Source organism: Zea mays, chromosome 4 (assembly GCF_902167145.1).
Source record: "Zea mays cultivar B73 chromosome 4, Zm-B73-REFERENCE-NAM-5.0, whole genome shotgun sequence".
NCBI lineage: Eukaryota > Viridiplantae > Streptophyta > Magnoliopsida > Poales > Poaceae > Zea > Zea mays.
The window spans coordinates 148,088,641-148,160,729 of record NC_050099.1 but is presented as its reverse complement, the minus strand read 5'-3'; the positions used below and the strand labels follow the sequence as shown (position 1 = coordinate 148,160,729).

At 43.6% G+C, this 72,089-nt stretch overlaps 2 protein-coding genes and 1 pseudogene across 4 annotated transcripts; all 3 read left to right on the top strand.

Moving 5' to 3' along the window:
- Positions 1–33,364: 33,364 nt before the first annotated feature.
- Positions 33,365–36,291, top strand: LOC103643845 (uncharacterized). The gene is made up of 3 exons (XM_020552637.2): positions 33,365–33,885; positions 35,191–35,500; positions 35,588–36,291. The coding sequence occupies exons 2-3, from the start codon at positions 35,279–35,281 to the stop codon at positions 36,173–36,175; spliced, it is 810 nt and encodes a 269-aa protein (XP_020408226.1). The 5' UTR covers positions 33,365–33,885; positions 35,191–35,278; the 3' UTR covers positions 36,176–36,291.
- Positions 36,292–36,917: 626 nt separating this feature from the next.
- LOC111591359 (protein ALP1-like) lies at positions 36,918–37,692 on the top strand. The gene is made up of 2 exons (XM_023302356.1): positions 36,918–37,134; positions 37,201–37,692. The coding sequence occupies exons 1-2, from the start codon at positions 37,029–37,031 to the stop codon at positions 37,620–37,622; spliced, it is 528 nt and encodes a 175-aa protein (XP_023158124.1). The 5' UTR covers positions 36,918–37,028; the 3' UTR covers positions 37,623–37,692.
- An 18,464-nt stretch (positions 37,693–56,156) lies between these two features.
- On the top strand, positions 56,157–57,689 carry LOC103653798 (dnaJ pseudogene; annotated as a pseudogene). 2 transcript variants are annotated; one of them, NR_163890.2, is made up of 3 exons: positions 56,925–57,099; positions 57,183–57,242; positions 57,477–57,683. The product of NR_163890.2 is annotated as a dnaJ pseudogene, transcript variant 1 (transcript). The 2 variants fall into 2 exon arrangements; NR_163891.1 differs by lacking the exons at positions 56,925–57,099; positions 57,183–57,242 and adding an exon at positions 56,157–56,286 and having other exon boundaries at positions 57,477–57,689.
- Positions 57,690–72,089: the final 14,400 nt, after the last annotated feature.

Below are 72,089 nucleotides of genomic sequence, written 5' to 3'. Positions count from 1 at the left end.
GAAAGACAACAATCTTCCACTGCGAAATCTCCAAGAACTCTCATGTCTCTCAAGCTCGCCATTGATCTTCAATTGGTATCTTTTGAGACTACATTCAGTATCATTTACATGTCTTCTCCAATATTTGATTAGACTATATTTCATATCATATGCTTCCATGTTGCTAAAAATGCATAAGTAGTTAACTCATATTCTGTTATCTATGCATAAGGGAAGTTAGTCTTTTCAAATCATGTCTTGCACCTCTAATTTTCACATGCTTTTTCCTAAGTAGAGGATCTCTGTCAAGGGGGAGTAATCTTTTGAGGACTCTTTCAAGTGGTATCACTCACATAGTTTAATTTTAATATCCTTCTAGTGATATCATTTGATTCAATTCTTGATGAGGGCAAGCTTTTATTTACTTCCTACATGCTTTTAATGTCTTCCTTTTCGGTGGTTGATGCCAAAGGGGGAGAAGTTTAGGGACCAAAGCAATGAAAACTATATCAAACACCAAACACCACCAATTTAAAATTTTATATCTCCAAATGGCTTTTCAAGTGGTTTTGGTTATTTGGTCCAAAAATAGGAAGTAAGTGAATTATGGAGTTAGGGGGAGGCTTAAGTCCATAATATCACATTGTGGGGACAATCATGCATCTTAGCAAGTAGATTGCATATTTTTCACTCAAATACTTGTACTATTTGCTTGCTTTGGTTGTGTTGTCATCAATCACCAAAAAGGGGGAGATTGTAAGGAAAATGGACCCCGGGCCTTTTGGCTAATTGAGTTTTGGTGTTTGATGAACAACACAATCAGTGAACTAATAAGTTTTCTAGTGGTTGTGTTTGTAGTTCACAGGATGCAAAGAGAATTGGACCAAGGCAATGAGGATGCAACACCTGAAAAGAAGACATAAAAAGATGCATAGGAGTCCAATACTCAAGAACAAAGAAGCCCGAAGAAATCAGCGAAGAAATCCAAGACGAGGGCTGTCAGCCAGCGCCTGGTGGCGCACCGGACATCCGTGTCCGGTGTGCACCGGACTGTCCGGTGAGGCACCGGACAGTCTGCGTAGAGAGGCCGCAGACAGGCGCTCTCTGGCTGTAGCACTGGACTGTCCGGTGTGCACCGGACTGTCCGGTGTGCCAATGGGCAGACGACAACGGTCGGATCCAACGGTCGACTGCTACAGGCGCCAACGGTCGGCTGACGTGGCGTGCACCGGACATCTACTGTGCTGTGTCCGGTGGTGCACCGGACTGTCCGGTGCACCCGACGACAGAAAGCTGCTGCTTTCTGTCCAACGGCTAGTTGGGGGTGTGGAGGCTATAAATACCACCCCAACCGGCCATTCTCAAGTGTGAGAGCCCAAGCAACATTCCAATACACATAGTGCATATTTCCAAGTGCTCAAACACCCAAGTACTTAATAGAATCACTCGGTGATTAGCGTAGGTACTTTGCGAAGTGCTTAGGTTAGTTAGACCGCTTTAGCGCTTGCTCTAGGTGAATCCTAGTTAGTTGAGTGAGTTTTGTAAAACCACACAACCCCTCGGCTCTTGCGCGAGCCGTTGTAATTGTACCGAGTGGGGCGAGAGTCTTGCGAGACCGTGACAACCGCGTTTGTGTCACGGCCGCCACCGTGTACCGGAGGGAACGGGGCCCGCGGCGTTTCGGCCGGAAGCTCGATAGTGGAGACGGCGGGGAACGTCCGAGAGGAGCCGTAAGCGGAGCACCACTTGTGCGTGGAGAAGGCCCGCGGCTCTCTACGGAGTTACTCGACCGTGGTGCTTGGCCCTCGCGTGGGCTTCCCTTTGCGTAGGGGCACCAACGAGGATTAGTCGGGACCTTGCGCGGTTCCGGATACCTCGGTAAAAATACCGGCGTCATCCACGAGAGTTTGCTTCTCTACTTAGCTCTTTACATTCCGCATTTATATTAAGCATTTAAGTTTCAATCTTGTAGTCATACTTATTTAGTGTAGATTGAAACTTAGCCTTTTTGCGGTAGAGATAGCAACACTTAGACAAAACCTAGTTTGCACATTCTAGTTTTGATTACTTGCATAGGTTTTGCTCTAGGGATTTAATTGTGGCCTAGTTTAGTAAAAGTTTTAGAAGTCCTAATTCACCCCCCCTCTTAAGCGTCACCCGTTTCCTACATCAGCCATGTGTCGCCCGTTGATCACGCAGGCGACCATTGGCCGCGGGCGCCGTTGACTCACCGGACAGTCCGATGCACCACCGGACAGTCCGGTGCACCACCGGATAGTCCGGTGGTTTTTAGTCACGGCGTCCTCGGCGAATTCCCAAGAGCGACGAGTTCGTCGCCGAAGTACTTGGGCGCATGCGTTGAAGACTCACCGGACAATCCGGTGCACCACCGGACAGTCCGATGATTTTAGCCAAGTCGCTCGGTCGATTCTCGAGAGCAGCCAGTTCACGTCGGGCCAGTCTGGGGCACCGGACACTGTCCGGTGCACCATCGGACAGTCCGGTGTGCCAGGCTACTGCTGGTTTTGGCTGTACTTAGCCAACTCTTCTCTAATTCAAATCTTCTTTTCTTGGCACTGTTTCTAGCACTTAGATAAACATGTTAGTATTCAAAAACAATTTACTAATTAGTCTAGAAACATACCTTGTTCTTTGATTTGCACTTCTCACTCATTTAGCACATAAGAACTCGATCAATATGTGTTGGGCATCTAATCACCAAAACACTTATAGAAATGGCCCAAGGGCACATTTCCCTTTCACCTTTGCATTTTACTTTTCTCCTTTCTCTTTCCATGTTGAGCACTTTATTATATTTTGTGGCTATAACCATCCTTCTTATTGTTGTTAATCTTTAGTAATCTTTAGATATAGACTTAACCTATTGCATTTACATTACTTAGAGTAGAATTTAGTGAACTACTTTTCTTAATTACCAAAACCATGTGTAGAGATTTATACATGGGAGAGCTTTTCAACATTTTGGATTATGTATTGTTTGGGCCCTCTAAAGGTTAAGAGTATCAAGAGCCTTCCATGGGTGTTGTGTCACTCTAAGTTGTCCTTAGGGAGGATTATGAGATTATTGTGCCCTTAGAAATTTCTAGTACTCAGATCACACCTATTATTTAAATGGTAGATCTAAAATTACCACAAATTTGTCACCTCTGTTGAGGATGTTGTTTTGGTGGAGGACACATGTCATGATGAGAAAGTTGTCTCATATGCACATTTGGCAATTGAATATCCCATTTTACTCATCACCAAGAAAGCTCGATACAATCTATGGTTAAGGTTGATGTACAATAGCCTCAACTGATGAGAATCCATCAACTAAGGTAGTGTATTATCTTGCTATGACAACTAGTAAAGGTGAGAGGATTGCTTCTTTTCGTACATACCCTTCCCCACTATTGACCACGACAACAACATATCGGTGTTAGTCCTAGTATAGATCTTCGCTATGAGGAAGTGTCTGTCTTGTGCAGTGCGACATGTTAAAGGATTTAGGTATTATTCAGAATGATAGAAACTTTAGTGAAGGAGGCACTTCAAAACTATACATACCATCTATAAGGTTTGTTATCGTCGGAGTTCCTCAAGCCTCTAATGAGTTTAAGAGGTCATGCCTTTTGGGATCTCTTAGCAGGGGTGTCTTTACCTCTTAGATGAGTGATTGTTTGTTTTGTGATCATTGTGTTGTTTTATTGCTCATGCGTGAGTGATGCTGTTGGCACAAGTTGTATTAATCTTTATGGTCATTTCCTGTTATAAACCTTTTCGAGAATGTTGTTTCACTTGGCTTGATCCATTTCCAGGGATGGTAATGGGGACTCGATCCCGACGCGGAATTCATCCATTAGAGGATGGGGAAGTTTCTTTCCCCATGGGGATGTAAACGGGAAAAAATTGTCCCCTGATGGGTAAACGGGGATGGGGACCCATTAAATTTGTATGTGACGATGTTTTCATGTAATAGTTAATGATAAAATTAAATATTTATCTTATCAAGAGATCATTCATTGTACAATTGTGTTCATTTCGATGTACACATAGTGATTTCTTACATCTGACAATGTTTATAAGTGACAATGTTTACATAATAACAAAGGATGTATATCTTAATTATAATTAATTATTATTTAAGCAGGACGGGGATCTTCGTCAGGATTTATCCTGCGAGGAACAAGGATGGGAAAGAAACGTTCCCCGCAAGTGTTCGTGGGGATCCCCATGAGAAAATGTTTTTATCGCGGGGACGGGGATGGGGATGGGAGGTATTCCCCGACGGAGAATTCCCTATTGTCAGCCCTATCCTTTTCTCTACACCAATAAAGCAGTGATTTTCCTGGTTTCCACCATTGTTCCTTTTTTGCAAAAAGGTCCTTCCACGGTTCAACTGTTATCTTGTGTTGTCAAGTGATGTGGGCCGCTTCCTCCCAGATGTGCTGTGAGAAAACACTCAAGCCCAATACAACACGAAGTCGCATACAGTACAGTGCTCCCAGATAGTACCATCTCGCCAGCTGAAGGAGAACGAGCGGTCAAGCGAGCTATAAAAAAGAGTGAAATGTCTCTTTTTCAACTCATACATTTATCAAGATTTTGGCTAAGATAAGATAAAATACAATATCTGTTGTTTAATATCTAATATGTGGACCATATGTCCACTTTAATTTTAAATTTATCCTTTTTGTGAGAAGGGTCCAGTTTGATTTTAAATTATTTTTTTATGGAGAGACTGTATCACACTGGTTCGCTATTGTACCCCGCATGTTGTATAATTGTCGCACTGTACCATCAAATATGAATGATCTGCCGTCGTAAAGCCCTGGATATTGTACTAGTAGCAATATAATCGGCAGTTCTGTTGAAAAAACATCTTCTAGTTGTGTTTGCTGCATGCGATGCTTGTCGTCCTCCCGTGATCGACGAGTGCTCGCAGCCTGCAGCCTTTGACAACGCACGCGTACGTAGCCGCCTGCTACGAGGAGTACGTGCTAGCTAGAAGTATCGATCAAGGCATGGTGCAGCAAAACAAGGAACAAGTTGCCGGATCCTTTGACGAAGTGGTGTCGTCCCCGGAGCATCGGCTGGCGACTAGTAGCGCGTGCAGGGTTTGTTTGTTTTTTTATGATAAGTTACTGTAGATGTACTTACATTATTTTTATTACTTCACAGGGTAGGAACAGAGCCACTACGATACATGGTGTTGAATCTAACTTCTAATTCTATCACCTATCTCTAGCTTAACTCGGTGCCAAACGAGACTCATTTCTCTTTTGAATATCTTCCGGCACGCATTCACAGTAGGCAGAATCTCGTTAAATATCCAGTTGTTCCTGGTTTTCTCTTTTGTTGACACGGAGGTATTTTTTTATCATTAATTCATCATCATTTGCAGACGGTCGCATTCCGGTCTTAATTATTCGGAGACTCTGATAAGCAGCAAGACACGCTACGTCGCGAGATAGCTAGCGTCTCGTACGTCGATGTCGAACTCGAGTGTTAGTAATAAGGATGACGGAGTGTAAGAAAGTCTGTGCGTATCAAGTTCAATCCGTTGAAATTTAGCATCCTCAATCGATGAAATGACGAGATTATTATATAATTAATGTCCAGGTGGTTGTCTAGAACGCGATCGCCACGGAAACTGATGGTTAATTTAAACCCCTGCCCCTCTTTCAGACTTGCAGGAGATCGGAGTACGCTCGGGTGAAGGTATCACATAAACAAATCTGTCTCTTAACATTATAGTAGTATCTATGTACTGACTTTGAATCGGTCTGCCGTCTCCGTCTGCTATTTTGTTTCTTAAACATGGAAATGTAAGAATATTTGTTGGGTATAATCGGTCTACTCTTCATTTCTTGAAGATGGAATTGAAAGAATAATTGATGGGTATAACCTTGGCTGAGTCCAATAGTTCTCTAAACAACTCTCTAAATTTTAAATTTAAGAAGTGAACAGAAAAATGCTTCTCCAATAGTTCTCTAAATAGACTTGCTAAATTTACTTAGTTGCTATTCAACTCTATTTACTCTCCACATTTAGCAACTCGGTAGGAACTCCCTAAATGCAGTTGACGTCAATTTCTTCACACTAGCGTGATTAATTTTCTCTTTCCCACACAGTGAGATAGCCAGGTATAGCACGCTCTTTTTTCATTTTCTAGCATAATGAGGTAGCTAGGTCAAACACGTATGACACAAGTTTCTCCTTCACCGTCGAACCCAACTTCCTCATAGGTTGCGCCACCGGACCATCACTCATCCATAGTTCATATCGACCGACCTTTTTTCTTCCGCCCTCACATCCTCTGCTCTCAACCTTATTATCACGCAGATCTCATAGGGACAGGGCCACTAAAGCTAGATTCAAAATCGAACTACTTTCTAAATATGATCAACTATTGGAGACTAAGAGCAACTCCAAGAGACTAGGTATATGGTTTTGTAAAGATAAATTTAACTAATATTAAAAGAAAATTGTATCCAATAGACTCTGTAAACGACTCTTCAAATTTAGTGGCTCTCTATTTCTCCATCTTCGCTCTCCAATTTTGGATAGCCTGCTTCACTCTCTATTCAGTCCGTAGGTTTACCGAGTCTGTTGGATTAGCCTACATTTTTTCTCTAAAATCTATTTTAGAGAGTAACTAAATCAGTAAATTTGGCTAGTCTTTTTAGCTAATTTTTTGGAGTTGCTCTAAGTTATTTTTTACTTCCAATAGCTATTTAGCAACTTGCTAAACATGATTTTAGCAAGCTATTTTTTAAAGAACTACTGGAGTTGCTCTAAGCGAGCAGTTTTGGATCCACACGCTTGGGCCGCGGCATCAGCCATCAGGCAGGCAGAAAGATCGCGCACGGCCCAAATCTTCTCGGCCCGGATGCGGCGTCTCGCTTGGGCCGCTGCAAGTTGTTACCGGTAGAGCATTTTATCACACAGGTATACCGTCAAAGTAAAATGATTTCTATTCACAATCTGGATTCTATAATTTTATCCAAACATGCCTTCTGTCATTTCGACGAAATCACACGAGCAATCCACAATGCCGCTGCCAGTTAGACAAGTTTCCCCCATCGGACAACTTTTTCGGCGCGTGTTGACGTCGCCCTGTCACGACTCACGACCGTGCCAGCGGTCCCGGACACTGACCACGCCTACGCGAACGGAAACGGTAAAAAAACCTCTCTCCTAATTCAGTTATCACATTTTTTTATCGATACTAAGAGTTAGATAGCCATAAACGAGAACGGTCCAGATATATGGTTACACGAAAATAGATTAAAACGAATGGAACGTGTCGTAAATGGAAACTTTAGGAAAAAAATATCGTAACATCACTCAATAAACTACAACTTTAAAGGTTTAGGACGTTTAAAAGTCAGTACAAGGACATAATCTTTTTAAAGACCAACAATTTATGCAAATACGATACTTTTTCGGTTAACATTCATCGATCTTTAACCTCAAATTTGCAAATACAAAAAAAAACAAGAGGGAGTAACATCAAACATTATGTAAGTGAGCCCTAATCCACCATGCCACCATAGGCATCACAGTTCACATCCTATCCAGATAGCGCGACCAAAATAGGGAAAAGCAGGCATATCCCAAAAAAGGAATTTTGAGTATACAAACGAAAACACATCGAACCATTTTCGTTCTCGTTCCCACAATTAGTATCATATTTCCATGACATTCTCGTTTTTCTCTCACAAATATGAAAACGGTTCGAGTAAAATCGGAATATGATACCGGACAAAACAGGATTTTTGTCGCTCATTTTCATCCCTATCTAGAATATGTCCACTATCCCTCTGCCAACCACGTGGCATAACCATACAAGGATAAAAATAGGATGGATGTTAGTTCGTTTTGAAAAGATTTTGAAAAAGGTCAAAATCTTATATAGGCCGCTCATATCTGAATCTAAATATTAAATATCTAACCATATCCAAATACAAATGCTCAAAACTAGATTTCTGTTATGGATTTGAGATGGATATTAATATCCAAATGATTTGTATTCGACCCTAAGATCGAGTAGAACATAATAATTAACACTACACCTAAGTAACTCTATTTTTTTATCAGCAACTACTTCTAATGGATACAAGTAAGCTCGTCTAGACCACACTCCTATGGCCCGCCTCCTCTACGGGACCTACTTCCACCCTATTCCACTCCAATCCTTAGCCAAACAAAAGGACACCTACACAACAAGATAATTGATACAAATGATATGCTTGTTCATTGCTTGACAATTTGATCAGGAAGCTTGGGTTTCAATAGTCAAACTAGAGAACGACTAGTTGGTTACCCAGAAAAGCATGAGCATTACTAATGTAAAGTAGATTGGAAAAATGTTTCATTTGGAATTGATGAGGGGATCACTCCTTTGACCATTATCTTTCTTCTAATAGTTTTCATCTGCTACCCTATTTTAAAATCCTTGGTTTGCTTGTTTGTTTGAGTGGATTCCGGCATTGATTCCGAAAGGAATCCTCAAACAAATTCAATCAAGAAAAGTTCCTACTTTTGGGCTGTTTTATGAGTTAGTTTCACTAGTGTAATACCCCCAAAGGGTGATAAGGACAAACAAATGTCTTCCTGCACTTTTTATGTCTATACACATGTGAAGGAAGCAAATGCACAAAGTACCAATACTAGATAGTCATCTCCATTCTAGTTTGTTTCGCACACCTTTTATTTTTCTTCTTTTTTATGCTTAAAATAATATCTTTCAGACAACACACTCTTTGTTCACGATCTAATCAATTTCTTAGAACTTAGCCATCAGAATTCTTTTTGACCAAAGAGGAGCCCAAAGGTTGAAAGAGACCTCTAATTTTTAGGGAAACAAATCTTATATTTGTATTCAATACAGTGAATGAACCGATGCCTTCCCTATAAGGACTTGAAATACTTTTCTTATGTATCATTGGAAAGTGCATCAACATAAATACGCAGTAAACAAAGGTAGTATGGAGGTATGTAAACTATAAAATGAGTCAAAGTGGATTTGCCCAAACAATAACTACTCAACCCATTTTTTCTTAGTTGGTAAGGTGACAAAGAACATTCTCGACACCTATTAACTTCCCTATATTGATAGTACCATCCTATAATAGGGTTATCAACTCTTGTTGTCCAGCCAATGACAAGCTTGATGTCACAAATTCTTATTTATGAAGGTGAAGCCAATTTCTACTTGATCTCTTGAAGGAACAAACTAGATATCCAACAACCATTGAGACACTAGTTCATCCACAAATTAAGTGGTATTCCACTTCTACGTGCTTAGTTTGTGCAAGACAACTTCTCACTTAGTGTACTAGTCACATCTTTATCCATTGGCTTCCCTCCCTCCAATTTCGCCTCTACCTCTGAAGTAGAGATTGAAAGTGTATATTATACTTTCTAACTAGAATGACTCCACCTAATCCTCTACTAATAGATACTACAAAAGAAAAGAGCACATTTAGAAACGAGTCTTTTAAAAGAAGGCAAGTTAGATAGGAGAAAATAGAAGAGTGGGGTCTCTGATGTAAACGGTAGGGAAGTTTCCATATTTGCACCTTTGCTTGTTGAAGGGGCGACCATCCATTGAACTACCAAAAAAGGTAAACCAATGTCATCATGACATTGTAGGTGCTTGCAATACCACGGATGCAACTTGTGAGGATTTCTTGATAATGTTTTAGTGGGTTTTTGTTGGGTATGCATGATCTTAGATCTGAAGGTAAATGACATAAGAAGACACAAGGTTTATACTAGTTCAGGCCCTCTGGATCGATAACACCCTATGTCTAGCTTGATAGTTGCTATGTTTATGATTACTGGTCGTGCCCCTAGGGAGCACTTGCCCCTTCCTTTTATAATTCAAGAAAGGGGATAGTTACAGATTAGAATAGATCTAGATTACAAGATCTTTGTATACCCGCAAATCCTTATATCTCGGACGTTTTTGTTACAAAAGCAAAATGTAAATAAAGTAACTACCTTATCTTCTGGATCCTTCCCTAATGTGAAATCCCGAGTACTGTTGCCCTTGTCCGAAACTAAGTTTGAGTTGGTAGCAAGGATCAAGTTGGGCCTGTAGGTCAATTTACTAAACATTGATGCACTTAGGATACCCGTGGCCCATATCCTTTACAGTTTACTGTAAACCCCAAGCTCGACATAGCTAAATTATCTAGTAAGTTGAGCTTGAAAATACCTCTACCTACTCTAATAGTTGTATGAAGGTTGTTCTTCTGAGTCGTAGAACTCAACCCTTTACTGTCCACAACTCTGTCTTTAGCGGTATCAGACTGCCTTTTGAAGATGGAGGATGCTTCAACTTCTCTATGTGTGTAACACCTTAAATTTTGGGGTATAAAAATTTCTTTGCTCTATTCTCAAAATTCAGGCGTTACTCTCTATTTTCCTTGCTTTTCTTTTCTTTTTTCTAAAATAATGAAGAGTTATTTTGTTATATATTGACGTGAGCCCAGTGAAGTGAGCCCTAGAGGTGCTTTGGTTGTTGCAGCCACGCTGTTGCATAGTGTCTCTAAGTGCAAAAGATGTTTGAAACATGTTAATATACCTTGTAGAAGTTTTCAGTAAATTTTCATTTTTTCGGATTGTTTTTCTAGTTTTTAAGAACCAAAATCTATTTATTTGAGGTAATTAAAAATATTTTCAAAAGCTCTAATTTTTTTTTGAGTTCATTGGGTGCCAAATCATGTCTATAAATTTTCTTTGAATTTTTGGAGCCTTCGAGATACTTTTCGGACGTTAAATACAATTTCAACCTTTTTCTGGAATTACGGATGAGATTTTACGCATTGTTTTCAACCCTACATATCACTACTTTTGCTGGTATAAATAAGAGCAGAACTCCTACTTTTTTGTACGGTGTTGTTGTTCATCGAGAGTGACACTCAGACAAAGATTTTTGCTCTCGCCAAATCTCTGAGCACTCGACAAAGAACATGTTTCTGATAGTGGTACTTCAAGACATGCACTATATGCACTCGTCTGTCTCAATCTCAAAGAACATAAGGCTATCTCTAGCAGCCTCCGTATCCCACTTCTTATCTCACTCCCAAATAGTCTTTGTATCCTATTTTTTATCCCATTCTCCATCTTAAACTCTACCTGCATCTACAGTAAAAATGTGTTTTATATGCCCGTTTGTACGTTATTGGTGGAAATGGCCTAACTACGCTTGAAATAAAAGAAGCCGTGCACTACGAAACGATGGAGCCCGTGGAAGATTGGCAGCGTGGTTTTTCTACTGGCCATTTGCTAGTGGAGGTGCTATCCATTCCCTAATCGTTTTGTATCCACCAATGAAATTAAACATGAATGGAGAGGAGACTTTGAACGGGAGTCGGGAGATAAAAGCTAGGGCCTCCCATTTAATTACGCCAAACAGGTCGCTTCTTTTCTTTTTTGACAGCAAGGTCACTCTTTTTCTTCTTCTTTTTTACAGCAAGGCCACCCGAAATCTAAATGTCCGAAAGTTGGATACATTTCGGCACTCATCCACCTGGTACACTTAGATTCCATGGCGACAGATGACGAACGATTGACGAAAACACATCGCAGTACAGCACTGATAAGTTCATGATTCAGAAAAGGAAAAAAATATCTAAAAGAAATTGAGAACACATTTTTACTCTCTCGGGTTCCATAGTTCTTTTGGACAATTAAATGTAGCTTTGATATGATTTTAAATTATGCTCAAGTTGTCCTTCCAGTGTTTTGCACGAAGTTTTAAAGCAACATGCCATTTCGTAATGGGTATGCTTTAGATCTGGTCCTATCAAGTGGCGGGCCCGGATTTGAAACATGGATATTCAAAATTATTAAAGGGTAAAAAATAGTATGTATTACATATTAAACAGCACCGGTAAAGTCTTACAATTTGACATGTATAATACCACAATATATTACATATTTATATATCAACAATTTTATAACATACACATTAAAATAGAGTCTTAGATGAGCATAAAATTGATAAAAACTAGAATTATCTTTTATATTTATTTTTTATTAAAATCTTGGCTACTCAATGAATACCCTTGTTACTATATTGAGACCTCCTTTCCATGCACTATCCAAGCCCAGTCCCATTAAAAGTGGTAATGGCTCTAAATCTTATACTATAGAATCGTAGGATCGAATTAAGATCAGATTCTATTTCTATTCATTTTTAACTAAAATTAATTTAGAGCTCAAAGAAAGAATTGTGAAGAAAAAATTAAGTTGTGATCCATAACCACCCCTAAGTCGCATACTAGGCCGTAATTGTGGATCTTCGCCGTCCAATTGCATCTCATGCTACCGTCATGTTCATTTCATTCGGTCGCTTGGTGGTGGTCTCATAGCACAACAGCAACTGTGCTAATTTTCGCTGGCCAAAGCTATTTTCGGCAACCTTGCTCTGGTTGCCGAAATTATGGGCAATTTTCGGCAGTAACCACTAGCCGCCAAAAATAAGTGTTATTTTCGACGGTCGTCCCCACAGCCATCAAAATTAACCTTATTTTCGGTGGTCCATCCTCTAGTCACCGAAAATTAACAGATAAAAATATTTGCCCGCCTCCTTTCTCCTTTGTTCTGTCTACGAACAGACAACACCAGTTGTGGCACGTAATGACCGAACCTGTGTCCGCCATGACACAGCCTCGACCCCGCATTAGTCCCGTTGCTTTGCCATCCAGGTAAGATATTGGCAAGACCACAAAATGGGGGGAAACCCGGCACCAAGTCCCCTTCGCCATATGTCGTGCTACCTCAACAACACTGGCCCAGGGCCATGCCTAGGGGGTCGAGGGGGGCGCCTCATCTAGGCCCCCACTTCCCATGGGCCCACCCCATACACGGACACCATACATAGCACACAGGACTCAATAGTGCAGGTCATGGGTCATGGCTTCACAGGTTGCACACTCACATGCGGAATGTGGTACGCAAAACAAATATGAATATGCATACCATAGGCTATGGTCTAGCTGGTTGTCACACCCGGTTTTAGGGGCAAAACCGAATGCATAGCATATGTGTGCCAGGATCCACTTTCCACACATATGTTGACGTCACAAGTGTAATATATATCAAACGACAATGCAATAAAGGCGTAAAAGAGAGTATAATAACTTTATCACATCATCCATACTTAGGAGTCTTAAACAGTATATTGTCAGAGTACATCAGAAATATCTTGGGCAATCTCCCACAGGAAGATGACCAGAGCATCGCGCTAGACTCAGTACTCGTCAACATCTTCATCAAAGTCTTCCTCATCAACTTCTGATCAAAAATTTAGCAAGGGGTGAGCTCACTTACGTTGGGGCTCAGCAAATGGGAGGAATTATGCAAGGTTAACAAGGTAGGTTAAAGTTAAGCAGTAAGCATTTTAGTTAGTTAATATTTTATTAACAATGCCTAACTTACTAATTGTAAGTGTATCCCAAAATTCTAATTAATCATGAGCATATGATTATATCTCAAAAGCATTTAAGTGAAACCACTTAAGCAAACCATTTTAAAACCAAGGGATCACGATTTATTTTCCATCTTTAAGTCATTTATCATGTGAGGGTCCAGGCTACTCTTAACCGTGAGCACGACCGACATACCAGTTTTACACTCTGTAGAGGTGGTACAACTTTACCCACAAGTCGTGTGCCCTTTAGCTTGGGTTGTACGGACCCATAAACACTGCCGAGGTGAATGGCTAGGGATTCACTATGAGGCTTTCACAAAATATCCTTAGTATAAAGCCACTTGCTAAGGTTTCCACGTTAGTATTGGTGACCCTTTGGGCGAGGTACCTTAGCCAAGACTACCACCCCATGTTAACGTGAGCTGCCACCAAACCACTGCTGCCCCCTCTTGCCCATCTTTCAAGTAGGGTTGCTAAATACTAAGTCTATAAAGCTATTTACCAAAGCCATGTCACACCTAGATTTAGGGGACAAACCTGGGCGCGAATCAAATGTGTGCTGGGATCAAGTATCACACATATGATGACTCATGGTACAGAAACGAATGTCACATCTCTAATATATAATGGAGTTCTATACAAAATAGCTACATAATTACATCATATGAAGACGACGATCCAACAACCATAGTTGACTGGGAGACGACGACCTAGACCTCTCACGAACTCATCGCGACATCCTTCATGCTCCTCATCCGGTGGTACCTGTTCTTGATCTCGAGGGATGTGAGTACAACAAGGGTGAGCTCACATACGTTCATCGCTCAACAAGTTATGGGGAATAATGTGCATGAGCTCACTTACAATAGGGCTCATGTGAAGTGTAAGGCTTACCAAAAGAGATGGTTGAAGCTGAGCATTGCTTTTAGAGTTGGTCAAAATTGTATTAGCAGTTACTAAGTATAAGTAGATACCAACCCAAATAAATAAGAGACCAAAATTAATAATAACACCCACAATGCAATGCAAATGATAGATTAAGTTTCATTCCATAATTTAATCATGCGAGTGTCCGAGCCGCTCATGACCGTGAGCACGACTGTTATACCAGTTTTACACTCTATAAAGGTTGCACATCTTTACCCACAAGTCATGTTACCCATTTGCCACGGGGTTATACAGACCCCATACACCTCTACCGAGGAAGCGAGGCAGGGTAGCACTACGAGGCCTTTCCAAAGTTCCACTAGTTCGAGAAAACCCACTACGATTTCAGGTAGAAGGAAGCATAGGAATCCCTCGTCCGAAATGCCATCACAACAGTTCGACCCGAGAACCTCCCTATACTCTGTAGCGACGCCTCCCCGATTGCCCTTTTCGGGTAAGATATTCTCTCCCTGCCTTTTCTAATTACTTGGCCAAGGGCGTCCCATTCCACCCTTATGGTAGCACTGTTTCCGGGGTGGTTCTCCATGATCCAATTAACATGATGATTTTATCATGAACAATAATTAAAACAACAACAAAATTGAAACATGATCATAATATAACATTAATTTCCCAAAACCAGGTAGAGCAATAGCAATTCTACCCAATAGTTCTTTTGTTTGCAAGGTGTGGGATAAACAATACTAGGGAAACCTATTAGGTCCCATCAAATTAACCTGAGCATGTCACAGTGATTAATAGGGACATTATTAGGTAAAGAGAAAAGTGGTCAAGGGCACAACTTGCCTTAGACTCGAGATTCCCAGGTACCAAGTTGGTCTTCAGATTCTCGTGACCTCGCTGCTACTCGTAGCAATACAAACAAACATGGTATGGGAAAAACAACATCACACCAATCATGAGAACATATTGAATAATAATGATCTATGCATGGTAACGAGATCACAGGTTCGAGAATCACTAAAATCGGAGTTAAGGTTGAAAAGATATGGCTTTCTAAAGTTTTAAGTGTTAAATATAAAACCAAATGAGTGTTATTTTTATCACTAAGCTACATAGTAAAATAAGGTTACTAACTGGTAAACAATATTATTATGAATCCAATGCAGGAGAAATGGGTCAACTTGGAGTTAAAACAATGAAGTTATGACTTTTCTAAGATTAAGACATTATTTTTGCACTAAAAAGTGACTTCTGCATTTATTTTTATTGTTTTCCTGGTTGGCTGGACTGGGGCCATGATTATCGGAAGTTCTACGGGCTCAGACATAAATAAAAGGACCTGTATCTAATTATTTCTTGTGTAACCGGATGGCGAGTTTATTTTAAGGAAGTCAGAGGTCTCTTATGCAAAATTCCCTGGCCGAAGGGGTATTGACACATATCGGTCGTTTGATCTGCAATAGAGGGCTCGGATTAGAGCTTTCTTCAATCCGAACCGGTACGCACGGAGCCCCGTTGGATTGGAGATCTACGACCATGATCGATTCTCGTTCACTCGATACTAGATCCACGGTCCAGATCCGATTGCGCGAAGAGGTAAGTGTGCCCTAATCTGGACCGCCCATGGTCCGATCAATGACCCCGGATCCGCCCACCACCCCACGGCTGACAGCAGCGGCGGCGCCATGGCCGGGTTGCGGCCAACCGGCGATTCCGGCCCCAAATCGATCAAACGAGGTTTGCTATGCGCATAAGAGAGGATTGCGAAGCATGGTGAAGCATTCTTACCATGAGTTTGGGTGTTAGTGGTACTGCCCGCGGTGAGCTGCGAATCGGCGGCACCGCCCTTGCTCCAATGATGAATTGCGCGCACTTCGAGCCACCCCTCGCTCAGCCAAAACACACACAAGCTTCAACGAGAGCTGGTGACACCCCCTGCTTGCTACCCCGAGGGCACGACAGTCGCGTAGCCTCGCCCTGACGACGATGACTGTCACTATCTCCCTCCTTTCTCTCCCCACGGCGTTTGATGGCTCATGGCGGTAGACAGTGGAGAAGGGGGGTCTACGCTCATATATACACGGGAGGAGTTGGGAAACCAAATCCAACAACCCGGCGACAATCCTAACAAACCGGCAAATGTCGCGATCTATGTCATGGTTAGCGTGAGGTCTATTGCGGCGAGGAGACGACTGCCACGGTGGGCCCCCGTGGTAAGTGACAGGGCGATGAGAACCAGGCACGCAGCGCGGGACGATGGGGCCCCCACACCGGTCCCACGCGCCAGCGAGATCGGCATGCGCGCGCTGAGCAGCTGACAATCCGCCCCCCCTGTCGGCACTGGCCCACCAACAGGATGGCGCGGACGTGTGTAGGTGGGTCGAGGGGTGAGGTAAATGGACCGGCCGTGGTTTCGGCCCAAATGACGAGACCCCCATTTTCTTTTATCCTTTCCTTTTCTTTTCCTTTCTTAATCCAAATTTTTTATTCCCATTTCAAATTTAAGTTCAAATTGGGATTTAGAGTTCCACCTCAAAAATGCTCAACTCAAGATACCAGAATGAATGCAAAAATTGTATTTTATATATTTGTTTTCATTTTAGTTCTTTTATACATGTTTCCAATCGTATAATAGAGAATAGTTCATACCTTATTAATTTTAGGGAAGTATAATCTCTATTGTAGATTAAAAAGTTTAATCATAATTCTTCTATATATAATCCAATCCAAGTATAATTTAATTTCTAAGTATCTTTTATTTTAGTCTTTTACTTAGAAAATATATTCATTTTGGGACATTTTTTATTATTAATGTTTAAAATTCTAAAGTAGAATTTGGGTGTTACAAGCCTGAGCCATGATAGTACTTGTGGTTGCACTATTTTCCTGAATGATCACTCCATGTTCGGTTTAATACAACATGATCTTTTTAATCATCGGATTAACGCCAATAGTATAAATTTCATCTCTGGAACAGTAATATCTTTAAAAGAGTGACATCATAATGATAAAATTGAGCGGTAGCATAATTAGTAAGCGTAGTATTCATCTCAGGTTAATCAAGGAATAATGTTGGTATTTCTAGTTAACACCATTTAGGCAAAACCCATCAAATTTATGCATATATCTAAAAGTAAATATTATCGTATGCGTTATTTGTGTACAATAAGAAATGCAGAGGGAGAATCCACTTGCCTTGATCAAAAGTGTCATGTGGGTCATCTTCAAACGTATTTGAGTCCTCTACCATGAAATTAGCTTCTAATATAGATTCGTACATCGTACATACAAGAAGAAAACATACACCAATAAATAAACATACATAATACAAATCATACCTATAAAAAGAAAATGTCTAAAATAGAACTTGATTTGTATCTATAATATAAGTCTACTCACATCTATGTCCATCTCATTTGCTATGACATAAAACACTAATTTTGTTTCGAGAGTTTATTAGTGAAATCTATATGGCAAATTGACTATTAAAATGCATTTATAAATTCATATATGATGACTTAGATGTAGTGATTTAACCAAACTCTACGGAATTGGATTAATTATTAATTAATTATTTCTACCATAAACATGGGTCTCATTTTAGGTTTATTCTTTCGTTCTGAAAGGGAATGATACTGGCTGTCACAATGTTAACTAGAGGCCAAATAACTCTAATATTAAGAGAACTAAATTAAACTACTAATTTAACTATACTATTTAGATTATGGTGGACATGGGTACTACTTATATTATCTCAATGTTAGTAGAAACTATCTTATTTGTTAGTAGATATGAATTAGGCATATGAACGTATGAGTACATACATCTCAACTAAAACTCTAATGTTCATAGTAAATAAAGTTAATCGTGAAATTACTCATCTAGTGTTTTTGTTACAAATATGTGGACTACCATATCCTGTTATTCTTTATTCTAAACACTAATTCTAAAATAACCGTAAACAAATTAACATACACAATACGACAGATATAGGAACAACAGTCCATCACATACACTTGATAATAATCGCTCAACATCCACATGATCTCAATTTCACACTATATACAAATTTAAACAACAAATCGCTGCAGTAAATCTTGAATTAAATTAAACATAGTTTTGAAAATAGAACAAAATATGTGTCATCTTCAACATTGCTCACTGGTTCTTGCGCAGGGACAAAATTGAAGGACATGGGTCGGCTAGGGAGCACGGGGCGTGGCCACGGCGAGCAGGGGCTTCGACGCGGCGGTGGTCGACGGTGGGCGGTGCTCCGGCGGCGGCGAACGCAGGTGAGAGAGAGGAGAGGGTGTAGGGCGAGGGAGAGGTCCGGGAACCGGTCCTAGGAGCTCGGCATCGATATTTATATTGAGAAGAGATGAGGGAGAATGCCTAGGGAGATGGAGAGTCGGTCGGTGGCCCTTCATGGTGGTGACGGTTACCTCCATTAATGGAGAGAGAAGAGTGGGGGAGGGGAAGGGAGAAGTCCGTGGTCGTTACTCGGCGTGGGAAGGCGAGGGGAGGGAGATGGAGCAGCACGAAAGCCGGAGCGCGCGGGGGAGCCGGGCGGCTCGACTGCAGCGGCAGCAGCGTGCCCGCGCGCTCGGGCTTCTTTGCCCATGCGGCGGCTGGAAGGGGAAGGCCGGGTGGGGCCCGCACATCATAGAGAGGAAGGGGGAGAAATGAGGGGAAGAGGCGCAGCTGGGCCGACACGGCTAGGGTTAGGTTTTTTATTTTTTTTTCTTTTTTCCTGAAAAAGATTAATTAAACTATAAATAAATATATTTTAAATATTTCCAAAAATCATAAAAAATATAACAATAATGTTTATAATGAAAATATTTTATTTTTATACCAAAGTCTATATATTAATAAATTGTGTTTTGAATAAAAGAAATCTATGAATAAAACCATCAATCAATTATTAGCAAACAAAAATCATTCTCCAAAAATAAATGAAATCAAGCATTTAATTTAAATTTTATTTTTTCTCTACTAGGTTTAGTGATTAGTAATGTATTATTTTAACTGATGGATTTGATGTGTTACACCGGTGCCCGGTAGACACTTTATGTATCGAGAAGAAATTGTTAGATGATATTTATATTAATTCATTATTGATGATTTTGTATCAAAAAATATTAGAAGACATTTTAAGGTATATATAATATATTTTAGGTAATGATTTTTCTTTTTTTAATCGCTCAATTTTCCCTGTTATACGTTAAATTATTTTAATTAGTTGATATATATAATAGTAAAGATAGTTCTTACGATATTAGAGCCCTTGTTTTTAATAACGCCCGAGCCTCAAACTTAGGAAGTCTGGGCACACCAACCCGTCTCACCGTGTACCGAGCGGACGAACGGCACCGACGCCACCGAGATTGGCAGCTCTCCAGTCTTCGTACCACCTGTAATGCAGATTCAGCATCGACCCCACACGGATGAGCATCTTCGTGCTCATGTGGGCGGGCAGATAGAGAGTGCTACGTGCTAGCGAAATGAGGTGATAAAATTCCACGTCAGCATCGACATTCAACTATGTATGCTGCCTATGATTCATGATTCCCAATCCGCTTTGGTCATGCAACTAGTAATCCTTTCGGATGAGGAACACATACATTATTCCTTTAGGCCTTCTTCGGTTATTTCAATTGCATATGGATAAGAGTGTATTAGAATGGATTGGAATAGATTTTAACTTGTTATGTGAAAGTTATCTAGAGGGGTGAATAAACGAAACCTGAAATTTATAAACTTAAGCACACACTACAAGCCGGGGTTAGCGTTAGAATTAAATTCAATTCCGGAAGAGAGATGGAAAACAAATCAAGTGAGAAAACAAGCAAATGAACACGATGATTTGTTTTACCGAGGTTCGGTTCCAAAGAACCTAGTCCTTGTTGAGGTGGTCACAAATACCGGGTCTCTTTCAACCCTTTTCCTCTCTCAAACGGTCACTTAGACCGAGTGAGCCTTCTCCTTAATCAAACGGGTCACTTATACCCCGCAAGGACCACCACACACTTAGGTGTCTCTTGCTCTGATTACAAGTCACTTGAGAACAAGAATGAGGAAGGAAGAAAACGATCCAAGCAACAAGAGCGTAAATGAACACAAAATCTCTCCCTCGCAAGTCACTAAGTGGTTGAGATGGATTTAGGACTTGGAGAAGATTTGATCTATTGAATTGTGTCTTTGAGTGAATGCTAGAGCTCTTGTATTGAATAAGAACTTCAGAAAACTTGGATGCTTGGAGTTGTGGTGGTGGGGGTATTTATAGCCCTCAACCACCAAAGAAGCCGTTGGGGAGGCTGCTGGCGATGGGCGTATCGGACAGTCCGGTGCGCCACCGGACAGGTCCTGTTCACTGTCCGGTGCGCTGCCACGTCACCCAACCGTTAGGGTTCGGAGCAAAGTCGACCGTTAGAGCTTTGTCCTCTTGCGGCACCGGACAGTCCGGTGCCACACCGGACAGTCCGGTGCCACACCGGACAGTCTGGTGCCCCTCTGACTTTGTTGCTCTGACTTCTGCGCGGCACTGTTGCTCACTATAGCTCCTGTCAGAGTCGACCGTTGAAGCGTCCCCAATCCTCTGGGACTCAAATGTGATACAATTACTAGTCCCAGGAGGCTAGTAAACACATTTATACATCAGATGATTCCAGATCTGCTTAAACGAGACAAACCTATAAAGGTGGCGAACAACTTTAAGAGTTGGTCCACAACTCGGGACATATCATCAGAGTGGGGCTGAAGCAGCCCGATATACGCAGCGAAGCAATTCAGCGGTCCAACAACCACATGCAAGGTTGGGAACAGTCGTAACTCTTACCCGATCTCCTTTTTCTGAAAAAAACAACAAATAAGCAAGGGTGAGTACAAACGTACTCAGCAGCCCACCTTCACCCGCGGAATGGGGAAATCAGATATAATGCATGGAATATGTAGAGCTCAGGATATTTGCAGAAACAGCAATATTTTATGCAGGGTTGTTTTGAAAAACATTTTGTATTTTGCAAAGTGCATCCTCTCCAAAAGGAGCAGGAAGTTTTTCAGTATTATAACAAAATCCCCTGGACTAAACCATCCAGGTATCTCAGCAGTTTCCCACTGGTTTTCATTTTCAAAAACAGCTATTGGACTTCCCGTCCACCATAGCTCACGGCTCAACCGCCGGTCCTTTTAAAAACCACTTTTCTCAAACACACCCTTTTTTTTGGAAAAACCAAACACTAATTGCCATACCACACCAGACTCGTCCATTCCTGTGGACACAGACTATTCGAATAGGTTTGAACTCTGCGTAGAGGTGTACACTTTACCCACTAGTCCGGCTCTGCGATCTCATAGCTAGTGAGACCCGAATCCGAATCTCTTTCTTTCCCCGCACGTCCTAACCTTAACGGTTATCCGGAAGGAGTCAGGCCACCACCATGTCCAAACCAGACAAAACTTTCCCCCTCCTTATCCTCCCGGTGCTCCCCAGCCTTCATAACCCTGGGGTTGGACCGTACGAGTTCAGATTGAGTGACTGCCCACACAGTCTCGAGTGGTTGTACTATTAAAGAGTACAGGTAGAGAAGATGACAAACCGGTCCTTATACGAGGGGACAATCCTTCTGCTCACGCCTAAACCAGCTGAGCCATCACCTTAGGCCCTCCCCTAAACCAGGGAGTCCCTGATTATCCCACTCACAAGGTGATAAGGGTGAAAACCCTTCATCATACACATTTTGAAAAACATTTTCTTTTGAAAACTCACACCTTTCCTCAAATCATTTGTAACAAATATATCAGGGATTGATTGCGGCAAGCGGCTGGGTGGCCATAATAACTTGTCTTAAAATCATATCATGCATAAAATAACAGGTTGAGGGTTGTGGTTGTAAAACATAGGTAATTTATGCATCAAAGGGATCCAGTGAGCTTGCCGTGCTTATTCGGCGAAGGGGGAAGGGGAGCTCGCAGAACTGGCTTCTGGCTCCACCGCCTGGCGTAGACTTGCAGATCTGGCCTCCACGAGATGGCACGAACGCTCCGATAACTATGCAACATGAACAAGCAAACATACAAACAAGCAAGTATACCAACAAATATTTAGTATAGTGGTCAGAATAGTGATATATGGATGGGTAGAGTCTTGAGTAGAATCTATGTCATGTGGTGTTGTGATATTACTGGTGGTGGAGCGGAGGTGCTTACCAGGAGGGTGGACTGGAGGCGAAGCGACACTATGCGTGTAGCCGGCAGAGCAGAGTAACTGAGTGGGTGGGGTGTTTGCCTTGGCTAAGGGTGTTGAGTGTGTGTGGAGAGGGAGAGGGTAGCTGGGTGTATTTATAGCTGGGTGTATGTGGTGTAGCACAGTGAAGTTCACTGTTGGTGAGAATAGTGACGAATGAATCGTCTGACTTAGTATGAATAGGAGAGTTATAGGCAGAATATGGGACAAGAGTATTTTGGGGTTTTCTGGAATATGGACCATGCTTAAGGGATGACATGGTTGGATAGGGAATAGTTTGATAAGAATTTAGAAACGAGATTTATTGGAATCTGAGTTTGGAAGCCTGGTTCAAAGGAATCTCAAAGTTAAGCATGCTCAACTTAGAGAAACCTAGGATGGGTGACCAGATGGGAAGTTCCCTACTGGAAGGAAAATCACAGTCACCGGAGTTCGTATGACTGGAATATGGGTCTGGCTGGTCTTAGGTGGACTGGACAGCATGATGGATGAGTAGTTGAAATTTGGGATGACTAGATGACCGATGAATAGTAACGATGATTAGTAACGATGAATAGTGGCGATGGAAAAGTAATTATAGATATCATCGATGAATAGTAACGATGATGAATAGTAATGGTAAATAGTAACGATGATGAATAGTGTATGTGAATAGTAACGATGAATAGTAATGGTGAATAGTAATGGTGAATAGTGATAGTGAATAGTTCGTATGAACGAACGATGAACGATGAATAGGAACTATGAACGAACGGACGAACGAACGATCGGAATTTCGGCAGCATAACGGCAGGAAAAGATTATTTGGACGAACGAACGGACGAATGATCGAATGATCGTACGAACGAACGATCGGAATTTCGGCAGCATAACGGCAGGACAAAGATTATCTGGAAGAACGATGAATAGGGACTATGAACGAACGATGAACGATGAATAGGGACTATGAACGAACGATGAACGATCGGATGATCGAACGAACGAACGATCGGAATTTCAGCAGCATAACGGCAGGACAAAGATTATCTGGAAGAACGATGAATAGGGACTATGAACGAACGATGAACGATGAATAGGAACTATGAACGAACGATGAACGATCGAATGATCGAACGAACGAACGATCGGAATTTCGGCAGCATAACGGTAGGAAAAAGATTATTTGGACGAACGGACGAACGATCGAACGATCGAACGAACGGACGAACGAACCATGAACGATCGGACGAACGATCGAACGATCGGACGAATGAACGAACAAACTAAGAACAGGGGGACGAACGATCGAAGAACGATCGAACGATCCTTGTGCTAGTGTGTGCTTGTGTGGAACATGGAGTGGGTGTGTGTGGGGGGGAGAGTTGCCATGAAATGGCTTGGGGTGGGATGAGAGGAGGCCCTTGCCCCTCTATTTATAGCCATGGTGGGGGGATTAGGGGGAGGGATGAGAGGATTAGTGGGAGGATGAGAGGATTAGTGGGAGGTTAGCATGTATTTGTCTTGTATAAGTGTAATTATCTTGTAGAGCTCACCGTATGACACTGGAGGCATACGTATACGTATGAGCATGAGGAAAGTTATGAAGAAAATATTTATAGGGACTTGAAAAATGATTCTGAAGGTATTTCTCAGGAGGAAAATATCTGGAGATATATCGGTGGAATATTTGGGCAGTATTTCTGGAAAGAACTTGAAGAGGATCACTAGGGAAATATCTGGGCAGTATTTCTGTAAACAATTTGAGGGGGATCACTGAGGAAATATTTGTAGGGTATTTTGAGGAGGTTTTTAGAGAGAATATAGACCACTATACTTTATTTGTTGATATCAACTCGCAAACAAACATTTTGAAATGAAATTTGAAATTCATTTTGAATTTAGAGCGAGTTTGAGAAAATTTCAGGGTTTGAATTTTTGGGATGCTACAACCGTTGCGCGAGTTAGCTGTTGCTCCACTGGCACACCGGACAGTCCGATAAATTATAGGGAGCACGGCTCAGTTTTCCTGAGAGTGGCTGATTCATCTTCGTACGGATATGGTGCACCGGACACTGTCCAGTGGCACACCGGACAGTCCGGTGCGCCAGTCCACAGCACACTCAAGTCTTTGCTCCTTTTAATTTTAGTCCATAACTTGAATCTTTTATTGGTTTGTGTTGAACCTTATGCACCTGTAATACATGAGTTCTAGAGCAAACTAGTTAGTCCATATATTTGTGTTGGACATTCAACCACCAAAATTAATTGTAGGAAAAGGTTAACCCTATTTCCCTTTCAATCTCCCCCTTTTTGGTGATTGATGCCAACACAAACCAAATCAAATATATAAAGTGCAGAAATGAACTAGTTTGCATATGGTAAGTGCATAAGTTACTTGGAATTAAACCAATTGATAATCTTACTAGATATGAATGGATTGCTTTCTTTTATTTGACATTTTGGATCACTTTTGCACCACATGTTTTTGTTTTTGCAAATCTTTTCAAAGTCTTTTCAAAATTCTTTTGCAAATGGTCAAAGGTATATGAATAAGATCACGAGAAGCATTTTTCAAGATTTTGAAATTTCTCCCCCTGTTTCAAATGCTTTTCCTTTGACTAAACAAAAGCTCCCCCTGAACGAAATTCTCCTCTTAGCTTTCAAGAGGGTTTTTAAATGGATACCAATTTTGAAATCTCATTTTCATAAGCATAGATACTGTCAGTACCCTGAAACAGGGGTACCCCTTACTATAGCATGAAGACGTGGTGCCCACGCGGCTATCTCCAGTCACATGGTGAACAGCACCCGACCCCACCACGTGGATGGCTCCAGGATCGCCACATGGCCAGAGAAGACGATATACTCCAAGATGTCAATAGTGGGTCCGGACCCCATGGGAAAGTGCTGGACCCCTGTTCATGAAGACCGGACCCCTAGGAATAGACCAGGACTCCCACGGGCACGACCTAGACCCCCGGGACGGGTCCCGGACCCTTCTGTGTGGGGTCCGAGCCACCCATAGCTGGGTCCTGGGACTCTGGGACGGAGGATACCCAGGCCTTGCTCGAGGTCAGGCAGGGGTCCGGTGTAGACACGTGTCCAGGCCCGGCCTAGTGTGGACTTGTCCGCATGCGCTACTGCTCCCCGCCCAGGCGGAGACCCAATGCCGCCACGTGGCCCACGACCCGTGACGTAAGCCAACGGGTGGAGCTTGACGTATGGCCTCTGCGCCGCGGGCCGCACCGCGGGCTACGCCGCAAGCTACGCTACCTCAGCATTAAATGCAGATAGGGTGCACTGGCTGTCCATCCCGCTGACGGGCGATGTACCGCCTCAGCATTTAATGCGCCCTATCCATTCCATTGATAGGCGATGTGCCCCTTCAGCATTTAATGTGTCCTATCCACTCCGCTGGCAGGCAGCGACCAGGTCGTCTTGTAGGCGGCGTGCCTATCCATTCTGCTGGCAGGCAGTACGCCCATGTTGTGGCGCACACTGTGCTCATCATCACTCACACGTTGCCAGGAAGGCTTCCGCTGTACGCCAATACTACGCATGCTGCAGATATCAGGACGCAAGGAGATTGCACTGGCGACTAGTATTAGTTGCTACAAGTATTACATCCGTAATGTTCCTAGGCCCACTTGTCGGGGCTTAGTACCCTTGTGCGTGCCCCCTTGAGCTATAAAAGGGGAGGCATGCAATGTTACAACTCAGACGCTCTCGGGCTCACACATCCACACAGGCCAACTCAGATTCCTAGCTCTCAAGCTCTCACAGCAATACAACACACAGTAGAGTAGGGTGTTACGCTCCGACGGCCCGAACCACTCTAAACTCTTGCGTGTTCTTGTGTTCATCCCCAAATCTCACAACAAGCAGAATGCTTAGGCCCCTCCTCATCTTAGGATTTAGGGCAGGTGCACTTCGCCACCCGGCCGGAGATTTCCTCTCCGACATTTGGCGCGCCAGGTAGGGGGCTTGGCATTAGGTTTTTGCTTGTTCTACTGCTCGACATCATGGTTCACACCGTCGAGCACCACGACTTCATCCCCGGGGACTTTCCAATGAAGGAGGAAGCTGCCTCTTCCACGCCTCGGGCCTCTAGCTGCCCTACGCCTGGTGCTGCTGCTGTGCGTTCTGTGCGGCAGCACACCCCTGCACAGGCGACCAGGGCGTCAAGGGCTGTGCCTGGCACTTTGTTTTATGGCCAGGGAGTTGTTGCTCCATCCTCCTAGCTCCACGGCCTCGCCAAGGGCCATGAAGCAGTGGCGCGATGACGTCAACCGCCTGCTAGCATGGCACACTCTGGCTCGGCCAGGCCCAAGCCTCGGTCATCCCTGCGTCCAGGCACCCAGATGCTACCACCAACGATTCATGCGCAGTAGGGAACTCCAGGTCGAGGATCTGGTCCTAAGGCGAGTACTGAACCGAGAAGGGCTCCACAAACTCTCCCCCAGCTGGGAGGGACCCTTCAAGGTGACGGAAATATGCCGACCCGGGTGTGTCCGCCTTGCCACAGCTGAAGGAATGGCTCTTCACAACCCCTCGAACAGAGAGCAACCCCGTAAGTTCTATCCATAGGAGCAAGTCTGAGGGGTTGAGTTTTCTTCTTGTAACTAGGTTGCACATACGTGTATGCCAGCCCGACGAGGTCCGCCCTCATAAGCCCGACCTATTGGTCTGCACCCATGCATATCGAGTTATAAAGAAAGGATTTACCCCCTCATATGTGCTTCTGTGATAATTTTATTCTGCTATAGTCTCTGGATATTATTTTTTATCTAACCCATCTATGCGTTTCCCAACCTTGCTGGTATGATGACATCCGGATTGAGTAGCCAGGCTTGTAGTTGGGGATCCCTCGGCAAGGGAGGTCCGACAACCTAGAGCTAGTTCTAGAGAATGGGTACTCGTCCCCTGGGGTGGTCCGGAGCTGTGTAGCTGCTTAGCTTGGTTTCGTACCCTAAGACTGCACGCTCCACCACTCTGCGACAGGTATCCTAGTATTTGGAACTATAGCTCTGTGGGTCCGGGAACCTGGGGTCTGGTTCTAGAGAATGGACGCACAACTCCTGGGGTGGTCTGGAGCCGTGTAGCCGCTTAGCCTGGTTCCGTACCCTAAGCCCGCACGCTCCACCACTCCGCAATGGGTGTACTAGTATCTGGAGCTGTGACCCAGGGGGCCCGGACACACGGCTTGGCTTCCTAGGCTAAATCCTGCAGGTCCTGTTGCATGAATCAAAGGATAGAAGATACTAGCTGGCGGGTCTTATGGGTGCACTACTAAAACTTTCTAGCCAAGGCTGTGTACAGGTCCAGGTCCCAGTCGAGACTACCTCCTGTAAGCCAGGTCACCAATTCTTTCTTGGGTATACTGGTATCCAGCCTCGACACTTCGAGCCTACTAGGGAGAAGTTGGTAACGCTGCACACAACGAGGACAAATAGCATACAGATAAGTGTTGTTTGATTAATAGCTCTCAATAGTATCTTACAAAACCAAAGATTATTAAATCCGCCTTCGAGCGGAACCCTAGCCTTATCTCTGCAGGTATGAGCTACTCGGCATCGGCAATGAGGCGTCCCGCGCGTGGCCCGACAAAACCACCAGGCGTGGGGGCCGCGGTCAGTCAGCCGCAGGGACATACATGGCAGTTGGCGTGACCGAAGGCGGATTAGCGGAGATTACGGCAGCAAACGCACGGAAGCGGCGCGCCAATCGCCAGCTAGGCTTTGGCCCCACCTGTAGGCTCGTATCCTCCCCTGAGGTGGGCCCGAGGGCCACTGTCAGTACCCTGAAACAGGGGTACCCCTTACTACAACATGAAGACGCGGTGCCCACGCGGCTATCTCCAGTCACATGGTGAACAGCACCCGACCCCACCACGTGGACGGCTCTAGGATCGCCACGTGGCCAGAGAAGACGATATACTCTAAGATGTCAACAGTGGGTCTGGACCCCCATGGGAAAGTGCCGGACCCCTGTTCATGAAGACCGGACCCCTAGGAAAGGACCAGGACTCCCACGGGCACGACCTAGACCCCCGGGACGGGTCCCGGACCCTTCTGTGTGGGGTCCGGGCTGCCCATAGCCGGGTCCCGGGACTCTGGGACGGAGGATACCTAGGCCTTGCTCGAGGTCACGCAGGGGTCTGGTGTCGACACGTGTCCAGGCCTGGCCTGGTGCGGACCTGTCCGCATGCGCTACTGCTCCCCGCCCAGGCGGAGATCCGATGCCGCCACGTGGCCCACGGCCCGTGACGTAAGCCAACGGGCGGAGCCTAACGTATAGCCTCTGCGCCGCGGGCTGCACCGCGGGCTACGCCGCAAGCTATGCTACCTCAGCATTAAATGCGGATAGGGTGCACCGCCTGTCCATCCCGCTGACGGGCGATGTACCGCCTCAGCATTTAATGCGCCCTGTCTATTCCACTGACAGGCGATGTGCCCCTTCAGCATTTAATGTGCCCTGTCCACTCTGCTGGCAGGCAGCGACCAGGCTGTCTCGCAGGCAGCGTGCCTATCCGTTCTGCTGGCAGGCAGTACGCCCGTGCTGCGGCGCGCACTGTGCTCATCATCACTCACACGTTGCCAGGAAGGCTTCCGCTGTACGCCAATACTACACAGGCTACAGATATCAGGACGCAAGGAGATTGCACTAGTGACTAGCATTAGTTGCTCCAAGTATTACATCCGTAATGTTCCTGGGCCCACTTGTCGGGGCTCAGTACCCTTGTGCGTGCCCCCTTGAGCTATAAAAGGGGAGGCATGCAACGTTACAACTCAGACGCTCTCGGGCTCACACATCCACACAGGCCAACTCAGATTCCCAGCTCTCAAGCTCTCACAGCAATACAACACACAGTGGAGTAGGGTGTTACGCTCCGGCGGCCCGAACCACTCTAAACTCTTGCGTGTTCTTGTGTTCATCCCCAAATCTCACAACAAGCAGAATGCTTAGGCCCCTCCTCATCTTAGGATTTAGGGCGGGTGCACTCCGCCACCCGGCTAGAGATTTCCTTTTCGACATTTGGCGCGCCAGGTAGGGGGCTTGTCATTAGGTTTTTGGTTGTTCTATTGCTTGACATCATGGTTCACACCATCGAGCACCACGACTTCGTCCCCGGGGACTTCCGGTGGAGGAGGAAGCTGCCTCTTCCACGCCTCGGGCCTCCAGCCGCCCTGTGGCTGGTGTTGCTGCTGTGCATTCTGCGTGGCAGCACACCCCTTCACAGGCGTCCAGGGCGTCAAGGGCTGCGCCTGGCGCTTTGTTCTATGGTTAGGGAGTTGTTGCGCCACCCTCCTAGCTCCACAGCCTCGCCAAGGGCCATGAAGTAGTGGCGTGACGACGTCGACCGCATGCTCAGCATGGCACACTCTGGCTCGGCCAGGCCCAGGCCTCGGTCATCGCGGCGTCCAGGCGCCCAGATGCTACCACCAACGGTTCGTGCGTAGTAGGGAACTCTAGGTCAGGGATCTGGTCCTAAGGCGAGTACTGAACCGAGAAGGGCTCCACAAACTCTCCCCCAGCTGGGATGGACCCTTCAAGGTGACGGAAATATGCCGACCCAGGTGTGTCCGCATTGCCACAGCTGAAGGAATGGCTCTTCCCAACCCCTGGACACAGAGAGCATCCCCGTAAGTTCTATCCATAGGAGCAAGTCTGAGGTGTTGAGTTTTCTTCTTGTAACTAGGTTGCACATACGTGTATGCCAGCCCGGTGAGGTCCGCTCTCATAAGCCCAACCTGTTGGTCTGCACCCATGCATATCGAGTTATAAAGAAAGGATTTACCCCCTCAGATTTGCTTCTGTGATAGTTTTATTCTGCTATAGTCTCTGGATATTATTTTTTATCTAACCCACCCATGCGTTTCCCAACCTTGCTAGTATGATGACATTCGGATTGAGTAGCCAGCTTGCAGTTGGGGATCCCTCGGCAAGGGGGGTCCGACAACCTGGAGGCAGTTCTAGAGAATGGGTACTCGTCCCCTGGGGTGGTCCGGAGCTGTGTAGCCGCTTAGCTTGGTTCCGTACCCTAAGCCTGCACGCTCCACCACTCTGCGACAGGTATCCTAGTATTTGGAACTATAGCCCTGTGGGTCCGGGAACCTGGGGTCCGGTTCTAGAGAATGGACACACATCTCCTGGGGTGGTCCGGAGCCGTGTAGCCGCTTAGCCTGGTTTCGTACCCTAAGCCTGCACGCTCCACCACTCTGCGATGGGTGTCCTAGTATCTGGAGCTGTGACCCAAGGGGCCCAGACACGTGGCTTAGCTTCCCAAGCTAAATCCTACAGGTCCTGTTGCATGAATCAAAGGATAGAAGATACCAGCTAGCGGGTCCTATGGGTGCACTACTAAAACTTTCTAGCCAAGGCCGTGTACAGGTCCAGGTCCCAGTCGAGACTACCTCCTGTAGGCCAGGTCACCAATTCTTTCTTGGGTATACTGGTATCCAGCCTCGACACGTCGAGCCTACTAGGGAGAAGTTGGTAACGCTGCACACAGCGAGGACAAATATCATACAGATAAGTGTTGTTTGATTAATAGCTCTCAATAGTATCTTACAAAACCAAAGATTATTACATCCGCCTTCGAGCGGAACCCTAGCCTTATCTCTGCAGGTATGAGCTACTCGGCATCAGCAATGAGGCGTCCCGCGTGTGGCCCGATAAAACCACCAGGCGTGGGGCCACGGTCAGTCAACCGCGGGGACAGACATGGCAGTTGGCGTGACCGAAGGCGGATCGGCGGAGATTACGTCAGCAAACGCATGGAACCGACGCGCCAATCACCAGCTAGGCTTTGGCCCCACCTGCAGGCTCGTATCCTCCCCTGAGGTGGGCCTGGTGGCCACTGTCAGTACCCTTACTACAGCATGAAGACGCAGTGCCCACGCGGCTATCTCCAGTCACATGGTGAACAGCACTCGACCCCACCACGTGGACGGCTCCAAGATCGCCACATGGCCAGAGAAGATGATATACTCCAAGATGTCAACAGTGGGTCCGGACCCCATGGGAAAGTGCCGGACCCCTGTTCATGAAGATCGGACCCCCAAGAAAGGACTAGGACTCCCACGGGCATGACCTGGACCCTCGGGACAGGTCTCGGACCCTTCTGTGTGGGGTCCGGGCCGCCCATAGCTAGGTCCCGGGACTCTAGGACAAAGGATACCCAGGCCTTACTCGAGGTCAGGCAGGGGTCCGGTGTCGACACGTGTCCAGGACCAGCCTGGTGCGGACCTGTCCGCATGCGCTACTGCTCCCCGCCCAGGCGGATACCCGATGCCGCCACGTGGCCCATGGCCTGTGACGTAAGCCAACGGGCGGAGCCTGACGTATGGCCTCTGCACCGCAGGCCGCACCGCGGGCTATGTCGCAAGCTACGCTACCTCAGCATTAAATGCGGATAGGGTGCACCGCCTGTCCATCCCTCTTGGTAAAGATATCGGCTAATTGGTTTTGGGTATTAACATAAGCAATTTCGATATCTCCCTTTTGCTGGTGATCCCTTAGAAAGTGATACCGAGTGTCTATGTGTTTAGTGCGGCTGTGTTCAACGGGATTATCCGCCATGCAGATTGCACTCTCATTATCACATAGGAGAGGGACTTTGCTCAATTTGTAGCCATAGTCCCTGAGGGTTTGCCTCATCCAAAGTAATTGCACACAACTATGGCCTGCGACAATATACTTGGCTTCGGCGGTAGAAAGAGCTACTGAGTTTTGTTTCTTTGAAGCCCAAGACATCAGGGATCTCTCCAAAAACTGACAAGTCCCTGATGTGCTCTTCCTATCAATTTTACACCCTGCCCAATCAACATCGGAATATCCTATTAAATCAAAGGTGGATCCCCTAGGATACCAAAGCCCAAACTTAGGAGTGTAGACTAAATATCTCATGATTCTCTTTACGGCCCTAAGGTGAACTTCCTTAGGATCAGCTTGGAACCTTGCACACATGCATACAAAAAGCATAATATCCGGTCGAGATGCACATAAATAGAGTAAAGATCCTATCATCGACCGGTATACCTTTTGATCTACGGATTTACCTCCCGTGTCGAGGTCGAGATGCCCATTAGTTCCCATGGGTGTCTTGATGGGTTTGCCATCCTTCATTCCAAACTTCTTAAGTATGTCTTGAATGTACTTTGTTTGGCTGATGAAGGTGCCCTCTTGGAGTTGCTTGATTTGAAATCCTAGGAAATATCTCAACTCTCCCATCATAGACATCTCGAATTTATGAACCATGATCCTACTAAACTCTTCACAAGTAGACATGTTAGTAGACCCAAATATGATATCATTGACATAAATTTGGCATATGAACAAGTTTTTTCAACAGTTTTAGTAAAAAGTGTAGGATCGACATTGCCGACTTTGAAGCCATTAGTGATAAGAAAATCTCGCAAGCATTCATACCATGCTCTTGGGGCTTGCTTGAGCCCATAAAGCGCTTTTGAGAGTTTATAAACATGGTCAGGGTACTCACTATCTTCAAAGCCGGGAGGTTGTTCAACATAGACCTCTTCCTTGATGGGTCCATTAAGGAAGACACTTTTCACGTCCATTTGATAGAGCTTAAGGGTGCCTTTGGTTGGGCTTCCAAACTTACTTTTACTTTTAAAAAAGTCGAAATACCAACCAAAGGGATAAACTTTTACTAACATACTTCCAAAAAAGTAGCTTTTCTCTAGTTCAATTGTCACAGCAGCCCTTGACGTGCTTTTTTTGGCTGTGGGGGCAAGCTTATCCACAAAATTACCCACAATGCCATTATAAACGTACCGATTCGTTGTTATCGTCGTTTGAAAGAAATCAGATTGCATGTGGAATTGTGGCGGCAGCCCTATCCTCCCGAGCCTGCTCCCAGACGGTGGCCGATCCTCTACAGGCGACTCCCCAGCGGCTACCCAGTCGGTGGCTGGGCCTCCCAAGACGTTGCTCGTCTTCCTCCCCAGGCGCCAGGCGGCCGCGACTCGTGTTCGTCCCAGGCGGCCGTGGCTCCTGTTCCTCCCGAGGCGCCAGGCGGCCAAGGCTCGTGTTCGTCCCCAGGCTGTCGCGGCTCGTGTTTCTCCCCAAGCGCCAGGTGGTCGAGTCCGTCCCCAGGCGCGGCTCCTCTTCCTCCCCAGGCGTCAGGCGACCGCAACTCGTCTTCCTCTCCAGGTGCCAGGCGGCCGAGTCCGCCCCCAGGCGCTGGTCGTCTTCCTCCCCAGGTGTCAGGCGGCCGAGTCCTCCCCAGCGTCAAGGTAGAGTCGTATAGCGAGGAGAAGAGGCTTGGTGCCAAGAAACTGGCATTTCGATTTGGGGAGTGGCTAAATTCGTCGCTGTGGTAAGAAATGCTTCCACTCCTCCTTGATCCGTATGTTCATTGACCTGTTCGACAGTGCTCTTGGCCGTCGGTTCTTGACTTCGTAGGTTTGAAAAAGACTTCATAGGTTTCCTCTGGACCTCATGTTCATGGCTGCTTGCTGATTTAACCGATGTTTCACATGATGCCTGTTATGTTTAGACCGTGGTCTCACCATTATTAGACAACATCACGTTCTGTCCCCTAGCAAATTAGTCTCTATGCCTGTGTCGCAAGGAGGAACAGGGCTTTAAGGGGAATCAGCTTTAGATTTGCTTATTCGTTGCCTTCATTGTTTGGTGCCTGGAAAAAGGAAGTGTGCCTCCATTATTAGCTAGCACTTATTCTGTTAAGATTCGAAATTGATTCAATTGAAAATATTGGACGCATAGCAGAAACCATCACTATAAGAAATCATGGAATATGGTGCAGCAAAAAGATAAATAGGAACTCGTTATTCTCTAGCTCTAAGCTTGGTAGATGAATGGGAGATTTGAGCTCAATTAATTGTTTTGTGGCCTGTAAAGCTCATCATTAGCTATCTGTTATTTATGATGGTTGTGACAACCAGCTTCTCAGCCATTTATAGCAATTAGAGCAGTTTGATGTTTGTGTGGGGGGTGGTGGTGGGGAGGGGCATTGTCTTGCTTTGCAGTCTACATATGAATCCTGGTACAGCTTCTTAAGGAAAAACCTAGGGACGTCTCCCCCCTGTGTTCCAGCTTTTTTATGATGATTGTACCAGAATATATTTATATAGCCTATATGGATGCAACCACTAAGAGAAATTAATTGCTAATTTTCTGCATCCATGAAGCTGTCATCTGAATTGTTCTAAGCCATGTCATATTCAGAGAAATATCAAACCCATATGCTGTTGTTTCAAACATTATTAGTGTAACTTTCTTTTTTAAAGAAAAAACATACACTATTACGTCATTTGTTGAACACATTATAATCCAGTAGGGTATTTGACACTGGACCAAGATTGTTTGAGGAACTGATGGGATTTCATCGAACCATGAGTGACCACAAATCGGTCATAGAAATCTTCAAGTTATAACCCATGGGAGACACACACAAGCTAATACACATAAACCAGTTAATACATATACCTAGTGATTGCATTTTTGTCAATTAAACAGTCAATACATACCGCATAACGTATAGTTTTATATTTGGAGATGCTATGGAATTTGATATAAAATTGCAGATACATATTACTTTATTATTCACATAAATGATTGACAACTTCCTTGTCCATGAATGTTTTTTAATTCAATGAAGAATGGCTGATAAGGCAGATTGGTGTGATGCAAATGTTACATATCTCATTAATATCTGCAAAAAAGAGATATAAGATGACAATAGGCCCATGGGAGTTTTCACTAGGACAGGTTGGAAAAATTTGGTTACAAAGTATGAAGAAAAAACAGGCCTAAAGCTAACAAAGAAACAATTGAAGAATAAGTTGGACAACATGAAAAAGGAGTATACATGGTTCATGGAGTTCAAGAATGCGACCACTGGTCTTGGATGGAATGAGGCAAAGCAAACTGTTGAATGCTCCAAAGATTGGTGGGATGAACACCTAGCAGTAAGAATAATATCATGTCCTTTTTAATTTATCATTTTGCATTCTTCTATATGGACTGACTTGGTAACTTTGTTCATTTAATTGCAGAGATGTAACAATCCGGATAAAGGTATCAAATGCAACCATGTTAGGTTCAGAAAACAAGGACCAAAACATCTTGATGATCTACATATGTTGTTTGATAAGATACATGTTAGCGGGACAAGTGCATCATGTCCTGGAGATATTTCATCTAATGACTCAAGTGATGATGTGCTAGAGATAGAAAGAACTCCAGAAAATGATGAAGTCAAAGTGGCTGTTTCGAAAGGATCCAAACCAGTGAAAAGGAAACGCAAGGCCTCATGTACTGCTGCTAAGGAGAAGGAAGAGAAGAGTCCATTCTTTCGACTATATAAGAACACATGTTTGAAGATAGAAACAGCAGCAGAGAAGATATCCACAAGTGTTGAAGCATCATCAACACATCCAACAAGCCAAGTGCCTAGCATTGCAGAGACTATGAAGATGGTGAAAGATTGTGGGGTTAAAGAGAAAACAGCTCTAATGCATACAACTACATTTTTGATTGTCAAGCCTCAATTTAGAGAGGTCTTCTGCATGCTGGAAACAAATGAAGGAAGGTCTGACTTACTTGAGAGGGAGCATGCAAAGGAAATGATGAGGCACATGTAGAAGATTTCGAATTATTTATTTATATTGTTGTGTTGTGAGAACTATTTATTTGCTTGCTATGTAAGCACCATTTGGAATGATGATATTGTGTCCATAATCTTTGTTTTCTGTGCACAGTTTGCTTTGTTGTGTACAATTTTATTTGTTGTCTACATATTCATTTGCTATTCAATTTTTGTTATAAATATTAATATATTAATATATTGTGTAGATGGCTGACAACATGGCAACTTTGGCCAAACAAGCAAACAAGGGTCTATTGTATCTTGCTGAACTGTCCCAGCAAGCAGCTGTTATTGGTGAAATGGGTGAAGAGTACAATCAGAGATACTTGCACAAAGGAGAGTACAGGGAAACCCCAGAAACTGGAATACAATGGGTTACGAATTGCATGGGTCGTCCAAGGTACTTTTATAAGATGTTTCGCATGAGCACAGATGTTTTCATGGCACTACATGACTTGCTCGTCTCTAGTTACGGCTTAACATCAACTAATAATGTGTCATCGATGGTGTCACTAGCAATGTTTTTGTGGATCGTTGGAGGACCACAATCATTTTCACAAGCTGAAAATCGTTTTACCCGATCACTATGGACAGTGCACACCAAATTTCATGAAGTACTAAAATGTTTGCGCAAGTTATCGAAAGATAATATTAAACCAAGAGATCCTACTTTCAAAACTGAGCATGATAGAATCAAAGAGGAACGTTTCTGGCCATATTTCTAAGGAGCTATCGGAGCTATTGACAGTTCACATGTTTCTGTCACAGTGCCAGCAGATGAAGTGCTTAACTATACATGTCGACATGGGTATACATCTCAGAATGTGTTAGCTATTTGTGATTTTGACATGAGATTTATCTTTGTCGTTGCTGGGTGGCCGGGTTCTGCACATGACACACGGATCCTGGATCATGCTTTAGCAAATTTCCCTTCATTTCCGGTGCCTCCAAAAGGTATATATGTTTTGTTTCATTCAATATTTATATGGATTTTTTGTTTTGCTAATTTTTTTGATATAGGTAAGTATTATCTCGTCGACTCTGGTTATCCAAACCGACAAGGATATCTAGCCCCTTTCAAAGGAAGCACATACCATATACTAGAATTTCGACTTCGTAATGGACGTCCTCCTCAAGGGAAGTATGAGATGTTCAATTTCTTACATTCATCTCTTCAAAATGTTATTGAGAGGGCTTTTGGAGTCCTGAAGCAGAAGTGGCGTATTTTGAAAGGCATTCCAAGTTTTCCTACACATACACAGAAACATATAATAATAGCTTGCATGGCATTGCATAATTTTATTCGTGACAGCAATTCTGAAGATAAGTTGTTTGATAGATGTGATGCTGATGAGGAGTACTTGGACACTTGGTACAACAGAGTTTCACGTTACAAGCACAAGGAGATGACAATCCAGAGGGAGAGAATGAGAATACAATGAATACCATTCGCAATAAGATAGCTGATGCTTTGAGTAGTGCGAGAGGGAGATAGTTATGTTGAAGAAGGATATTCTGAATCATCAGTTTATTTATGTGAAATAAATGTTAATGGTGAATACTAAACTTATAAAAAAACTAGTTTCTATTTCTAAAATGTTTTTCCTTGTCATTATTGCACAAAATAAAGTGTTATAATCAACTCGAATATTAAGTGTCTCCTACAAGGTAGGGCCATTACACACATTTTGTACCAAACCTACAATTTCACAGTTGTTCGAACCAAACGGCTTTCTGCTTTTTTCACAGCTAATACTTCACAGCAGCTTTTTCACAGCTTACAGCCTAGAGCAGCTTTGTTTCACAGCCACAGCACAACCAAACACACCCTAAAGCCATGGTAAGTAGCATAGGAAAGTAATATGCGAATTGGCTCAAGCCTAGCTACGGGTGCATAAGTTTCATCGAAATCCAAACCTTCGACTTGTGAATAACCTTTGGCCACAAGTCGGGCTTTGTTCCTTATTACCACATCATTCTCATCTTGCTTGTTGCGGAATACCCATTTGGTACCTACAATATTTTGAATAGGACGTGGAACCAAATGTCATACCTTATTCCTTGTGAAGTTGTTGAGCTCCTCTTGTATTGCCACCATCCAATCCGAATCTCTTAATGCATCCTCTACCCTGTATGGCTCAATAGAGGAAACAAAAGAGTAATGTTCATAGAAATGAGCAACTCGAGATCTAGTTGTTAACCCTTTATGAATGTCACCAAGGATGGAGTTGACAGGGTGATCTCTTTGAATCGTTTGGTGGACTCTTGGGTGTGGCGGTCTTTGACCCTGTATTTCTTGCTCATCTTCCTTATCTTGATCATCTTCATCTCCCCCTTGATCCTTGTCCTCATCTTGAGGTGGCTCATCCTCTTGATCTTCATTTTCATCATCTTGAGCCTGAACCTCATCTTGGGTTGGTGGAGATGCTTGATTGGAAGATGACGGTTGATCTTGTGCTTGCGAAGGCTCTTCGGATCCCTTAGGACACACATCCCCAATGGACATGTTCCTTAGCACGACGCATAGAGCCTCTTCATGATCTAGTTCATCAAGATCAACTTGCTCCACTTGGGAGCCGTTAGTCTCATCAAATACAATGTCACAAGAAACTTCAACTAATCAAGTGGATTTGTTAAAGACTCTATATGCCCTTGTGTTTGAGTCATAACCTAGTAAAAAGCCTTCTATAGCCTTAGGAGCAAATTTAGATTTCTACCTCTCTTAACAAGAATAAAGCATTTACTCCCAAAGACTCTAAAATATGAAACATTGGGCTTTTTACCGGTGAGGAGTTCATACGATGTTTTCTTGAGGATTCGGTGAAGGTAGAGCCGGTTGATGGAGTAGCAAGCAGTGTTGATTGCTTCCGCCCAAAATCGGTCCGGTGTCTTGTACTCATCAAGCATGGTTCTTGTCATGTCCAGTAGAGTTCTATTTTTCCTCTCCACTACACCATTTTGTTGAGGTGTGTAGGGAGAAGAAAACTCATGCTTGATGCCCTCATCCTCAAGAAATCCTTCAATTTGAGAGTTCTTGAACTCCGTCCCGTTATCGCTTCTTATCTTTTTTATTCTCAATCCGAACTCATTTTGAGCCCGTCTCAAGAATCCCTTTAAAGTATCTTGGGTTTGTGATTTTTCCTGCAAAAAGAATACCCAAGTGAAGCGAGAATAATCATCCACAATAACTAGACAGTACTTACTCCCGCCGATGCTTATGTAAGCGATTGGGCCGAATAAATCCATGTGGAGTAGCTCGAGCGGCCTGTCAGTCGTCATGATGTTCTTGTGTGGATGGTGAGTGCCAACTTGCTTTCCTGCTTGGCATGCGCTACAAATCCTGTCTTTCTCAAAATGAACATTTGTTAGTCCTAAAATGTTCTCTCCCTTTAGAAGTTTGTGAAGATTCTTCATTCCAACATGGGCAAATCGGCGATGCCAGAGCTAGCCCATATTAGTCTTAGCAATTAAGCAAGTGTCAAGTTCAGATTGATTATCATTCAAATCTACTAAATATAGCTGACCCTCTAACACTCCCTTAAATGCTAATGAATCATCACTCCTTCTAAAGACAGAGACACCTACATCTGTAAATAGACAATTATAACCCATTTTGCATAATTGAGAAACTGAAAGCAAGTTGTAATCTAATGAATCTACAAGAAAAATGTTGGAAATAGAGTGGTCAGGTGATATAGCAATTTTACCTAAACCTTTGACCAAACCTTGATTTCCATCCCCGAATGTGATAGCCCGTTGGGGATCTTCGTTTTTCTCATAGGAGGAGAACATTCTCTTCTCCCCTGTCATGTGGTTTGTGCATCCGCTATCAATTATCTAACTTGAGCCCCCGGATGCATAAACCTGCAAAACAATTTTAGGCCTTGTTCTTAGGTACCCAAACAGTCTTGGGTCCTTTCACATTAGAAACAAGCACCTTGGGTACCCAAACACAAGTCTTGGAGCTCTTGTGTTTGCCCCCAACATATTTGGCAACTACTTTGCCTAATTTGTTAGTAAGCACATAGGATGCATCAAAAGTTTTAAATGAAATGTTATGTTCATTTGATGAAGTAGGAGATTTCTTTTTAGGTATTTTAACATGAGTGGAATGCCTAGAGCTAGAAGCCTCATTTTTATACATAAATGCATGATGAGAGACAGTGTGAGGTTTCCTAGCATGAATTCTCCTAATTTTGTGCTCAGGATAATTAGCAGGATATAAAATGTAGCCTTCATTATCCTGAACCATGGGTGCCTTGCCCTTTACAAAATTAGACAATCTTTTAGGGGCATTAAGCTTGACATTGCTTCCCTGTTGGAAACCAATGCCATCCTTAATGCTAGGACGTCTCCCATTATAAAGCATGCTACGAGCAAATTTAAATTTTTCATTTTTGAGCTCATGCTCGGCAATTTTAGCATCTAATTTAGCTATATGATCATTTTGTTTCTTAATCATGGCAATGTGATCATCAATAGCTTCAACATTAATATCTCTACATCTAGTACAAATAAAAACATGATCAACGATAGATGTAGAGGGTTTGCAAGCATTTAATTCTTCTATCTTAGCATGTAATATAGCATTCTCATCTCTAAGACAGGAAATGGAATCATTGCAAACATTCAATTCTTTAATCTTAGAAACTAAACTAGCATTTTCAGTTTTAAGACTAGAAATTGCATCATTGCAAACATTTAATTCATTAATCATAGAAGCTAGACTAGCATTTTCATTTCTAAGACTAGAAATTGAATCGTGACAAATGCTAAGCTCTTTAGTCAAGTTTTCACATTTTTCTACTTCCTGAGCATAAGCATTTTTCACTTTAACATGTTTTTTATTTTCTTTAATAAGGAAGTCCTCTTGGCTTTCCAAGAGTTCATCCTTTTCATTAATAGCCTCTATTAATTCATTCAATTTTTCTTTTTGTTCCATGTTAAGGTTGGCAAAATGGGACATTAAATTATCTTCATCATCGCTAGAACTACCCTCATCACTAGATGTTGTATATTTGGGGGTGGCTCTAGATTTTACCTTCTTCTTTTTGCTGTCCTTAGCCATGAAACATTTGTGGTCGACGTTGGGGAAGAGGAGGCCCTTGTTGACGGCGATGTTGGCGGCGTCCTTGTCGGAGAAAGAGTCGGTAGAGCTCTCGTCGGAGTCCCATTCCCGACACATGTGGGCATCGCCGCCCTTCTTCTTGTAGTACTTCTTATTCTCCTTCCTTTTCCCTTTCTTGTCGTCGTCCCTGTCACTTCCACTAGAATTTGGACATTTAGCAATGAAATGACTGGGCTTACCACATTTGTAGCACACCCTCTTGGAGCGGGGTTTGTAGTCCTTCCCCCTCCTTTGCTTGAGGATTTGGCAGAAGCTCTTGATGATGAGCGTCATCTCCTCGTTGTCGAGCTTGGAGGCGTCGATTGGAAGCCTAGTTGGTGTAGACTCCCTCTTTTCTTCTTCCGTCGCCTTGAATGCGACGGGTTACACCTCGGGTGTTGAGGTGGCACCTTGCTCCAAGTTGACAATATGTTTGGAGTCTTTGATCATAAGTTCAAAGATCACAAACTTGCCAATCACCTCCTCAAGAGACATCTGTTTGTATCTAGGATCTCCACGTATTAACTGGGATTACGAAATATGAGAGATCTTAGAATAACCTTGACCATTTCATGGTCATCCCATTTGGTGCTCCCAAGGTTGCGTACTTGGTTCACTATGGTCTTTAGCTGGTTGTACATTGCTTGTGGCTCTTCTCCATTTTTGAGGACGAATCGACCAAGTTCGCCCTCGATTGTCTCGCGCTTGGTGATCTTGGTCACCTCATCTCCTTCGTGCACGGTTTTGAGAACGTCCCAAATTTCTTTAGCGTTCTTCAACCCTTGCACTTTGTTATACTCCTCTCGACACAAGGAGGCGAGGAGTATAGACGTGGCTTGGGAGTTGAAGTGCCTAATTTGGGCCAGTCGTCCGAGTCGTAGTCCTTGTCCCCTACCTTCGGTACCTGTGCTCCAAACTCAACAATTTCCCAAATACTTTCGTGGAGTGAGGTTAGATGATGCCTCATTTTATCACTCCACATAGAATAATCTTCACCATCAAAGTATGGTGGCTTGCCTAGGGGAACGGAAAGTAGAGGAGCGCGTTTTGAAATACAGGGATAGCGAAGGGGCATCTTACTATACTTCTTGCGCTCATGGAGCTTAGAAGCGACGGATGACTCGGAGCTTGATGTGGAGGGTGACAATGAGTCAGTCTCGTAGTAGACCACTTTCTTCATCTTATTTTTCTTGTCGCCTCTCCGATGGAACTTGATGGAGGAAGAGGATTCCTCCTTGTGCTTGTTGCCGGACTCCCTTGAGAGAGTCCTCCCCGAGCTTGCGGGCTTGTCGTCGGTCACGATCTCCCTCTTGGCATGATCTCCCGACATCACTTCGAGTTGTTAGACTCTAATAAAGCATCAGGCTCTGATACCAATTGAAAGTTGCCTAGATGGGGGGTGAATAGGCGAAACCTGAAATTTATAAACTTAAGCACACACTACAAGCCGGGGTTAGCGTTAGAATTAAATTCAAGTCCGGAAGAGAGAGGGAAAACAAATCAAGTGAGAAAACAAGCGAATGAACACAATGATTTGTTTTACCGAGGTTCGGTTCTAAAGAACCTAGTCCCCGTTGAGGTGGTCACAAAGACCGGGTCTCTTTCAACCCTTTCCCTCTCTCAAACGGTCACTTAGACCGAGTGAGCCTTCTCCTTAATCAAACGGGTCACTTAGACCCCGCAAGGACCACCACACACTTAGGTGTCTCTTTCTCTAATTACAAGTCACTTGAGAACAAGAATGAGGAAGGAAGAAAGCAATCCAAGCAACAAGAGCGCAAATGAACACAAAATCTCTCCCTCACAAGTCACTAAGTGGTTGAGATGGATTTGGGACTTGAAGAGGATTTGATCTATTGAATTGTGTCTTGGAGTGAATGCTAGAGCTCTTGTATTGAATGAGAACTTCAGAAAACTTGGATGCTTGGAGTTGTGGTGATTGGGGGTATTTATAGCCCTCAACCACCAAAGAAGCCGTTGGGGAGGCCGCTGGCGATGGGCGCACCGGACAGGTCCTGTTCACCGTCCGGTGTGCTGCCACGTCACCCAACCGTTAGGGTTCGAAGCGAAGTCGACCGTTGGAGCTTTGTCCTCTTACGACATGGACAGTCCGGTGCCCCTCTGACTTTGCTGCTCTGACTTCTGCGCGACACTGTTGCTCACTGTAGCTCCTGTCAGAGTCGACCGTTGCGCGAGTTAGCCATTGCTCCGGTGGCACACCGGACAGTCAGGTGAATTATAGCGGAGCGTGGCTCAGTTTTCCCGAGAGTGGCTGGTTCATCTTCGTACGGACATGGTGCACCAGACACTGTCCGGTGGCACACCGGACAATCCGGTGCGCCAGTCCACAGCACACTCAAGTCTTTGCTCCTTTTAATTTTAGTCCCTAACTTGAATTTTTTATTGGTTTGTGTTGAACCTTATGCACCTATAATACATGAGTTCTAGAGCAAACTAGTTAGTCCATATATTTGTGTTGGACATTCAACCACCAAAATTAATTGTAGGAAAAGGTTAACCCTATTTTCCTTTCATTATGGAATTAATCCGACTTAATACCATTCAATTCACATGGATTAGCGTTGAAAAGAATAAACCCTTACTACTAAGAAAATTAGATAATTTTTATACTGAAACTAGAACATAAATTACGACAATACCAGAAATAGCTCTAACATGCTAGTTAGATTGTACAACATAAATTATATCGATCTAGATACAACCATAACGTACTAATTAGATCAAACAATATAAATAGCCATAATAAACAACAACACAATCAAAGTAGTACATATACAACACTGACAGATTGGACCACGATGTGGTGTACCTTTCGTTTGTAGAGATAGATGTCATTATGTACTAGAGATGGATATGATGTTACTAATGGTGGTGCAAAGTCGTCGATGAGAAGTGAAGAAAGAGCTCAAAGCGGCGAATATGCCAAAATGTATCACCGTCTGACTCGTATGGAAGATACATTTTGGCATCTAAAAACCTTATTCATTTTCTTATGGAGCAGAATCACAAGAACAAGTGTGCTAGAGTCACAAGAACAAGTGTGCTAGAGGTCTGTTGTTTATCACCGGTTCATGCTAGCGCTCGGGGTGGAGAGACTTTGCTGGCGACACAACAATGAGAAGAGGAAAAACACAAACTCAATTAGATGTGTTTTTGTTCACCGGTAGGCTGTGTGTATAGTCCTATCCATGTCGCAACTGCAATCTATTATCTAGAACTCCTATCCATAAACTTAAAGGCCAAAAAACTGAATCTACAAAAAAGGTACGGTGTGCCCCCACAAGGCTAGGGACCAGATTTCGCGTACCACTCATGCAGGTCCCAAGCGCCCACACACTTCACATGGCCTAATGAGTTGAGTGGGAGAGCGCATGTGGGCTTCTGTTTTCCTCCTCATATACTAGACTTGAGAAGGTGTATAGAACTTTCTTATTTGATTATGGTAGCTCTAAAGATTTCCACTACCACTCTTTGCCTAGATTTTATTTACTTTGTAGCCCCTTTTTTGAAAACATTCACATTTAGATCTCTATAAGTTTTATTTTATTTTTAGACCCTATCTCAGCATTGTTTCTTGTAGTGATATCGCATCAACCACCATATCAAGGCCAACAACCCCCTAGTCGTGTTTGTTCTTCCTCTCAACCAAAGCAAACATCAAAGGAACGAATATGTTATCTACATAATAGGAAATGGCTGAGAAGTGTGTCATGATACTTGCCAATAAGAAATATGCAATCAATAGAGAAAGTGAGACAATAATGCATAAAAGCCTTGATGCATTGAGGGAAGCACCAGAATACACAAAATGATATCTACCTACCCTCCTATTTGTTTGGTTTTGGTATGTATTCGTAATGCATGCCTGGACTAAATGTTTTGATTGCATCAAATAGTGCTGGCAACTTCTCGTACCCATCTTTCTAGTCTCAATATATCATCTTCTAGGTGTGTTGCTTTGCCCTCTATGCTTTTTCTATACATTATATTGTATCTAAATTTGTCCTCAATAATCCTTATAATCATTTGTGCCTTCATATTGGGATATCCATTCAATATTCCAAAAAGAACTCTTAGTAATGAGAATGGAGCTCAACCGTCGATGCTTCTGTGGTAGCTCTACTTCAACATAAGTATGTGGATTGATGATTCTAGTGATCTTGGACTTTCATGTGTCCTTTTGTTTCCTAGCATAAACCATCCATGCATATCTTTCCTTCTTGCAAAAAACTGTGTATCGCCACTCTACATAGGAATGACTCATCTTGAATGATCTTTTATGTATCACTGAATACTCCTAGAACCATGTTTTCAATGAAAGAAGGTTCTCGAGCACCATGACCTTCTCAACAACCATGCTTGGCTCGACCTTTAGAGTATCTAACAACTCAACATCCGTTTCTTCTGCATAACCCAATGGGATTGACTAAGATCAGTTAACTTATGAATTGTGGATCCCGACAAGGGAAAATATGTCCGGTCAACTCAATATCACTATCAACAAGTTCTCTGATGGGATGGTCATCATCAGAATCAATGGCCCTTGTGAAACTTGTAAGGCTCCACATGGTCCATAATTTGATCATCCACGCCATTGGATGCCTTAGACTTCTTCAACGTTTAACACATAAAGATACAAGAGGAACACCCACACTATCACGAATGTCGCTTCCATCATCATAAGCACAAGAAGAAATGTTTGGGAAAAATAATGAAATGGACAATGAATGCTAATAATAGATGTTGAGATGACACTTACTTGGATAATTGTCAGTCAAAGAGATCTCTTGAAGGGCTGTCAAGACATCATCAGATCGACATTCACCTTGAATTGGCTAAGATTTTTGGAACGCGTTGGGAACAAAAAGAGCATCGGGCACCGTAGACATATGTCCCATATCCATGTAAAGGTCTAGTAACGAATGATCAAAGGGTGCTTCCTGACTGAGTTTAGTGAATACCCATAAGAGTGGGATCAACTAATACCACACAACTATATTCATGAAACATTGCAACTGATTGCTCATAATTGATCAGGCAATCCTTATTTGCATGCTAGGTTAGCTCCTCCCGAGCTCTAGGAACCAAGGTGCCATTTGGTTCACAAAATGTAACATAAATGGTAAAGGTAATGATTCACACTTGATTACTAGTGGTAACAAGTTTAAATAGGATGATATCAGTTTATAGTATGATATCTGATTACGGTTGAACTTATCAAACATGATTTAACGTTATCGGTTAACATTCACGTTACAAATATGTGAACCAAACAACACATAAATTATGACTTTAAGTTTTTATAATAATTTCGAGATTTTTTCTTAATCCAAGGACATATATATTACAACATTTACTTGGCTCATTTTCTTGTACATACCGCACGGCACATGAGATACCCTCTACCCGGTGAACTGGCCTCCGGTCAATAAAATTCCTAACGGGGCGTTTGGATCCCTTCATTTTTAGAGGAATTGGAATTCACTCAATAAAGTAACTTATTTAGTTTGGAATTTGACATTCCACCACTTTCTAAAGTTCAAATATAAGCCTATCTCAAATTCATGGGGGTGGAGGATGAGAAATGATTTTATGCATTAGTAGAATTTGTTTCTACTCTCTAATTTACATGACACTCTTCGTCCCACTCCTCTACAATAAAAATGTAGCACATAAATATTTTCGACATCTTGCTAATAATAGTATACAAATATATTTTGCATAAAATCGAATTAGCTTAATTGATATATGCCTAAATTACTATTACTATAATGGAATTCAATTCCAATGATCCAAACGGGGGTAAGGCTATTTGCAACAGCTCTCCTATCTCATCTAGTCATCTCCTATTATATATTCTAGTTCAATCTTCACTTTGTAAACGGTGTTGTCTACAGTGCAAAATGGTATTTTACACGATCATATATATTATCTGCTAGCCACAACCTAACAAGTTGAAGACATGGAAGAGTGCCACCGATATTTTTTTGGTGTTGAAGACGGTGGATAGATCTCGCTCTGATTATAGCAATTGCATTACTCATACAATATTTGTTCCTTAATAAATACGACACCATATGCTTTTCTATGTCAATTGCCAGTAATTTGACGGTTTTTTGTTTTCAAACATCATAAATTACCCTGACAATTGTGGCAATTACTGTTATGCAAGTGGATCTTAGTGCAAGCGTGCAAACAAGCTTTCTGGTCGGTTAAATCATGATCCAGATATAGATGTAACCATAGTTCGTTAAGGGGTTTTTGATAAAGTTACACAAGCCTATGGTGGAAGGGTGCAATTGTTAAATGTGACATACAATTGGATTATTATCTAACGGACCAGGAGGCTTGTTTGCACCTAAGACCCGCTTGCACAACAGTCGTTGCCGACAATTGTAGCATAGCTTTGATCAGTAGTCATGTTGGCAGACAACCCATTTCATAGATAGTAAGGGGGTGTTTGAATGCAGTGGAACTAATAGTTAGTTGACTAAAAAAATCCTAGTGGAATTAACTAGCTAATAAATAGCAATCTAATTATTAAGTAATTTGCTAAAAGTAGCTAATAGCTGAATTATTAACTAGACTGTTTGGATGTATTTTGCTAATTTTAGTGGCTAACTATTAGGTTTATTTTTCATTCAAACATGGCCTAAGCAGTACAGTTGAAGGAACCCTGCAATCTTGGAAACCAGAACAGAATGATTCGGTTTTTTATGGCTCTGTGTTTTCAGCTTTCAGATTACAGCTGCGTACAGAATCAGCATAATTATCGTCTAGAATTGTCAATGGCATCCGTATAGAATGTACCCAAAAAACAAACATCCACCATGGTTGGTCCAATTAATTAACCCATTCATGAACCGCAGGTTCCAAATGAACAGAGAATGCAAGAAGTATGCAAGAAGTGACGGTGAACAGTGAACACACAAGCAAGGGATGTGGAACAGTGGAAGTGGAAAGTATGGCTCGAGGCCGTTACTGCCGGGTCCGTGCCCGGACCTGGGGCCGCGTGGTGAGACCAAGGTCTCCCTGCACTGTGGAACTGGGCTCTGTCGCTGGATGGTGCCGCCGCCCCTCCGGCATCCGTGCACCGCCGCCCCGAACCACCAAGCGACTGAATGAATCGAGCAAGTACGAGCACTACGTGATGCAACTGGAAGGCGAAGATCCACAATTATCAGCCTGGGCTTGGGCTGGGCTTCGATTGAGCATGGATAAGGCCGGGTGCTTTAAGATCCACAATTATAATTAATTGCCAGGTGTTTTAAGATTGATGCAAAATATTCCGGAGGACCACCGGGGTAAAATTGTTGTAATATACATAGTCAATAAATATATTTTCTTTTGGGATAATTTCAAGGATAATCTAATGTAGACTTATTGTCTTTAAACTAAGTATTTTAAAGTTATTACCCAAATTAAGTAAACAACAAGAACTACGGAACTGGAAGAAGCATTCACTAATGTTGCTTTACAATTTGTCAATGGCGTTACAGAACAAATTAAGCTACCCCAGCCATACCGAATTATACATCACTTTAGCTTTGTATTCATTAAAAAATAAATTTAAGTCTAGTGAAGTTTATAAAAGAATACACCAATATCTCCTCATGGTGCAATTTTGTTTAGTATTTTAGATGTTAAAGTATTTTCCAGAAAAGAAATACTTGATCAGAATTTGATTTAGGATATATATAGCTGGAGTGGCCTCTAATTTCAGATGGAAGAAGATTTTTTTCTGGAAAATCGACAATTCTCCGATTATTAGTGTTTTCGGATACATGCAGGACACGCATGCACCCTCAAGCCCACCTCATCTGCATCTTTAAGCATCGTCCCAATGTATCCAGACGTGCTTCAAATATACCAGCTTATTTTTCTTATAAAAAATGTCAGCTTCCACCACCAGCTAGCCTCTACGGCCAGGGGTGGCTCACTGTACTGTAATTCATGGGTACCAAAGTTTTTTTTAAAAAAAATTAAGTATACAGTATATAATACATAATTATACGAAAAAAGATCAAAACAATGCTCGTCTATTCAAGTTAAAATAAAGGCATAGCGCCTCGCAAGCTAGCGGGCTGGCGACCCAGCAAGAGAGTAGCGGCTCGCATGGTAGCGAGGAGAGGGGATCACAGCTAGAGCTGGAAAATTAGCTCGAGGCTCGCGAGCCGGCTCGAGCTCGGTGCGGCTCGCGAGCCTCGAACGAGCCGAGCCGAGCCTCTTTTTCGAGCTCGTTTTTGCAGCGAGCCGAGCCGAGCCAGCTCGCGAGCCGGCCTTGCAAAAATGATCAATTTATGAAATAATAATGAATATTAGATAATTTTATGGATAATAGATTATTTTTTAGTCTTTAATGATGAATATATAATGTTAATTCACCAAATAATGCAACGATAAGTACTAGAATATGGCTCGCGAGCTGAGCCGAGCCGGCTCGCGAGCCAAGGTCGAGCCGAGCCGAGCCTCTTTCGCCAGCTCGTGAAATGGACGAGCCGAGCCGAGCCGAGCTCGGCTCGGCTCGTTTCCAGCCCTAATCACAGCCCTTCGTCGCTGACACTGGCCGTCTTTTTTACATTTTTAACCTTTTTATATGAAATATATATATATATATATATATATATATATATATATATATATATATATATATATATATTGCAACGGGAATATATAATACTAGTATACTACGATAACTTATATACAAAATGTATGTTATACTGTTATGAAAAAATGTTTCATAAACAATTTGTGATTCTGGCCATACATAAATTTTGTTATTTATAATCTATCTGTTTCACCGCTACATTGCAACCATCAGTATCATGCAGACTTCGATATATATCACGATTTGCATGGTCTCATTATTGGAGAGCACGTTTCACACATACCGGAAGAAATTCCCTCATACATCGTTAGTCATCGGACACGTACCACCATACGCTTTTGCTTAAACAAAAGACAAGTGTGTGTTTGCTGTAATACCCAATTTGCAATTTTTAAGAAATCATATGAAAGGAGAAAAGTCATTTCCTATATTCTATGTGTGTGTTGAATCTACTTATTATCGCACGTGAACACCCTATTCAACAACAAATAAATAATACAAAGATATACCATTAAATCATCATCATACTGGTGTTTATTGGTTTGTGCATGTGTCTACCGTGGTAATGATAATAAGAATACATAAAAGAAGAGAATTAGTGCTAACCCAATTTGCACTCTAGAATCTAGAAAAGGGGAAGGAAATGAATACTATACAATACAAATAAAACCATAATTAAATAACCTCAACAGAGTTGGTATGATCAAAATAAATAATTAGTCAGTGTACAAATGTGTCACAAAAATTGAGTTTAAATTGAAGTGTTGAATTTGAAATTCAAAATGAAGAAAAACAGAAAAGATAAAAGAAAAAGGAAAAGAAACCTAACTGGGCCTAACCTCTCTAATCTGGCCCAACTCCACTTACTCTCACGCGCAACCCACTGCTCCTCTCCCTTTCTTTTTATTCCTCAGTGCCTCTACCATGTGGGCCTCTTTCGTCAGTCTCCCATGCCGCGTCTGCACCCCCACCTCTGCGCGCATGGATGAATCGCTGCCAGGTGGGCTCCCCAGCTCGGTTTTTCTCAAGCACAACAGACTCACACCGGTCGCTGAACCGTGGGACCATGTTGTCATCACCTGCCTGGACGCCGAAGCAAGCTCAATCCGTGGCCGCCGCCGTAGATCACGGGCCGTTGCAACCATCCGGGTTTGGCGTGGTCGCGCTAGCTTTGCGCCTGGGCATCTTCCTTCGCCCCAACCTCCGAAGTATAAAGCCGCAATCACCTTCCCAAGCATCTGAAGCCGTCCAGAAATCCAATGCCGCCGCTCCCAGTGCTCATGCCCACTTCCACAGCGAGGAAGTGGATCCTTGGCTGCTACCGCCACCGTGGAATCTTCATCCACGCCGCTGTCTCGTCCTCCGGCGCGAGCTCGTGGGACTCACCATCGCGTGGCTGGGCGTGTGGTAGCTCGGTGCGCCAACTGTTCTTCGCCGGGGACTCAGGGCGGGGATGCAGGGCGCAGAGAAGATTGGCAGGCCGCCATGGACGGTCCCTGTCCCGACCACCGGTCTGGGTGGCGGGGGGCACATGGTGAGGTTCCGCGCTGTCACTAGACCAGTGAGATGACCGGAGCCTAGCCAATTGCTCGCCGGACTTCGTTGGGCGCCGCTGAACCACCACACGCCGTGGGTCGGCCTCGCCATCTCCTCACCACGGGTAAGAATATCCTCAGAAGCTCCAATAACCACTCCGCATCGCGTAGCAATCGTTAGATGATAGATTGGTACCTTGCTTCGCCGGTTCTCGCATCTCCGGTGAACTCGCACCGCGGGGGCCCTGTGCTCCGTCGCTCTAATGGCGGGGGTGGCAGGGAAGGTTGGGGAGGCACTCTGTGGCCGTAGATTGCCCAGCCAACGGCCGGGATGTCGATCTGGCCATTTCCGTCCATGGCCGCCACCGCGTTTGTTGGGGCGCCTCGTCTGTGCGTCGGCCATGGCGCCAGGGCGTCTACGCCGCCGCTCCCTCCGCGGTGGGAGAAGGAAGACACTCGATAGCTGTTGAAAACCTGATGTGTGGCTAAGATTAGATCGCGCTGTATCGACCTTGGGCCGTTGATCGATCGGCGGGCGGTCCTGATTAAATGCGTGCGTACCCCTTCGCCACTTGATCTAGAGCGTTAGATCGCAATCGTGTGGTTCCGCGTCATTCTCGGGTTTCATAATGTGCTAGATCTAATCTGAACCATCGAGCGCTGATCCAACGGCTCAGATGGGTCCATACCCCTTCGCCGTGTCTGAGTTATAAAAGAACCGCTGGGATCTCCACGAATTAACCCGCAATCCCAAGCAGTTGAAAGAACCTTACACTGAGGCCCTAGAATTTTTAGATAGCACCCTGCAGTTCTTTGTATTATTGCGCGCAGTCCAAATAACAAATAAAATCGTAGAAATTTATTCTAAATTCATTTTTAATACACAAATAATGGTAGAAACTTGTATAAATCATAGAAAATTAATATTAAATCCTTTTTAGTCCATTCCAGTTCCTATAATTTTGTAATATTATTGTTCATCATCTAGTACCACTGTTTTGACATGAAAACCATATTAAAATGTATCTCTTAATCAATCTTGTATCAAATACATAAAACCTCTAGAAATTCATAACTTAAAATCCATTACTCCAAATTGATTCATTCTAGTGGAATTAATTTTGTTTAAGTATTGTTTATCACCTAGTACCTTTATCTAACCATGAAACTTGATTTAAAATTACTCACATGAATTACTCTATGCTAGGTACTTAATAACTACATAAAATCATAACTCGGTGACCGTAACTCCGATCTTAGTGGTTCTCGTTCCCATGATCTCGTAGCGACATGTAGATCATTATTATGCAGTTTATTCTTATGTTTGGTGTGATGTTAATTTTATCTATACCATGTTTGTTTGTATTGCTATGACTAGCGCGAGGACACGTGTCATCTGAAAGGCAAGTTGGTACCTGGAATCTCAAGTGCCAGGCATGTTGTGCCCTTGATTCACTTTTGTTACCCAATAATGTTCTTTATAATCATTTACCATGCATAGGTTTAATTTTGATGGGACCCAATAGGTCACTCTAGATTGTTTATCTCATTACCTTGTTTACCCCTAAATCACTTGGGTAGTTTGCTATTGCTTTATATGGTTTTGGGATAATCATTTATTATATCCATGTTCCAGTTATTATGTTATTTTATTTATGTTCATGACAAGATCATTATATTATTGTTAATTGGAACAGGGAGCTTAACTTGAGAAACACGTGCCACCACAAGGGAGGAATGAGACCCCTTGGCTAACTAATTAGAAAAGCTAGTGGAAGACTACCTTACCCGAAAAGGGCAAGGGCAGTAGGGGAGTTGCATGCAAGGAGGTTCTCAGGTTGACTTTGCTGCGATGGCGGTCAGACGGGGGATTCTTGCAAGTGCTCTTCCCATAAACTGTAGCGGGTTTTCGGAAGCTAGTGGAACTTTGTAAAGGCCTCGTAGTGGATCCCTAGCCATTCACCTCGGCAGTGTCTAAGGGCCTAGCTAACCCTGGCGACATGGGAAACACGACTTGTGGGTAAAGGGTACAACCTCTGCAGAGTGTAAAACTGGTATACTAGCCAAGCTCACGGTCATGAGCAGCTCAGGACTCTCTGATGATTAATCTATGGAACCTAAACTCAATTTGTCATTTGCATTGCATGGGATATTTTGTTAATTTTGTTCTATTATTTTTATTAAGGTTTGGTATATACTTACATCTAGTAACTGCTAATAAAATCTTGACCAATTACTTAAAAGCAATGCTCAGCTTTAACCCCTGTTGTTGACTAGCCTTACACATCACATGAACTCCCACCTTTGTGAGTTCATGTCCACTAGTTCCGCACAACTTGTTGAGCTATGATCATGTGTGAGCTCATCCTTGCTGTCTCACACCCCCCACAAGAGAAGAACAGGTGGTTCAGGAGGAGCCACAAAGCGAGGAGTTTGATCTAATCTAGGTGGCGTTTCCCCAGTTGACTTCTGCGCCAAGGACGATCCTTAGTTCGTTTTATATTTATCTTTTATTTTGTAAGTCTTTCGCTATGTAATAAATACTCTGATTATTGTGACATTTATCTCTATACACTCTGTTATTATATATGTTGTCTTCTTTGGCGCATGTATGAGATGCACCCGACTTTGTTCCTTAAAGCCCGGGTGTGACATTTGCGAAGAGAATTAAAGGCAAGCCGGCACAAAAGCTACCCCAACGGTGGTGAGGATGACGAACTGGTCATTGTTGTCGGTCCTCCTCTACGTTACCTCTGGCGCCAAGATGACGCCACAGTCCTCGATATAGTAGTCGTCGAACGCGCGCGACATACCGAGTACTGATGACTCTTGGCTGGGCTGTAAAACGAAGTGCACCCCGGGCTCATCAGCAAGGTAGTACCCCTGACCGTTGCACCACCGGATGCGCTACTCCTCTACATACATCGTGTTCGAGGACACTCATACAACGTCAGCAATGGCCATCGTCTCAGCACACAAGAATTCATGGTCAGTCAGTAGCGACTTACGTGGCAGGTTGGGCTTCAGGTGGACGATGAGCTGGACGACGTGATGGCATCGTCGTCGAATGCGGTGCCCAGAACAACCCGAGAGTCGTCGACATTGGTGACGACCATGAGGTCCCCCTGCTTGACGATGGACAACGCGGAGCAGCCGCTCTGCACCGCGTCCAAGCGGTGGCTGCGCCGGAGCTTGTCGTACATAGCGGCACATGCGGCCACGTAGGCCTATTTCTAGAGGTCGAACTGGCAGTCGCCAAGTTTCTTCTTGTCGTCGATGAGCGACCCCAACGCGAGTGCCTCCTGCTAATGGTGTTTGTTTGGGGTTTTCAAGTAAGAAACATGGATTCATGTTTGGCGTTGGTTTATAAAAATGATTCACAAGTCAGATCCATAGAAAAAAATATTACGAAGAATAAATGTCACGCATGCAAAAAAGGGATTTAAGTTGAAAACATTATTCAAACAAAAGAAATTGCATGCAAGCCTCTTCTTTAAATACTACTCCCTCCATCCAAAAATATAATTCAAGAATCTTGGTGATACTTATCTACTACCACGCATTGTGCAAGGATAGCAGGTGGACTTGGAGAGAGATATAGTAGATGTGTTTTCTGTTATAGATGTAGACATAAACACACATGTGGTGTAGTGGTAGCTGCTGCTAGCATTTGTTTGAGAGGTCGTGGGTTCGAATCTCCTTGGGGCCATGTGGCTAGGCATCGGTTGTACGGGGGAATGGGAATGGGCTTTGCGGGGAGGGGGAATGAGAATGATAGATATAGAATGGTGGCAGAATAAGGGAATGGACTGTGCGGGGGGAGGAGGGAATCGGAAAGGCAGAACACGGAATGGGCAGAACAGGGAATAGCAGAACGCGGAATGGCCGACTACTATTGCAGTCTTAATAAGTAGTGTATATATATATATATATAGTTATAGTATTAGGAGCCCTGGGCTCTCTCTAATTAGAGAAAGCCCTGACCCCTACTCAATCGGTCGACCTAACATCATCTTTACGCTTTGTTGTACATAAGTTTACGCTTATTTTGCTGTAACACCATCGTATAAAACGGATCACACTATCCAGCCTTCCCGACGGCGGCTGTTTGCAAGAAAAATAGGGTTTCAGTGGCGGCAGTTTTACCTCCACTCACGCTGCCATCGCCTCCGAGCCCCACTCCCCGATCCAGACAACCACCCCACCCAGATCCGGATCCACCTAGCGCAGCACGGCCATGGCTACTAGATCTCACAGCCTCCGCTTCTGCTTTCTTTTATGTAGGCGCCGGCGGGGGAGACGGAGCTGCCGAGCAACGGGTCGCCGCCGGTGGTGGATGACGCCGGCGTCCAGGTCGTGGCCGTACTACGGAAGCGGTCGTTCCGGACGATTAAACACAGCAAGATCCGCACGCACAGGGCCTCCACGACCGCCGGATGCGGCTCTCGGTCGGGGTCGCGCGAGAGTTCTTGGCGCTGCAGGACCGCCTTGGGTTCGACAAGGCCAGCAAGACCCTGAACTGGCTCCTCGCCCAGTCCAAGCCGCCCATCGACTGCCTTGTCGACGCCGCCGAACAGGTGGTTGTAGTCACTGGAGGACGACCGACGCTGGTGAAGGGGAGAGAGCAGGGGAGCAACTCAAGCACTTGCTGTTTGACAGTCTCGAGGTAGGAGCTAGCCACGGAAAGGGAAGAAGCAGAGGCAGTGACGACGGTTTTGATTGGCCACCGCCTCTTATTGAAGAACACAACTGGGACTTCGCGCAGGGCTGGAGTGCTACTTCCAGTATTTCTTGCAGGTCGAGGAGTTGATGAGATGCAACGGCGGAATGCCAAGGTGATTACTTGTATGCTATGCAAACATGTATAAAACATTGTATATATGTGATTCCCATTACGTAATTAGGCTATATGGTTGGTTGCTAGCTACACAGTACAAATAAATCAACTGGGTTCTCTATAAATCAATAGTCATGAGCCTGGGGTTGTGTTATCCACTTTTGGTTAATGGCAAGTAATAATCTTATCATAATTAGCTAGTATTGTTTGTCAATTTTTCATATATATACTCGTGCTAATGATATTTGTTGCTTCATTCTGTACAATTATGAGACATTTTATATTTTTATATATATATATTTTTTGGTTATGCATATATATTGGTTTTTAGTGTATATATATTATTTAAGTACATAACATTAAAAAACCAAAACATCTTTGAATTTTTCTTTGGCATATGCTATCACTTTGGAACTGTAATTAACCAGTTCTTACTGCTTTGATCGCACTTAATGAAACTAAGCATTTAAAGTCTGGTTAAAAAGATTTGATATTGTTAAATATTGTTATGAGAAGGTCTACAACAACGCTTAACTGCTGGAATTTCTTCTGGCTTCTTATTTAAGGTCTATTTGTAAACAGGTCATGTAAATAATTGTAGATGGGACAAAAGTCTGAACTGTTCTAAATGTGTCACGTATTGCTTTCAGGTTCTCTTTCCAGATCACAATTTAATTATTTAATTTTTTGTTTATTTTTTTATCATTTAAAGATTCTAGGAGTTGGGAAGACCACTTCTCAACAAGAAATAAAGAAGGCGTATCACAAATTGGCTCTGCGCCTCCACCCAGATAAGAATCCTGGGGATGAGGTAGTATCTCAACCATAAACATGAATGTTTTTTTACCTTTCAGACTCAAGCAATATTTTTATGGATCTTCCTTTTTCATCTAGGCATTGGTGGGAGAAGCAGCAAACAATCTTCAGGAGTACTTCAGAACAATGTACAAGAAAGTATGGTTGCTTCTATATTAATTGTAGGCTAATGTTGTCTATTAATTTACAATGATATTTTTTAGGGAAATACAGTAGCGAGAACTCTGTTGTGGCATAAAACTAGCTCTGTTGCTCTGTCTCTAAAAGAATACCCTTTTGGCTTGTTTAGATGTATAGCCAGAGTGACAGTATTTTGGGGACAGGTTGTATATTTTTATATATAATGGTACTTAATTTAATCTTTATTCCCAGGTCACGGAGGCTGACATTGAAGAATTTGAAGCTAAATATAGAGGGTCAGATTATGAGAAAACGGACTTGAAGGACCTCTACACAAAATATAAGGGCAACATGAACAGGAATAATTATCTCTTATATCATATTGTAAAATCTGAAACAGTTCTCCTGTAGATGGTTAGCTTGCATTTTACACTACAATTAGCTCAGATCACTTCTTGTTGTATCTTACACCAATTTACGACATTTCTTGATATGTTTTATGACAACCTCATGCGCTGAGATATACATTCGGTCTACATTCGTTATTATGAAACAGATGGACGATTTACGCTAAAATTCATACTCATTTACGTTGTTTTGGTTCACGATTTACACTTAAATCCGTCCGAGCCAGAACCCGCGCACGACCGATGGCGCGCGATTTTCACGCCGTAAATTTGGTATACGAAACAGGTATACGATTTACGCTAAATTGTGTACTCATTTACACTGTTTTAGCTCACGTTTTACGCTAAAATCTATTTGAGCAAAACCCGCGCACGATCGGACGCACGCGATTATTACGCCGTAATTTCGGGACCCATTTACGGTTACGAAACAGATATAAGATTTACGCTAAATTTCGTACTCATTTACGCTGTTTTGGTTCATGTTTTACGCTAAAATCTGTCCGAGTCAGAACCCGATCACGATGGGACGCGCGAGATTTTTACGCCGTAATTTTCGGGCCGCATTCGCCGTTTCAAAACAGATCTACGATTTACGCTAAAATTCGTAATCATTTACGCTGTTTTTGTTCAAGTTTTACGCTAAAATATGTCCAAGTAAGAACTCATGCCCGATGGGACGCATGCTGGTACGGGACGTGGCTATACCTGGCTGGGGCTTCCTGGTACTAATGGAAGCCCAGGGCTTCCATTACCTCGTCCCTATATATATATATGGACGAGCTAATGGAAGCTCAGGGCTAACATTAATATCAGGAAGCCCCAGTTAGGTATTGCCTCCGCGCAGGTAGGCATGTATCCGATCGTGCATGGTTCTGGCTCAGTCAGATTTTAGCGTAAAACGTGAACCAAACCAACGTAAATAAGTACGAATTTTAGCGTAAATCGTAGATCTGTTTCATATCGACGAATGGGGCCCAAACATTACGTCGTAAAAATCGCGCGCTTCCGATCGTGCGCGGGTTTTGGATCGAGTGGATTTTTGCGTAAAACGTGGACCAAAATAGCGTAAATAGGTACAAATTTTAGCGTAAATCGTAGATATGTTTTGTAACGACAAATGGGCCCAAAAATTACGGTGTAAAAATCGTGCGCGGGTTCTGGCTCGGACGGATTTTTGCGTGAAACGTGAACTAAAACAGCACAAATGAGTACAGATTTTAGCGTAAATCATAGATTTGTTTCATAACGACGAATGTAGCCCAAAAATTACGGCGTAAAAATCGCACGCGTCCGATCATGCGTGGGTTCTGGCTCGTGTGGATTTTTGCGTAAAATGTGATCCAAAACAGCACAAATGGGTGTGAATTTCAGCATAAATCGTTGATCTGTTTCGTAACGAATTACGACGTTTAAATCGCGCATGTTTAGCGTTAGTTTCCGTGCATGTAGCGTAGAAGTTTTTGAACGTAAAACGCATCGACTGGACCATTTATTATGTAACAACTCAAAAGACAACACATGGTTCAGATCTAAAAAATAAGAAACCTGTCATTTCATATCCGTGAACCCATAAATGATATATAAAAGATGATAATGAGTGACACAATGATGGTCAGGATATTAAATAGATCCATCATTCATGTCGCACACATCAATCAAGAACGATGTCATAAATATAACAAAGATGGTAGATGTCATGCCATAAATCATGTCAATATATGTGCATGCTGAACCAATAACAGAAAACACAATTGAAAAAAACAAATCATCGGAACACTTGGCTTCTGCTATATCGGCCATTGCTGTGGAACTAAACTATATCTTAACTAGAAAATTGTGTGCGCTCCGCGGTCTAGAAAACATTTAAGTGTGTTTACTGTATAGATGGGTTCACAAATATTGGATGGTAGAAAGATATGACAGAGTCACTGCCATTTAACGTGGAAGAAAAGCCACATATGCATTCCATTCCCTGAAAAGATTTCTAAAGATCTCACAGAAAGAAATAAGGTCGTGAATCCATAACACCACCCGGCTATATCCTTAGGCTTGTCTGCAATGGGAAAAATGGAGCTAGTCATCAGCAAAAAAGCAAGATCATTCCTCAAATAGGATTGCTATTACAACCTAAGAACCGAAAATTGTCATGGTGTCATGGATGAAGAATATAGTAGTACAAACATTATTACTATATGCATGATATAGCAACAAACAATGTCATCTAAATTGCAGTTATTTAATTTGCTAGAGATCACTTCACTCAAATGCAAAATGTAGAGGTAGCAATGTATATGCGCACACACATAATTATAAGGCCCAAAATCTGTATAAGAAAAAATATTAATAATAATAAAATAAATATATGAAGAAATAAAATAGTAAATTCTGACATCTCAACTCATACCTAAGTGTTGAAAATTGAGAACTGAATTTTGGAAGCCAAGAATTATTTTAGAAAAGAGGTAATAGAAAAGTTTTCTATTCAATTAAAAGATTATGCATATTATTAAATGATGCACCATAAGTAATCATTTTCATGAATATTTAATTTTTAAGTAACTTTAATTCATATCCCACAAATAAAATATTATTTTTCTAAAAAGAAAGGACCTATAGGAGTGTGTTTCATATTTCTAACATCTATCAAATAAATAAAATAATTAAAATAAACATATATCTATTACATTATGTTGGAATTATTTATGTGTGCATTTAACAATAATAATAATAAGGTTAGTAGAAATATATTAATGTTCACATTTGGATTTAAGACCTAGTTTGCAAATTAGAAATTGGAGAAGGAAAAGGAAAATACTACAAAAATTTGGATACACTAATTATATATGAATTAAATTTTGGTTCATACTGTTATTAGAATATAGACATTTAACCCAAGTATGGACTACAAATAGATGAATTCAAATTGGAAACCCAAATTTGAAAAGAGGAGAAAAGAGAAAAGAAAAGGAAATACAAAAGAAAAAGAAATTAATAGGGGAGAATACGCCTGGGCCAGCTTCTGATCACTCGTTCCAACAAGCCATCTCCTTTCTCGCGCACGGCCCAGCCGGACTCCACGGGCGCGTGCCCACTGGCTCTGCTGGCCCACTGGCCAGCCCCTCGCATCGTGCGCTGCGTGTTCCCCCTCCATCCTTATCCTCTGTCCGCGCGTCAGTTGAAGATTACGTGCTCTCACGCGCGGGGCTGCCGCTGCCTCTACCCGTGGGCCCCTGAGAGCACCTAGAGGGGGGGGGGGGGTGAATCGGTGATCCTGTAAAATTCAACACTAATAGCCACAAAACTTAGTTATGAAAGTTAGAACGGCTAAGTAGCTTGAAACGAGCTCTTATGAACACAGACAATCAAAGAGAAAGCACACAAGAGACACGCGATTTTATCCCGTGGTTCGGCCAAGTAACACTTGCCTACTTCCACGTTGTGGCGTCCCAATGGACGAGGGTTGCACTCAACCCCTTTCAAGTGATCCGATGATCAACTTGAATACCACGGTTTTCCTTTCTTAGTCTTTCTCCCGTTTGCGAGGAATCTCCACAACTTGGAGCCTCTCGCCCTTACAATGATGATCACGAAAGAAGCACAGAAGTAAGGGAGGGGAGAGCAACACACACAAGACTCAAATCCACAGCACAATCACGCACACAAGTCATAACTCGAGCTCAAAACACAACGCACAGAGTTCAAAACTCAAATGGAGCTCAAGTCACTATCTTAGAGAATCAAATGCGTGAAGTTGGAGTATTAGAGTCTTACAATGTTTCTTGTAAGCTTGGGGTAGCTCCTCCATGCGCCTAGGGGTCCCTTTTATAGCTCCAAGGCAACTAGGAGCCGTTGAAGATCAACAAGGAAGGCTATCCTTGCCTTCTGTCAAGTGGCGCACCGGACAGTCCGGTGCGCCAGACAGTCACTGTAGACGGTCCGGTGCGGATGTCCTTTCTTTTCTGGCGCAGACGACTATTGCAGCTCCAGGCCGGTTGGCGCACCGAACACTGTCCGATGCACACCGGACAGTCCGGTGCCCCCTGCTGACCGTTGGCGCGGGCCACGCGTCATCCGCGGATTGCGCGGCCAACCGTTGCGCTGGCGACCGTTGGCTCACCGGACAGTCCGGTGCACCACCGGATAGTCCGGTGAATTATAGCCGTACGCCGCCATACTTTTCCCGAGAGCGGCCTATTCACCGGAGTCCAGCCTGGCGCACCGGACACTGTCTGGTGCACCACCAGACACTGTCCGGTGTGCCAGACTGAGCTGAGATTTGGCTGCTCACAGCCAATTCTTTCTTTTCTTCTTTCTCTATTTCTAACACTTAGACAAATACATTAGTATACAAAAGCCAACTATTAAGTCTAGAAACATACCTTCTCTTTGATTTGCACTTCTCTCTTTATTTAGCACATAAGAACTCAATTAAATGTGTTGGGCACTTAATCACCAAAACATAATAGAAATTGCCCAAGGGCACATTTCCCTTTGAATCTCCCCCTTTTTGGTGATTTATGCCAACACATCCAAAAGCAAATAAAAGAAGTGCAACATCAATGCAATTGAGAACAAAATTGTTTTTGACTCTAATTTGGCATATTTGGATCATTCTTTGCCACCACTTGGTTTGTTTTTGCAAATCAAATTCATTTTCCTATCTCTAAGTCAAACACACTTGTTTGGGCACAAAGAGAGATATTCCAATGGAAAAATTGATCAAGTACCAAAAACTCCCCCCTTTTGCCATAATAAAAATTTCTCCCCCCACAAGAGGCCAAATTTTGCAATAAGAGTATTTTGGACAAATCAAAAATTCTAACTCTACTATTTTCAAAATTCTCAAGGTGGTAGCTGATCCATTCGCTTTGGCCTTAATTTCTCCCCCTTTGGCATTAAGCACCAAAATGGGATCATTTTTGGCCCTTTAACCCCATTGCCTCACCAAAGTGTCAATTAAGAGCAAAAGACAATGAGAACATAAGTATGAACTTGGAATTAATTACACCAATACCGGAGTGCAGTGGAAGTCTTTGCATGGTCCAAGTTTACCTTTCCCTTTCAATGCACCTTTGAGACTAAATCAAGTATACTCAAACACAAAGGTTAGTATCAAGGGGTCAAGTTGTAGCACATCTCCCCCTAAATATGTGCATCATTCACACAGGGACTTGTGAGGTCCGAGGATCCCTTGCACAACTTGAGCATCATAAATAAGTGACAAATTACATAAATACATGAAGTAACATGATCAAAGGCATAGAACACATGTATGCTATAGATCAATCCAAGTTGCGCGAATCTAAGACATTTAGCTCACTACGCAACCTACAAAAAGTTTTCTCATCTAATGGCTTGGTAAAGATATCAGCTAGCTGGTTCTCGATGCTAACATGGTACACCTCAATATCTCCCTTTTGCTGGTGGTCTCTCAAAAAGTGATGTCGGATGTCTATGTGCTTAGTGCGGCTGTGTTCAATAGGATTATCCGCCATGCGGATTGCACTCTCATTGTCACATAGGAATGGGACTTTGCTCAGATTGTAGCCAAAGTCCCTGAGGGTTTGCCTCATCCAAAGTAGTTGCGCGCAACACTGTCCTGCGGCAACATACTTGGCCTCAACGGTGGATAGGGCAACGGAGGTTTGTTTCTTTGAACTCCAAGACACCAGGGACCTTCCTAGGAATTGGCACTTCCCTGATGTACTCTTCCTATTAACCTTGCATTCAGCATAATCGGAGTCTGAGTATCCAATCAAGTCAAAGGTAGACCCCTTTGGATACCAGATCCCGAAGCAAGGCGTAGCAACTAAATATCTAAGAATTCGCTTAATGGCCACAAGGTGACATTCCTAGGGGTCGGATTGAAATCTAGCACACATGCATACACTAAGCATAATGTCCGGTCTACTAGCACATAAATAAAGTAATGACCCTATCATAGACCGGTATGCCTTTTGATCAACAGACTTACCTCCTTTGTTGAGGTCGACATGTCCGTCGGTTCCCATTGGTGTCTTTGCGGGCTTGGCGTCCTTCATCCCAAACCTCTTGAGAAGATCTTGAGTGTACTTCGTTTGGGAGATGAAGGTGCTGTCCTTGAGTTGCTTCACTTGGAACCCAAGGAAGTAGGTCAACTCGCCCATCATAGACATCTCAAACTTTTGAGTCATCACCCTACTAAACTCTTCACAAGACTTTTGGTTAGTAGAACCAAATATTATGTCATTGACATAAATTTGGCACACAAAAAGGTCACCATCACAAGTCTTAGTGAAAAGAGTGGGACCGACTTTCCCAACCTTAAAAGCATTAGCAATTAAGAAATCTCTAAGGCATTCATACCATGCTCTTGGGGCTTGCTTAAGTCCATAGAGCGCCTTAGAGAGCTTGAACACATGGTCGGGGTACCTGTCATCCTCAAAGCCAGGGGGTTGTTCCACGTATACCTCCTCCTTGATTGGCCCGTTGAGGAAAGCGCTCTTCACATCCATTTGAAACAACCTAAAAGAGTGGTGAGCGACATAGGCTAATAATATTCGAATGGACTCTAGCCTAGCCACAGGAGCAAAAGTCTCCTCAAAATCCAAACCTGCGACTTGGGCATAACCTTTTGCCACAAGTCGAGCCTTGTTTCGTGTCACCACCCCGTGCTCGTCTTGCTTGTTGCGGAACACCCACTTGGTTCCCACAACATTTTGCTTGGGACGTGGCACCAGGCTCCAAACTTCATTCCTCTTGAAGTTGTTGAGCTCTTCCTGCATGGCCAACACCCAGTCCGGATCCTGCAAGGCCTCTTCTACCCTGAAAGGCTCAATAGAAGAGACAAACGAGTAATGCTCACAAAAATTAGCTAAACGTGAGCGAGTTGTTACTCCCTTGCTTATGTCACCCAGAATCTGATTGACGGGGTGATATCTTTAGATCGTCGCTCGGACTTGAGTTGGAGGGGCCAGTGGTGCTTCTTCCTCCATAATTTGTTCTTCTTGTGCTCCCCCTTGATCACACACTTCTTCTTGAGGAACCTGTCTATCATCTTGAGTTGGGGGATGCACCATTGTTGAGGAAGAAGGCTGATCTTGGTCCTATTGTTCCTGTGGTCGCACATCTCCAATCGCCATCGTGCGCATTGCGGCCGTTGGAACATCATCTTCATCTATGTCATCAAGATCAACTTGCTCTCTTGGAGAGCCATTAGTCTCATCAAATACAACATCGCTAGAGACTTCAACCAAACTCGATGATTTGTTGAAGACTTTATACGCCTTTGTATTTGAGTCATACCCTAGTAAAAACCCTTCTACTGCCTTGGGAGCAAATTTAGAATGTCTACCTTCACCAAAATGTAGCATTTGCTCCCAAATACACGAAAGTAAGAGACATTGGGTTTGTTACCGGTAAGAAGTTCGTAGGAGGTCTTCTTGAGGAGGCGATGCTGATATAGCCGGTTTATGGCGTGGTAGGCTGTGTTCACAACTTCCGACCAAAACCGCTCGGGTGTCTTGAACTCTCCAAGCATCGTCCTCGCCATGTCGATAAGCATCCTGTTCTTCCTCTCTACCACACCGTTTTGCTGTGGTGTGTAGGGAGCGGAGAACTTGTGCTTGACGCCTTCCTCCTCAAGATACTCCTCCACTTGCAGATTCTTGAACTCGGACCCATTGTTGCTTCTTATCTTTTTCACCTTGAGCTCAAATTCGTTTTGAGCCCTCCTTAGCAAGCGCTTTAGGGTCCCTTGGGTTTCTGATTTATCCTGCAAAAAGAACACCCAAGTGAAGTGGGAAAAATCATCAACAATTACTAGACCATACTTACTTCCCCCGATGCTAAGGTAGGCGACGGGTCCGAAGAGGTCCATGTGAAGAAGCTCCAGCGGTCTTGATGTTGTCATCACATTCTTGCTGTGATCACTACAGGAAATCAATTAATTCCTGTCGGCCAGGAACCGACGGGAATAAGCCTTAAACCGACGGGAATTACTTATTCCCGTCGGTTTAAGGCTTATTCCCGTCGGTTGTTAGCCGACGGGCGTCAGATGTCGGGGATACGGTTATTCCCGTCGTCGGCTGACGGGAATAATTAATCCCCGTCGGCTAGTTAATGGCCGACGGGAGTTATGGCTAATTCCCGTCGGCCAGGACAACCGACGGGAGTTATCAATTAATTCCCATCGGCCCTACCAGCCGACGGGAATTAACAATTAACTCCCGTCGGCCCAGTCAGCCGATGGGGATTAACTGGGCCGACGGGAATTAATAGTTAATGCCCGTCGGCTATGGTCAAACCGACGGGGATTAACTGGGCCGACGGGAGTTAATGTATATTTCTGCAACAGCAACACCAAATTAGACATTTCTCCACAGACAAACATATGACAAAATATATATATCATCCACATGAACATACACATCACAAAACATACACATCACAAAACATATATATCATCCACATGAACGTACACATCACAAACGCATTATAGGTTAAATCCGTCACATAACATACACAAACATTTCTGATACGAGTTAAGATCAAGTGTTTACACAAACATAACATCCAGGAGTTAAAAACATAATGAGCACGAGTGTTTAGAGATAACCACCACTTGGGTGGTTAGAGCTTTGGCCGCTGCCGCCACCACCACCAGGAGGAGGGAATGCGAAGAGCGAGTCAACAAATCCAGTCCCTGCTGGATCAGACCCACTACCACCCGCTTCAGGCGTAACCTATGCAAGTTAGCAAATATCAACACGTTAAATACAAATATCAAAAAGTATACAAGTGTATAAATTAATCGAGAGTTATGAAACGTACCCTATCTCCAGGTGCAGGTATATGTGGCGGAGGGGTGTTGAACTGTGGTGGTGGAACTGGTGTGTTTGCAAATTGGCTCCATTGTGGTGGCGGTGGAAAATTTGTTGCCATGCCCTGTTGCTGCATTAACTGTTAAACATATGTGTTACTACTGAAGATGTTGTATTGAAATATAATAATTTAGAGTTCGGATTATGTGTACTCACTTGATACATCGCTTGGTTATGGGCATTGCAAGCCTCCATAAATTCGCGTTGTTGTCTCATCTCTTCACGCATCCTCATAATCTCCAACTCCTGCTCGTTCGGTCGACGAGAGAATGAGCTACGGGAAGACGAACCCGTCCTCTAAGATCTCACCGACGACGAGTCAATGAATCCGTCGAAGAGTGCGTATCTATAAGTGATTCAAAAAATGTTATTACTGCATAATCAATTTAGTGTCAACCATATAATTTCATAAGTTAGAGCTTACCGTCCATGCGCTTTGCCACCACCACTTGCGTACACCACTGAGGGATCCACCGGTTCATGACGCCAGTCAAAGTCAGGGCCATGGCGACGAACCATCTCCTCCCCATATGCCGCCTATACATCATTCACAACCTTACAAATGCAGGAATTTCTATACTTTGAATGTTTGTACTTTTGGGCCAAAACTCACCAAGCGATCCGTGGATGTCTGGCTGCAGAGCTGGTCAGGGTTGTTCGGGTCTGGTCCTTTGTGGCCCTTCTGGTAGACCTCAATGTCACTAGGCTTTTGGCCACTCGTAGCTTCCTGTATAAACAAAAAACATTCATAAGAAATCGTATTATTTGCTGATCGACATAGCTAGATCAAACTTACCATTCTTTTAGCTTTTCGTATCATGTCATCACCGCCAAACTTGTGGTTAGGATTGGTTCCTCGACATTGTCTGTGATGCGCTGACGCTTTCTGGAAGCCTTCGGAAGCCCAATATCGACACCAAGCATAGTACGCATCAGGCACAGGCGCCATCCATGGAACCATCACCTGCACACACAATGTTACATATTATATCAATCACAACAATCAATATAAAGGGTAAAACAAATTGAATACTAACCTCACGATATTGATCCTCAGTCAAATATATCTTTGAGGACCCTTCCTTTTTACTCAAGGGGCCTGCTCAGGCATATTCGTGAACATGATACGAAAATATTTCTCCATCTCAGGCATATTCGTGAACATGTACAGTAAAGCAGACTTCCGTTCTTCCATACTGAGGTGATATGCCTTGGGTGGACCAACGGCTTTGCCGTTTGTCTGAAAAATCGAAAGATCACTACAAGGAGGCATCTCTCGTTCATCATCATGGTACCTTTTCTTTCGAGCAAATACATTATGTTCTTCTGCAAAGTAACAACTTGTGAAGTGTGCTTCCTCCTTAAGTTTAAATTGTTCCGCAATACATCCTTCAACTCTTGCCTTATTGCCCACCATTGCTCTAAGCTTCTTTAAAGCTCTTTCTATATGAAACATCCACCTATACTGAACAGGACCACCGACCTTAGCCTCATATGGAAGATGTATAAAGAGATGCTGCATAGGATTGAAGGAACCCGGTGGAAATATTTTTTCCAATTTGCACAAAAGCACTGGTGCCTCTTTCTCCAGCTGTTCCATCATATCTCTTCTGATTTCTTTAGCACACAACTGTCTGTAGAAATAGCTAACTTCAGCTAACATTTTCCACACAGCTTCTGAAATGTATCCACGAAACATTACAGGCATGAGCCTCTCCATAATTATGTGGAAGTCATGGCTCTTCAGTCCATTCATCTTCATTGTCTTCAAGTTCACAGATCTTCTAAAACCAGCGGCATAACCATCAGGGAATTTAATATCCTTCATCCACTTCATCACTTCTTTCCGTTGCTTAGATTTCAGACAATAGTTAGCTTTTGGTTTGCCTCCGTTTTCTCTAAGCACTAGGGTTGGACGATCACATATCACTGCTAAGTCCATGCGTGCCTTTTCATTGTCTTTCGTTTTATCAGGGAAATCCATGCATGTATTTATGAGGGCTTGGCAAAAGTTACTCTCTTGATGCATGACGTCGATGTTGTGCATCAAAATCAATGACTTAGCATAAGGAAGCTCCCACAAGCCACATATGTGAGTCCAGTTATGCTCCTCACCAAAACCTTGATACCTTTTCCCACTCTCGTCTAGGACAAGTTTCATATGCTCTTCTGTAATTTCTATCCCACTACGTCGCTTGGGCGGTCCCTTCGTGACGATGGTGCCCTTCCTAAATTCCTTTCTCTGCCTTCTGAAGGGGTGATTGAAGGGTAGAAAACATCTATGGCAATCAAAGTAACATATCTTGCCACCAGCACTAAGACGAAAACAATCTGTATCTTTAGCACAATAAGGACACGTCAATCTACCATGCACGCTCCATCCAGAGAAAATACCATACGCCATAAAATCATGAACCGAGAACAGATATGCAACACGAAGATTGAATTTCTGCTTCTTGAAGCAATCATAGGCTTCCACACCTTGCCATAGCTTCTTTAACTCTTCAATCAGTGGTTGAAGCATCACATTGAGGCGTACGCCAGGATGCTCAGGCCCAGGTATAACAAGACATAGGAACATAAACTCATATTTTATGCAAAGAGCAGGTGGAAGGTTGTACGGTATGGCAATGACAGGCCAACATGAATACGACGCAGCGGTCATATTGAACGGCGTGAAACCATCAGTTGCCAAGCCGATACGAACGTTTCTTGCATCGCTGGCAAAATCTGGATCAAATTTGTCAAGAGCCTTCCATGCATCACCATCTGACGGGTGCACCATTAACCCATCTTGTCTGTCCGTACAATCTTTATGCCACCTCATGTGCATAGCGGTCTTCCTCGAGAGAAACAAATGTTTCACTCTAGGAGTGAGAGGCATGTACCGAAGCTGTTTATGTGCAACCTTTGTCACCACCTTCTCCCCATCTTCATTTACAAGCTCCACGTACCTCGACTTCCCACATTTTAAGCATTTCTGTTCTCTGCCATGTTCCTTCCAAAAAAGCATACAGTTGTCTTGGCAAACATCAATCTTCTCATACTCCATACCAAGACCTTCAAGCAATTTCTTGGACTGGTACATGTCTTTGGGCATCTTGTGACCTGTAGGAAGAACCTCGCTAATCAAATCCACAAGCTCCTTGTAACAATTAATTGAGAATGCAAACTTGGACTTGATTGACATCAGCTGGGTCACGATTTCCAGTACGGTCACGTCAGTGTGCCCGTGAAGAGGCTCTTCTGACGCTTTGAGTAGGTCGAAGAACTTCTGAACCTCCGGTGTAGGTGAATCATGATGATCTGGTGCCAGTTCAGGCTGCAGATCCTCAAGCATCTGGTCCATCCTATCAACATCATCTTCACCATCATCAACTTCTACTTCTGCTGCTCGTTCAACATCTTCACCATGGAGATACCAGACCTTATAGCCTGGCACGAAACCATGCGAACACAGGTGTAGTGTGACCTGCCTCTTGGTGTGGCTCGTCATATTTCTACATTTATTGCATGGACACCTAATATTATCTATTTGTGACAAAGCAGCTGCATGGTCCAGAAACATCTGCGTCTTGGCAAACCATTCACTTGTGTGACACCCACCCTTCTTGAAACCTTCATACATCCAATCACGTCTATCACCCATTATTGCGGCTGTGTGTACGAGTAAAGAGTGCGTGTGAGACATTCATGTTTCTACATGTCACACATACATCTATAGGTAAGTAGTAAAACTATATATATATACATAAATAACTATATATGCACATAAATAACATCAAATTAACATGATATTCATCAATTAACAATATTTGCAAACATCCAATCCATCAAATTAAATTATAATTGCAGAACATCAAATTCATTACCTATAACATCAAATCTATCAAATTGATTAATGCTTGCATAACATCAATTTCATTAAATAATAACATCAAATATATCATATCATATTTACAAAATCAAGTTACAAATAACAAATATCATACATCAAATAATATTAGGTCAAACCATACTAACAAATAACAATATTAAACAAATTATAATCGCATTACAGCTAACTCCCGTCGGCCATAAAAACCGACGAAAATTAAAACATAAACCATTTGTTAAATCAACTATAATAATAGAATTAATTTTTACTTAACATCAAGCCACACATGATATTAAAACTAGCAAGTATAATGCATAAAATCATATGAAAACTAAGAACACTATCAATTAACAATTTTAAACTACCTGATTAGAAAGTTAACTCCCGTCGGCCACAAAAAACCGACGAAAATAATCACATATTAATTAGAAATAAGATTATACCTCGGTTGCGGTGGTTGACCGGTGCGTCGAGGCACTGGCGGACGGCGGACGACGGTGGGCTAGGGACGGAGGCGCTTGTGGACGGCGGCGACTTGTTGAGGGCGGACGGCGGGAGCTAGGGGGCGGCGCAGCTCGGGCGGGCCAGGGGCGGTGTGGGGGCGCTCGAGGCGGGGGCGCGGGTCGGGGCGGCGTCGCGCGCTCGGTCGGGGGCGGGGCCGCGTGGGGCGCTCGGCGGGGGCAACGGCGGCGTAGCTCGGGCAGGGGCGGGGCCGGCGGCGCGTGGGCAGGCGGCGCAGCGGCTAGGCGCGCGGGCGGGGGCTCGGGCGGGCGCGGCTAGGGGCGGCGGCGCTCGGGGCGGGCGCAGCTACGGGTGGCGGTGCTCGGCGGGCGTGGCTAGGGGCGGAGGCGGCGGCGAGGTAGAGGCCGGCGGCGGTTTGAAGACGAAGGTGAATGAGCTCACGCGTGGCCACGACCGGTCTCATAACTGGTTAATCCCCGTCGGCCTGTGATGTGGCCGACGGGAGTTAACGTAATCCCCGTCGGCTTGGGACGTGGCTGACGGCGATAAAGTAATCTCCGTCGGCGTGGGATTTGGCCGACGTGAGTTAACATAACTCCTGTCGGCTGCTAGTGGGCCGACGAGAATTACGCTATGCCCGTCGGCTTTTGCTCTGGCCGACGGGAGTTAGTTTGGCCGACGGGAATCTTTAGAATTCCTGTAGTGGATGAGTGCTTCCCACCTGTTTCCCTGCTTGACAAGCTGCACACGGTCTATCTTTTTCGAAACATACTGAAAGGGAAATGTGCCCTTGGGCCATTTCTAAGTATTTTGGTGATTGAGTGTCAACACAAGTGCTTAAATGTGAATCGATGCTCATAGATGAACAAAGTGCAAATCAAGAGCAAAGGTATGTTTCTAAGTCTTAGTACATTGGTTTTGTGTACTAATATACTTGTCTAAGTATTGGAAATAGGAAGAAAAAGAAAAGAAAAAGTTGGCTGTGTACAGTCAGAAGGCTGCTTCGGTCTGGAGCACCGGACTGTCCGGTGGTGCACCGGACAGTGTCCGGTGCGCCAGGCTGCCTCGGCCGAAGAGGCCGCTCTCGGGAATTTGCTGACGGCGTACGGCTAAAATTCATCGGACTGTCCGGTGTGCACCGGACTGTCCGGTGAGCCAACGGTCGGCCGGGCTAACGGTCGGCCGCGGATTCTGCGCGCGACACGTGGCCAAGACAACGGTCGGAAGGGGGCACCGGACTGTCCGGTGTGCACCG

Bases quoted from the DNA above. Each gene is read 5' to 3' on its own strand.
- LOC103643845 (XM_020552637.2), top strand. From the start codon at position 35,279: ATGGGAGTTTTCACTAGGACAGGTTGGAAAAATTTGGTTACAAAGTAT. The intron at 35,501-35,587 runs GTAAGAATAATA...ATTTAATTGCAG, and splicing joins GGTGGGATGAACACCTAGCA to AGATGTAACAATCCGGATAA.
- LOC111591359 (XM_023302356.1), top strand. From the start codon at position 37,029: ATGAGATTTATCTTTGTCGTTGCTGGGTGGCCGGGTTCTGCACATGAC. The intron at 37,135-37,200 runs GTATATATGTTT...TTTTTGATATAG, and splicing joins ATTTCCGGTGCCTCCAAAAG to GTAAGTATTATCTCGTCGAC.